The following is a 69392-nucleotide window of genomic DNA, read 5'->3' as shown; positions in this document are numbered from 1 at the left end:
GGCCTCGAATAATACCATGCATCCTTGGAAAACACGTGCTGTCACATTGTGCTGTTTCTGATTTACATGAAACCATTGTGTTAGAAATATTTTTTTCTTTTTTGGCTGCTGGTCAGCACCAGGATCCAAACCTGTGACCTTGGTGTTATCAGTACTCATTCTCTTTCTTACTTTCACTCATCAGTGAGTGTTTATTGCACACCTATTATGCGCCAGGCATTGTTCAAGGTGCTGGAAGAAGCCAGTCAGAATCCCTGCCTTCACAGAGCTCATATTCTAGCAGGGGGGAGACAGACAAGAAACAATAAACATAATTTAAAAGTAAAGCAGAGTCCCTATGAGTAAAGAGGTCAATAAACTTGGGCTGGGCAGCAGGCCCAGTGTGTGCCAGAGCCAGCTCATACCAGCTTGCAAAAACCTACTGGCAAATGTTCAGGAATTTTGACAGCCAGTTGCTAAATTCAGCCATTATGAAAAAATTAAATGACATACACTTAGAATTAAATAGTTTATTTTTTAAGTAATGTCAACAAATACTCAAAACTCATTCATTCTTAATTATTTTAACTAATATTTGTGCTTTGAGGTTATTTATGTCTACTGTATTATGTTTGTAATGGTGAGTTTATGCACATCTCTTCCCAACTCCGTGTCTAGTGACGTCACACTAGTAGCTTGACATCAGCCAAAGTGGGAGTATTTACACCACAGAAATTGCTGAACACTACAGAGAAGAGCCTTTTTTCTCAGAGAGCCATTGTTAAATATTTACTGGTATACTCCTGGACAGGTCTACCTGGGAATGGTATATTAGTGTCTGTCTTTCAAAGTTCTGTGCTTGGCTAATACAGAGTTCAGATAAAGTAGAATGCTGTGTGGGCCTCGTGTTCTGTGGGGGCAGCACAGTATTGGGGAGCCCTTAGGTAGCAGGTCCGGGACCTGCATGACTATAGCAGCACAAGAGATTGTTGGAAAATGGAAGCTGCACCTTCTTTTTTCTTGTTGATCCCCTCACCTGCCAGGCCCTGGTAACCACCATTCTACTTTCTGCTTCGAAGAGTTTGACTTTATTCCACATATAAGTGAGATCATGCAGTATTTGTCTTTCTGTGTCTGGCTTATTTCACTTAGTGTAATGTCCTCGAGATCCATCCATGTGGTTACAAATGACAGAATATCCTTCTTTTATGAGGCTGAAAAATATTTTATGCACACAGAAAATGGTACTTCCAACGCTCATGGGAAAATGGACTTAAAAAATAATACAAATCTTTTTGTGAACTTTTTTTCCCAGCTACAGACAACATGGTTGAATTTCACTAACGCTGAATACAAGAAGCCAGACCATCACCACCACCCCACACACAGAAGTACACACACAGTATAATTTCATTTCTATGAAGTTCAAACAGGGAAACCCAACCTGTTGTTGAAGTCAAGAGAGTGGTTAGCTGTGGGGAAGAGGAGGATTGGAGGGTGGGGCTGGAATATTGGGAAGGTCTACTTCTGGACTAAGCTGTGGGCTCCACACAGTGCACTGTGGGACAATTCACTGAGCTCTGTGCCCAATTTGTGTACTTTTATGAATGCTTGTTTTAATTCAGTATAATAATTTAGAAATTCAAAAAAAAAAATAGCAGCCACACACCCCAGGCTCAGGGTGCTCTCACCCACCACCCTCTTGCAGGGGCAGGGCCAGGAACAAACCTCAGTGAAAATGCATTTATTCTCCTGCCCAGGTCTGAGGGCCAAGAGTTTTCTCTGTTGTTGGCTCCTCAGATGGAAATTGAGCCAAGTGTCCTCTGGGCCCAGCCTCATCCCAGGCATTTTTTTCAAGAATGTTTTGAACACCCCTCATGTGTGTGTGTGTGTGTGTGTGTGTGTAATATAATAAGTAATAATATGTATATTACATTTGTTTTACCGAGTCATCCATCAACAGATACTTAGGTTGTTTCCATATGTTGAATATTATGAATAATGCTGCAATGAACACAGGAGTGCAGATATCTCTTTGAGATTGATTTCATTTCCTTTGGATACATACCCAGAAATGGGATTGCTGGATCACATGGTAGTTCTATTTTTAATTTTTTTACTGTTTTTCATAATAACTGTACTAATTTACATTCCCGTCACCAGTGTACAAGGTTCACATCTTCGCCAACACTAGTTATCTGTCTTTTTGATACTAGTCATTGTAACGGGCGTGAGGTGATATTTTATTGTGGCTTTAATTTGCATTTCCCTAATGATTAGTGATACTTATCACCTTTTTATACACTTGTTGGCCATTTATAGGTCTTCTTTTGAGAAATGGCTATTCAGCTCCATTTGCCCTTTTTTTTTTTTTTTTTTTTTGGTGGCTGGCTGGTATGAGGACTTTGACCATTTTTTAATCAGGTTTTTTTTCTTGCTATTGAGTTGTTTTGAGTTCATTATATATTTTGGATATTAACCTTTATCAAATGTATGGTTTGCAAATATTTCCTCCCATTCCTCAAATTGTCTCTTCACTCTATGGATTGTTTTCTTTTTTGCATAGAACTTTTTTTTTAGTTTGATGCAATCCTATTTGTCTATTTTTGCTTTTGTTGCCTGTGCTTTTGGGGTCCTATCCAAAAAATCATTGCCCAGACCAATGTCCCCTTTTTTCTTCTCTTAGTTTTATAGTTTCAGGTCTTATGTGTTTAAGTCTTTAATTCATTTTGAGTTGATTTTTGTATATGTTGTGAGATAGGGGTCCAATTTCATTCTTCTCCATACAATATCCATTTTTCCCAACAGCATTTTTTGAAGAGACTGTCCTTTTCCCATTGCGTATTCTTGGAATCTTTGCTGAAGATAAGTTGACCATAAATACATGAATTTATTTCTTGGCATAGAAGAGAGATTCTGTCCCACTGGTTTATATGTCTGTTTTTGTGCCAGCACAATACTGTTTTGATCACTATAGCTTTGTAGTATATTTTGAAATCAGCCAGTGTGATGCCTCCAGCTTTGTTCTTCTTGCTCAAGATTGCTTTGGCTATTCGAGGTCTTTTGTGGTTCCATTTAAATTTTAGGATTAGGGGCCGGCCCGTGGCTCACTCGGGAGAGTGTGGTGCTGACAACACCAAGTCAAGGGTTAAGATCCCCTTACCGGTCATCTTTTAAAAAATAAATAAATAAATAAATAAATAAATAAATAAATAAATAAATAAATAAATAAATAAATAAATAAATTTTAGGATTATTTTTTCTATTTCTGTGAAAAATGCCAATGTAATCTGATAGGGATTGCATTGAATCTATAGATCACTTTGGTTAGTATGGCCATTTTAATAATATTAATTCTTCCAGTTCATGAATGCAGAATATCATTCCATTTATTTGTGTCATCTTCAATTTCCTTTATAAATGTTTTATAGTTTTTAGTGTATAGGTCTTTTATCTCCTTGATTACATTTATTTCTAATTATTAGATTGTAATAAGTAAGTGGGATAATTTTCTTAATTTTTTTCTTCTAGTTTGTTGTTAGTGTATAGAAACACAACTGATTCTCGTATATTGGTTTTGTATCCTGCCACTTTACTGAATGTGTTTATTATTTCTAACAGTTTGTAAACTCATTAGGGTTTTCTATATATAAAATCACGTCATCTGTAAACAGAGACAATTTTACTTCTTCCTTTCCCATTTGGATACCTTATATTTCTTTTTCCTGCTTAATTGTTTTGGCTTAGACTTTCAGTCCTATGTTGAATAAAAGTGATGAGAGTGGGCATCCTTGTCTTCTATGTGATCTTAGAGAAAAAGCTTTCAACTTTTCCCCATCGAGTATGATGTTAGCCGTGGGCTTGTCATGTACGGCATTTATTATGTTGAGGTACGTTTCTTTTATACCTAATTTGTTGAGAGTCTTTATTATGAGAGAACGTTCTATTTTGTCAAACGATTTTTCTGCATCTATTGAGATTGTCATATTATTTTTATCCTTCATTCTGTTAATGCAGTGTGTCACAATTATTGATTTGTGTATGTTGAAACTTCTTTGCATCCCCAGGATAAATCCCACTTGGTCATTGCATATGGTCCTTTTAATATGCTGTTAAATTTGGTTTGCTAGCATTTTGTTGGGGATTTTTACATCTATGTTTATCAGAGATATTAGCCTGCAATTTTCTTTTCTTCGAGTATTGTTGTCTGAGTGTCCACACCTTCTGTGACAAGATGATATACACACACTGTGGCTCTCATATGTAGCGGCCATACAAGACCTTTAGGGGAAAGGAGACAAAAGAAGCTGTGTACTTGGGTAGCTTTGGGCCCCCAATGAGATGCTACAGACCATGCTGTAATTCTCAGCCTGCATCCTTCTATAAAGCTAAGCATAAGTAGTTTAGGTTAAAGATTACTTTAATTTGATTTCCAACTCATAGTCCCAGCTATGGTGGTTGAGTACCACATTTTATTGATTTTAAGATGTACATTATTTTCACATTTTCAACATCCCTGAAATTGAGAGGTATCTTACAACTAACAGCATCATTCTTCAGCATCATGTCATAATTTAATTGGCAGCTTTTCTTCCTTTCTCAGTAGTATACAAAATAATAGCACAAATACAATCAACGACATTTTATAGTCAATGAAATAGGGCATGAAGGAAAGTAAATGTAGGTGATAAGTTGCAGTATGAAATAGGTGTTCTGATTTCACCAAATGCTTTTTTAACAATCTACTTGCATTGCTGTTTGTTCATCTAGTTTATTGATTCTAACTACCACAGAGTCTTCTAGACATGTACAGTCCAATGTGGTAGCCATTAGTCACATGAAGTCATTTTTGTATTAAAATTAGCTAATGTTAGATACATTTTAAAATTCTATTCCTTAGTTATACTCACAGCATTCCAGGTGCTCAATACCATATGTGGCTAGTGGCTGCCATATTGGATGGTGCAAGGATAGAATACTTCCATCATTGCTGAAAGTTCTATTGGACAGTACTACTCTAATGTATATCTTTGCTTCTCATAGTGTGATCCAGGGAACAGCAGCATCGGAATCACCTGGTGTAGGGACCCAAATGCCCCAAGGGATCACACCCCGATCACATAAGCCCTTCTCGGCCACACCCCATCATGGCGCTGGTTGCCCTTCTCTTCCGTATTCTCCTTCCCGTGGGCGCGAATTACACAGCAATCAGCTCCCCCCAAACCCCACGCGGTGTGCTAAGTAGGGATTGTATTTTAAGCCAATCAGCTTTCCCCTTAAAGCCCTATATATGTGTGTGTGCTGCCTAATAAACGAGCTCTCTCTGGTGGATCGTCAACTGGTGTCCACTCGTCCTTTCACCTGGAGCTTATTAAAGTGCAGAGTCTTGGACCTCACCCCAGACCAACTGAATCAGAGTCTGCATTATAACCAGATCCCCAGGGGACTCAATGCACGTTAAAATTTGAGAAGCATCACTCCATAGTGTACATCCACCATGTTTATTGACCCAGTCCCCCAGTGACGGACATCTAGGTTTCCTCCACTACCCAAGTAACAGTATAATGACTATTTTTGGTTTTTTTGTGGTTTTGGTTTGGTTTGGTTTTTTAACTTCTCAATAGACATTGTAGTTGATTTTTGTGACCCTTTACCTGTTCCTCTTTCCCGCTCCCTCTTTCCCCTTTCCCCCACTACATCATATCTGTTCACTTGATAACGACTATTTTTGAACATGCCACTTATGTACCTAGAATATTTCTCTAGAATATTCACATGGGGGCAGAATCACTGGACCAGAAGTCTTACTGTTAAACAATTTCATCAAATACTGGCAGGGTTTTGTCTAGAAAAGAAGGGGTCCTATCTCTCTACATCCTCAACAATGTCTGTAGTTCATTCATTCAGCAAATATCCATTTAATTCTATTGTGTGTCAGGTATTGTCCTAGAAACAAATCAGTTAAGCGCGTCTGCCCTCAGGGAGCTTACATTCTAGAGGGGAGGCAGACAAGAAACAAATGAATAAGTAAAACATAAGGTTTGATTGTGCAGTCCAGCAGGCCTACGTTGTTCAAAGCCTGCACATTACAAAGAAAGGTTTGGCCCTTGCCAGGCTTCTGGGAGATAACCTCTAATCCCTTGGAATATCTTGCCTGATAAGAGTTTCTTTGTTTACCTGGGGACCTTGAGTCATGCCAGATAATCTATGCTAACAGTATGGCTTATAGTGGGGATCAGGGGCATGTTGTATCAGTTTAACCTCTGGAGGATCTGGAAACAAAGGTCAGCTACACATTTAGGCATCCATGTCTGTGTAACCAAGCCCCAACAAAAACAAAAAACCCCAAATACCAAGGCTTGGGTGAGCTTCCTTGGTTGGCGATACTCCATGCATGTTGTCACACATTGTTTCTGGGAAAATTAAGCACTATCCCTAAGACTCCACCTGGTAAGGACAACTGGAATCTCACACCTGGTCCCTCCTAGACTCTGCCCTATGCACCTTTTCCTTTTGCTGATTTTAGTCTGTATCCTTTCACTGTAATAAACCAAAACCATGAGTATAACAGCTTTTTTGAGTTCTGGGAGTCCTTCTAGTGAATCACTGAACCTGTCTCGGGGACCTCTGACTACAGTGGCCAAGGAAGTCTTCAGGGAGAGTATGACAAGAATGGGAGGAGCCATGCAGACATCTTGGGGAAGAGGTTTTCAGGTAGTGAACACAGCAGGTACAAAAGCCATGAAATGGGAGCATGCCTGGCATGAGAGGGGCAGGAGAAGAGAAAAGGGTAGAAGGTGGCATCAGAGGAGGATCAGGGGCCAGATGTTCTAGTGCCTTATTTGTCACCATAAGGAAATAGTACTTGCACTCTTAGTGAGGTGGGAGCCACTGCAGGATTTTGAGAAGACGAATGCCCTGCTCTGACTTACATTTTAATAGGTCACTCTGGTTGCTGTGTTGAAAATGGAGTGCAAGGGTACTTCAAAATGTCCATGGAATTATGCATATTACCTTCTGATTTTATTTTTCCATGAACTTTTTGAAGTACCCTCATATAGGCAGACAGGGACAGAAGCAAAGAGACCAGATAGGAAACTTGCAATAATCTAGGTGAGAGATGATGGTGGCTGGGAGAAACCACGGTGGCAAGAATGGAAGATGGTGAGAAGTTATGGGTCTATAGGAAGGTAGAGCTGACAGGGTTTGGTAACAAAATGGGTGTGTGGTGTGAGAAAAGGAATTCAAGGGGGAGACTGAGGTTTTGGCTGAGTGATGAAAGGATGGAGTGGTCATCTACTGAAAACACCAAGACCACAAGAGGAGCATGTTTGGAATGTGAGAGGGGTGGAGAAAAGGACTTTGGTTTTGAACATGGAGACGTTGAGTAGGCAGTTGGATGTTAAGTGGAGAGTTCAAGAGCAAGGTCTGGCTGAAGACATAAACTTGGAAGTCGTCAACACGTAGATGGTATTTAAAGCCATGAGACCAGATGAGATCACTGAGGGAGTGAGTGTAGACAGAGGAGAGAAGAGGGCCAAGGTCCAAGCCCTGGGTTGCTCCACCATGTACAGCTTGGGAAAGTGAGGAGAACCCAGTGCCAGACACGGATGAAGAGCAGCCAGTGAGTTATGAGGAAAACCAGGAGAGCGTAGTGTCCAAGAAGCCAAGGGAAGAAACTCTTTGAAGGAACAGGGAGTGATCCACTTGTTAAACCCTGCTGCTAACTCAAGTAAGATGAACCCTGAAGAGCTGGCCATTGGATTCAGCAACATGAAGGTCACCAGTGCCCTTAACAGGTGTATGGTTGGCGGAGCAGTGGGAGAGAAAGGCTTCATAGAGTGGGCTCGAGGGAGAATGGGAGGAGAGGAACTGCAGACAGTGAGTGTAGCCAGCTTTTTAGAGAAGGATTGCAATCACGGGGAGCAGAAGACGGGCCAGGAGCTGAAGGAGAACAGGAGAGCTGACAGTAGGTTTTTGCTTGTTTGTTTTATTCTTTTAATGAAAGATGGGAGAAATTATGTTAATGGAACTGCTCATGGGGGAAGAAAAAAATCAATGCTACAGGCAGGAGAGCAGAGAACTGCTGGCTGGACAATGACGTTGAGGAGGCAAGAAGGGACAGGATACTGAGCACGAGAGCAGGGGTCTATCTTAGTTGCAGGCACAGACCATTCATCTATAGAAATGAGAGAGGAGGCAGAGGACGTGGGCATGCAGGTAGGTGGCAAGACTGACCTTCCTTATTTTTTCTATTCTGATGGGTGGAAAGTGTCATGTTGTTGCTGCATGAGTGATGACTGGAGTCAACATCCTGAATAACACAGATCCAGCTCTTCGTGTGTCTTTCTCTCCAAGTGTCTAGTTTCTCTGGGAGTCTCTTTCTTTCTACCTCTGTGTCTCTGTGCCTTTGTCTCTCTCTGCATTTCCTCTGTCCTCTCCCACCCATCCTGTCTATCTGTGTGTCTCTATCCTTTTGAGTCTTTCTCTGTCTCCCCCTCCCTTCATGTTTGCATCGGGGCTCCTCCTCCAGGCCTGGGTGTGGGATCAACTTTCTCACCCAAGCCAGCACTTCCAACCAGAACTTCCAGTTCCTGCTTGACAAAGAATCCCATTTTGAAGCCAAACGAGGGTGGGGCCTCCAAGAACCTCAGGCTCACTCCATCTCCAGCTTTGCTTATTTAACAAGCACATTTGTGGCCCTTGGTCCATGCCAGGTTCTCCTCTAAGAACCTTCAATGATTAATTAATTTAACCCTTCTCTATGAGGTAGATGTTATTGATAGCACAATTTTACAAATGGGGACGCTGAGACACAGAGTGCCATGTCACCTGAACTTAGGCAGTCTAGCTGCAGAGTCTGAGCTCTGAACCACTAGGAACACTGTTTTCTATCTTCTTCTTTCTCCAGCCCTGCTCTCTGTTGGGGGAAAGATCTTGATCTGTGAGAGTACTCCTGGATTTGGTCCAGTTTATATGACTTTCAGCGGCCCACTGTGCGTGACTTTCAGCTGTGGGCTCCTTGTTCCTTGTTAATCAAGTGAGGAGGTGGAAGGTACCTAACACTCAGTGGGTCCATGACCTCACTTCAACAAGAGTCAGCCAACCTGAGCCCTGGCCAATTATAACCCCTAATGTCAACATTGACCTGGCACTCACCCCTTGTCTAATGCCAAAGCCAGCCACCCCCACTCCAAACTCCAGCCCTTCCCAAGTAAGCAGGACCCAGGCCACAAGAGGGCACAGGTACCCCAACTTCCCACACAAGCCAGTAACCTCTCTTAACCTGGCATTCTCCCTCCTGCCACTCCACATGAACTTAACTCCACTCAAAAAGAGAGAACTCAGCATCCACTCCAGGCCCTGTCCTGTGAGGTGGGGAAAGTCCAGGGTGGGGAAGGACAGTGGCCTTTCTGTCACCTTGAGAGGACCTCATATCTATGACCCAGCCCACTTCCACCAAAACCTAACCCAACGTAGACCTCATGTCTAGTCTTCATCATCAATGTCAACCCGCAACCTCAACTCAACTATATCTCAATACTTCCCCATCCAAAACCTCAATATTGGCCCCAAATCCAGCTCCAACCCAGCAGAACCCCATCAACAACCTTATCCCCAGATCCCTCCCATCTACAACCCATCCTACCCTAAAAATCAATTCCAGTACCACCTCCAACCCTATACCTAACCTCATCCAATTTCCTTTCTCTTCCCCAAATTTATTGCATTCTCAGTGCTGTCATCAGACCCATCCTAAACCTAACCACAAACTGCTCAATTCCCGTACTAAACCATACTTTTATTCCTAGTGAAAGACTTTGAAATGGACCCAACAGTCGTCCTCAATAGAAACCACATGGTTTATCTGATTTTACGGGGGTCTCTGCATCTTCTCCTGTCTTGAGCTACTTTGCTACTCTGTAAATTGAAGATAACTGATAGCAATGCTAATAATTCTTGTCCACGGCTGTGCACATGAATTTTGTCAAGGGGAAGTACAATTAATTTCTCTCTTTCTCCTCCCCTCACCCCATGTGGAAGAGCCTGTTTTGCATCTATTTGTAAATTCATTTCAGCATTCCTGATTTCCTATACAAGTATGGTTCTTTGTGACATCTTACTGGCCCTGTCATTTGTTAATAAGTCAAAATAAAATCTTTGACATATGTTCACTTTATATGTCAGAGAGTCATGGTTAGACTGTTTTTAAAAAGTTATCTTTTAGCACTAAATTTAATGCCTACATTCAAACCTTAACTCTCCCAACGTGGAGCACAGCAGTTTTGATGTGAACCTGTGAACTCACCCTGTTCATCTCTGTTCTTTATTCTTATAGTGACACCACCACTCTCTCACTCTTTCCAAACTTCATCTGGTCCCCATCCCTGGCTTTCTTCCAAATTCTGACCCCACCTCTTTCCTTCTTAATCTCTAATCCTGCCCTCTCCACCCGCTGGGATTAACTCATGGCCCCACCCAGTCAGTTCCAGGAGACACCTACTCATTCCCAATACACCACCGCTTCCTCCTTCCTCTCCCCCTCAACATCCCACCCCCAGAGCTTTCCAATTCCTGCTTCTCCCTCTCCATCTGTGTCCCCATGGACTCCCTCACTCCATCTGGCCCTGCTCCTAAAAGGCCATTTATCTAAAACATTGCTTTCCCAGGCCCAATCCCTGCTCCCATCCAAGTCCAAGGGCCACTGATTTTATCTACCTAGGTGATAATTCCCTTCCTGTGCCTGATGGGGGTTTGGGGGGGGGGATGGGGGCAGGATGCTGGGATAAATTTGGGCATTCCTGTATCTTTCAGAAGAAAAAGGGCTGGATATGAGGCTAAGAATTGGAATCTGGGTGCATTGGGTTTGATAGTGAGAGTTAAGGTTGGGATAAGGCTGGAGATGGGATTAGGGTTGAGAAATAGGCTTGGGATAAGGAGTATAGTTAAGGGGGATGGGAACAGGTTGGAGAATAGCCCATCCAGGACCTGATAAAGAATATACAAAGGGTTGGAGAGAAGTCTGGAAAATGGAATGGAATATGGGTTGAAGTTAGGGATGGGCATGGGGGTTGGGGGATAGGAAGAAATAGGCTTTCTCCTTCTCCTTTGTTGGGTCCTGCTGCCTAAAAGTTCACAGTGGGTTCATCTCCAGCTTAGGCGGGGCCAGATCTGGGTCCCAGCATGTCCTGAAAGCTCCACCCCAAGTGGAGAGCCAAGCCCAGGCTGGGGGGTGCCTGGCACAGCCTACTGAGCCATTGGGGGTGGAGTGGGGGAGGCCAGCTACAAGGAAATGCTGAGTGTGCTGGGGGAGGGAGTTCAGGGGTTAAAAGCCATGGGTTGAGGCTGAAGTTCTAGGCAGCAGGCATCTGAAGCTCTGCAAGAGGGGGCCCCTCACTCAGGTATTGTCTGCTTGGGGTGGGGCGGGGAGCGTTGGAGGGGAGGAGAGGGGTGAGGAGGGAAGGGAAAAGAGGGAGAACAGCTGAGTCAGGGAGACGAGAGGGAAGCTAGAGCCTCAGATATAGAGATACAAACCTGCAGAGCTGGAGAAGAGAAGTGAGGCATGCAGCAACTTCAGAAACTCAGGCTGAGAGACCTAATGTCAGGGACAGACCCAGAGAGGGGAGAATGGGGCAGAGAGGGGGGAAATGTTAGGCACGCTCAGGAGGAGAGGGGAGAGAGAGTGCACCTGCACAGAGGACCCAGCTTGCTGGAGGGCTGAGGAGGAGGGTACAGCCTCCTGCAGTGAGGAAAGCACCGCAAACCAGAGCCCATGGGGAATGCACGATGCCCTTCCCACCTTGCTACTGGGCACCCACAAAGGATGGAAGAGCGGGGCGGATACGGACTTCAGGGTCAGGGCTCTCTGAGTGAATGGGAGGGGAGATCCACAACTGGAAAACGCAGGAGCAGGGAGATTACAGACACGGGGGTCGGGCCAGCCCTCAACACCCCCTTCAACTTCTCCTCAGGCCCCACCCACCCTGCCCCCCATCTCAGAGCTGCCATGTGGCCCCTGCCCGCTGTGCTCACTTCCCTGACCGTGGCCTTGTCAGGAGGTAAGAATGTGCGGGGGTGGAGGTGGTTCAGGTGCCGTGATGGCCACTGGTGACAATGGGGGGAGGAGTCAGGTGGGAGGTGGGGCGTGGGAGCCTCGAGCTCCGCCCTCCCCCGCCCACTCGGGGCCGGGTCCTGCGAGGACGAGCCAGAGAGCTTCCTGCTTGTCCCTGTGTAACCTGGTTTCCCAGGTGGGGTCTGCCCACTGACCCCAGTTCAGATGCACCCACCACTCAGCTCCTGAAATACCTCCACAGCAGCCTCTTCCACATTCAAGGCCTCCTGGATTTTCTGAGAGTCAGAGGAATCAGAAGGACACAGATTCAGGGCCGGCCTGTGGCTCACTTGGTAGAGTGCGGTGCTGATAACACCGAGGCCACGGGTTCGGATCCCTATACAGGGATGGCCGGTTGGCTCACTTGGGAGCGCGTGGTGCTGACACCACCAAGTCAGGGGTTAAGATCCCCTTACCAGTCATCTTAAAAAAAAAAAAAAAAAAGACATAGCTTCAAAACCTGAGGCTGCTACTTTGAGCAAGTAACTTTGCTTCTTTGTGCTTAAGTTGTTTTCATCTGTAAAATGCGAGCATATAAGTACCTACCGCAAAGGGTTGTTGTGAATATTAGAATGAGGTAATGGTGTCAAACTTTCAATGTGTTGTGGATAGAAGGGGCTCGAAAGTTAGTCGTTGTTATTCTATTAGTATTCCCTTTTTATTCTCAGCCTCTTCCTTTAATCCTTGGGGTAACCCCAAATCTGTGACCCCACCCAAAGTTGGTACCCAAAGATTCTTCTTCTCACATTTAAGTTCCCTTTCCCTGCCTTTGCAGGCAAATTCTCTAGAAACTTCCCCTTAGTGCATTATTCATTCATCAACAAACAGCTGTTGAATCCCAGGCTGGATGCTGTACAAGCAGAGACACAGATGCTTCTTTCAGCACTCAGATCCCAGCGGGGACAGGCACAGATATTATTCAAACAGTTACCCAAATAATTAGTTAGTAATTAATTACAACCATGATGTGAGGTGAAGGCTTCAAGAAGCCCAGCCAGGAGCCCAGAGACGTAATGGCGGCCCCCAGCCTGGAAGGCTTCCCAAAGGACTTGACCCTTCAGCCAAGACTTGAAGGAGGAGTGGTCCATGGGCACCTGGCACCCAGCACCATCCTTGGCCTGAAGGTGGGGTGGATTCTCTCCTTTGGTGACACTCCCGGGATTCATGCCTATGCCCCTCCTGCGTGCCCCACCCTGGGCTAGGAGCTCCACGGGCTGCATCTTGTGGAATCCTCAACAATCTTATGAGGTAGGTGCACTATAATTACTCCAGTTTCACTGCTGAAAAATCCAAGACTCAGAGACAGCAGGGTCCTGCCCCAAAGACACCAGTGATGCCTGAGTCAGAATCCTAATCCAGGTTGTTCACCCTGTTTGCCATATCCTGGTCTTGAGGCCCTGCAAACCATCCTTATAATTTTTGACCCGATGGTCTTCTTAAAGTCAGCTTTTTTTTTTTTTTTTACTGAAACAGAAGCATACTAAAAAGCAATGTCTATATATCACTGTCCTGAATTTTTTTTTAAAAAAAGCATATTTTGACATAAATAAAAAGTAAGGAAAAATATCCTGCACAAAATAATAGCAAAATAATGTTTATTGTGTTGGACCACCTGAAATTTCTGGTACTTGACCCTTTTTGACCTCCTTAAAACAGCATCACAGATGGTTCAACTTAATATTTTAGGTTGCCGGCTGAAGGTTTCTGCTTCTTCCTGGTTTTAAAATGTGAGTTCAGGGCTGGCCTGTGGCTCACTTGGGAGAGTGCGGTGCTGACAACACCAAGGCCACAGGTTCGGATCCTATATAGGGATGGCCGATTAGCTCACTTGGGAGAGCGTGGTGCTGACAACACCAAGTCAAGGGTTAAGATCCCCTTACTGATCATCTTTAAAAAAAAAAAAAAAAGGTGAGTTCAGTGAGTATTAGAGAGGTGTTAAAAGCATATTAGCTGCATCATGAGACTTTATCCTCACAAAATCAGACTTAAAAGAGACCTGGATGCTGATTCAGTTTCTGAGCATGCAATTTAATGTTACTTGTGCCTCATCTCTGTACCATCTAAAACGGTCTTGGACCCACTGATGACTCCTGTCCCTAACTGAACCACAGGGCTATTCATACCACTTGTCATATAGTTGGGGAAGCTGGCCCAGGGAGGAAAATAGATCTCCTATTGTAGCTAATAATTAGTAATAACAGTCCCCACTTACTGAGCGCTTCCTCTGTGTCAGATACTGTGCTGTATGTTTGAAATGCAAGATCTTATTGAATCCTACAACTTCCCAATAAGAGATAAACTATTACTTTTCCTACTTGACAACAGGGGAAACTGAGGCTGGCAACTTGCATGAGTCCAGTCAGAAAGTGGCACATTCAGAATTGCATTCTCTCCATTCCACTGTCCACTGCTGTGCCTCCAATGCCAGCATTCATTTATTGAGCACCTGCTATGTGCCAGCCACCGTGCTTGGTCTTGGGGTTGTGGCACTGAATAAAATAGTTAAGGGGCCTGTTGTCAATGGCACTTACAGAATGGAGAGACTTTTAAAAAAACAGAAATAAAAATAAATATAAGGAGAAATGAGTAGTGATCATTGTTCTGATGAAAATCAATTGGGGGATGTAACAGGGAACGACTGGGGGCCAAGAGAGGCAACATTAGATCAGGTGGCCAGGGAGAGCCTCTCTGAAGAGGTAACATTTGAGCTAAGCTCTCAGAATCAAGAAGGATCCAGACATGTGACCTCTAGATTCTGAGTGCCATCCAGTAGAATATTCCCTTTATATGCATGAAATCTTCTATATCTGCACTGTCCAATATGGTGGCCACTGAGCATTTGAAATGTGGTCGATGGGACTGAATAATTGAATTTTTAATTTACTTTTTAATTAATTTAAATTTAAATAGCCATATGAGGCTAGTGGCTACCATATTGAACAACACAGGTCTAGAGAAAGAACTGTCCAGATAGAGGAAATAGCATGTACAAAGGATTGGATGTGTTTAAAGAGCAGACCTATGAGGCTGGACCAGAGTGAGTCAAGAGGAGAGAGATAGGAAATGAGGCCAAAGAGGCCAGAAAGGCCCCAAATATGAAGAATTTCTATGAACCTTGGAAAGGCTTTTGGATTTTATTTTAAGACAAGCCAAGCCTGGGAATCACATGGTCTGACTATCCTTGTTCAAAGACTCCTCAGGCTGCTTTGAGAAAACTGGATTGCAGGGATGCAAGAGTGGAAGCTTCTACAATGTTGTTACAGTCATTCAGGAAAGAGACGATGGGACTTGGACCAAGATGGTGGCAGGGGAGCTGGAGAGAACTGGATATTTATGAGACAAAACCAACAGGAGTTGTTGGTTGTGAGTGACAAAGGAAAGAGGGGAAGCAATGATGACTGCTAGGCTTTGGGCTGAGCACAGAGGTGAGACAGACTGGAAGGAACAGTTCGGGTTGATAAAAATCAAGTTGGGGATACAGAGTTTAAGATGCATGTAAGGCATTCAAGTTGACAGCACTTGAATTTCAAGCTTAAAGGAAGATTTCGGGGCTAGAGATGTGAATTAGCGAGTGGTTAGCCTATGGATGGTATTTAAAGCCAGAGGCATCCGGTATATATGTGTGGAAAGGATGAATAGATGGATGGATGGATGGATGGATGGATGGATGGATGGATGCTGCCTTGGTGGATATGTAGGTCAGTCTCACTTCCACCTCCTGAAATCCATCCCCACGGCAGAATGACAGAGAAAATGCAGGTGGAGAGAAAGTCAGCTTTTCGCTTGCCTATCCAAAATATCTTCATTCCATGAACTCCTCACTTAACCCCCAATGGAGAGTTTGGCACTTCTGTGGAAAAGAGAGTCACCTCTTTGCCCTAACTCACCTCCACTGGATAGAAAATGGCAAATCCCAGAAGCCAATCAATGAACATCAGTTCCTGGTTACCCAGAGCAATATTCTGACCCTTTTACCAAGCCCAGGAGCCACAACTCCAGGCCTTTCCCTCACCAATTCTCTAATAATTTCTCTTCTTCACCAGGCATCTCTCAGGAGTATCCCAAGATCCTCAATGGCACCAATGGGACCAGTGGGTTTCTCCCAGGTGGCTACACCTGCCTCCCTCACTCTCAGCCCTGGCAGGCAGCCCTACTAGTGCAAGGGCGGCTACTGTGTGGGGGCGTCCTGGTCCACCCCAGATGGGTCCTCACTGCAGCACACTGTCTGAAGGAGTATGTATGGGCCAGGGGAGCACGGGGGAGGGATGAGAACGGGACTGCTGTACGGGTTGAGGTGAAGTAGGACTTGAGGACGGGATTGGAGTTAGGGGTGGGGATGGGCATGTGGGTAAGAATGAGGTTTGAAGTGGAGATATGGGGGACAGGTGTGGGAATAGAGTTAAAGTAGGAAGTTTGAATGGACTTGGGGTTGAGGATGGGGAAGGAAATATGTTTGAAGATGAGGAAGGTGGGCTAGAGAAGAGGCTGGAGCTGGGATGGAGATGCAGATGGAATCGTCCTCCCCAACTAACCTTTTCCTGTATGCTCAGCGGGTACAGAGTCTACCTGGGCAAGCATGCCCTGGGGCGTGTGGAGACCGGCGAAGAGGTGAGGGAGGTGGTCCGCTCTATCCCCCACCCTGAATACCAGATCAGTCCCACCCACCTGAACCATGACCACGACATCATGCTTCTGGAGCTGCAGTCCCCGGTCCAGCCCACACGCTTCATCCGTGCCCTGCCCCTTTCCCATGAGGACTGCCTACTCCCTGGCACCTGCTGTCGGGTGTCTGGCTGGGGCACAACCACCAGCCCCCAGGGTATGCAACCACACAGGTGGCCTGAGGGCTCACAGGAGTGACTGGGGAAACTGAGGCAAAGCTGGGAGGGAAGTTTGGAGGAGGTTGAAGATTTATAAATATAGAACATATATATTTATATTTATGAAAAAATAAATATATATGAAGTTATGTATATCCTTTATAGAAATACAAGCATACTTCAAAAGGTTGATGGAGAAATGGAATTAAAAGATAATACAAATCTTTCCACGAACTCTTTGAAGACCTCTCATATATATGAATTTATGAATATATAAATATGTTATCTAATATGCTATATATTATATGTTATATAATACAATATACATTATATATTACATAGTACCATATTTATATAAATATATAAAATTGTTATATAAAATATTATATAATATAAAAATCATACCACACAAATTAAATGCATTTTATAAACATAAAATATATAAATATATTTATCTAAAGACATTTATATAATGTATGCATTATAAATATATAATTATGCAATATATAGCACATAATATATAAATTACATATTATAAATGTATTTTATAATTTATAACATAAATTATAAGTATATAATTTATTTTATATTTTATAATTTATAAGATATATTTAATATACTAATAAGTATATATTTATTAAATGTGAAATATAAGTAAATATATTCGTTACATATAAACTACACAAGGGTACTTGGGTAAAAAGTTTGAAAAAATAGAAATAAAAGATAATACAAATCTTTCAATGAACTTCTTGAAAACTCTTCATGCATATGAATATAATATATATATATATATATATAAACAAGAGCCTTTTGCATCTCCTTAGCAAACCCTTGTTCTCTCCCAGTCCCATTTCCGCCTTTCTCCCCAATATGCCCCTTCTCTCTTTCCACCGCTCTTTCCGACTCCCCCACGTCTCTTCTCGTCACTTCCGTTTTCCCCATCCCGAATTCTCTCTCTCTCACCATCTCTGCCTTCTGTTTCTTCTAACTCTCTTCGTCTTTCTTTCCTCATCACTAGCTCTACCTCCTTCCCCATCCTTCCCTCTGCTTTTCTCCTCATCTTCCCCCCCCACCTCTCTCCCATGTCTCTCCATATTTCTGTCCCCTCCGTCACTTTTCCCAGATACATGTCTTATCTCTTCCCTCCTCTTTGTCTTCCCACCTCTATTTTCTATCCACTCTTTGCCCATCTGACTCTCCTATTTAACCTCTACCCCAGGGCCGGCCCATGACTCACTTGGGAGAGTGTGGCGCTGATGACACCAAGGCCACGGGTTCAGATCCCTATATAGGGATGGCCGGTTGGTTCACTTGGGAGAGTGTGGTGCTGACAACACCGAGTCAAGGGTTAAGATCCCCTTACTGGTCATCTTTAAAACAAAACAAAACAAAAACCCCTCTATCCCGTAGCCTGTCCAGGGAAGATGTCCTTAGACCTTCTCTCTCTCTCCTGCCCAGTGAGTTACCCCAAAACCCTACAATGTGCCAACATCCAGCTACGCTCAGATGAAGAGTGCCGTCAAGTCTACCCAGGGAAGATCACTCCCAACATGCTGTGTGCTGGCTCAAAGGAGGGTGGCAAGGACTCCTGTGAGGTGAGGCCAAGGGGTCGGGGGGCTGTCTCAGCCAGGATGGGAAGCCATGATGGAGGTGGGGGCAGATGCTCCTTCTCACTGAGATGCTTCCCATGCCGTGGTAAGACGGCCCCGCAGCTTTGAGCTGACATCCTGCCCTCTACGGAACCCTACTGGAAAGAGAAAACATCTCTTTTCAATAGTTTACACAAATGTCTTGAGCATGATTCCCACTAGGCTGACCTAAGTTTTGTGTCCTGAACCATCACTTTGGTCAGAGCTGTGGGATTCTTTGATGAACCAAGTCTAACAAGTCACACATGACGAAGTGTGGGAGCTGGGGAGGGGTGAGGACAAACTGCGTGGATTGAGAGTGGGGATTTGGTTCAGTGAGAAAGTGCTTGATAATGAATTAATGATGTGTGCCTTGATCAATTAGTAAAGTCTGCCTTGGGCCCATGGAGAGAAGTGAAAAGTATTCCCATTGCATACCCTGCCAGATGTGGATGGATTAATTCCATAGTAAGGCGTGGCACAAAAGAACCATAAAGCAGAAGCAGGGTCAGCTGGTGTTGGGTGGGGGGTGCAAGGTGGGATTTGGTGCCAGGGAACCAAGAACAGGTGAGTGAGGTAAGATGTCAGCACTTTAATGAGACTAAGGAACAGAGAGAAACAGAAGACACAGAAGTCTCCCTCTTTCTCTCTCCCTCTCTCTCCCTCTCTCTCTCTCTCTCTTCCATCTTTCTGTTCCTCTTTTCCTGTCTCTCACTCTCTGTCCCCTGTGGCTTGTCTTTTTATCTGTTTTTCACTCTCTCTGTCTCTGTGTGTCTCCCATCTTTCACTCTCTCCCCACATCTCCCCATCCCTGCCTTCGTGTGGCCTTAGCAAGGACTCTGTCTCTCCCCTCCAATCAGGGTGACTCCGGGGGCCCCCTGGTCTGTAATGGAACTCTCCATGGCATCATCTCCTGGGGAGACTTCCCATGCGGGCAGCCCAACCGGCCTGGTGTCTACACCCGAGTCTCACAATACGTCCCTTGGATCCATGAAACAATCCGAAAACACAAAACGCTGGAGCAGAAATGGACAAAGGACCCGTGATAAAAGTGAATTTGGCTGCTTCCTTCCTCCCATCCCACCACAGCCTCCGCACTGCTCAGCCCTTCTCCGACCCTTCTTCTTGAAGTGTTCCGTTTGAACCAGTGATCTGTGCTCTCAAAGACGTCCAATCTCAGCTGGCATTCCATGTTTCAGCAGCATTCAGTCAGTGCCAGCCTTGAAGTCCCCCAGATGTTGCATCCCTGAAACATCCCAATAACCTGAATGCCCCAACTCAGGCAATGTCCCGGGTCTCCAAACAACATCGACATGGCACTGCAAATCCAGATCACTGCCTGAACGGTCTAAGTGTGGCCACATTCCTGCATACCTCCATCACCCACCTCAACAAATCCTATGTCCTATGAATAGACCTTCCTTGGCAACATCCTACAACCCTTTAAATATTTATTCATTGCCAATATTCTAGGTTCTTCTACATTTTGAACTCAAAAAGATTCTAGACTCCCATGACACTTCATCCTGAAAATATTCTCTTGGGCCCAGAATGTTCTGCCCCAACAACATTCTATGCACTTCTTAATGATTCATCACAGGTAACACTGGATCCTCAGAATCGTTCACACTCACACTGTTTTGGGTCTTCCAGATGTCCTGACCCAACCTACATCCCACATTCTGCCAACACTTCACCTCTGCCAACATTCCCTTACTCTGAATTCCCAGCCCCACTAATGATCGACAGCATTCTAATGTCTATAGTAAGGGAGTTCAGTAAGGGGGCCTGCAGTCCGGCCTCACTGCCGGACCATATTGTCCACCAAATATTTTGTCTTGTATCTCCTCCACGAACATTCTTGTTCAATGTCCCTTGCTGTTACATCTTTGCCAGTGACCTCAAAATCTAGCAGTTAGGTGCTCAGACACTGGAGTCCCTGCTTTATGCAAGTCCCTGCTTTGGACAAGTCATAAAACTCATGGACTCTCTGATTTCTCATCTGTAAAATGGGCTTATAATTTTTCCTCATAGCATTGTTACAAGGATAAATGTCAAGCACTTACCACTGTTGTTATATGCACGGTTCCCTATAAAATATTACCTTAGAATGTCAATAACAACCCTTCAAATTTGCAGAGTGTCCAAAAAAGTGCTGCATTCCTTTACTCTCCTCAGCAGACATTATTCAGTGCTGACCATATGCAGGCAATCTCCTGAGTGTTGATAAATACAATTTTGTTTACTAATTCAACAAATATTGTTACCTGTCTGCACTGTTGCAGACACAGATGATAAGCAGTGAATTAAACAGACAAAAACATCTGCTCCTGTAGAAGTTAATTTCTTTCTGAAGAGAATTTGTCTTTGTTTTGTCAGTAAAAAAAGAAAAGATGAATAAAGAAGTAGTTTGTCACGTGGTATATATGCCATAACAAAAAATGAAACAGGGATGAAGGATAGGGAATGTTGGGTTGTGAAGGCGAGTGTGGTAGAGTTGCTATTTAAGCAGGATGGGCAGGGAAGAGGACTTGAGATGATAACATTTAAAGAAAGACTGATAGGACGGATGGAGGGAAGGAGCCAGGTGTGTATCCGAGGAGTAGCATCCCTAGCAGAGAGCACAGCAAATGCAAAGGCCCTGAGGCAGGAGCCTGATTCATGTGTCTGAAGATCAGTAAAGAGGCTGGTGTGGCTGGAGGCCAGTGAGCAAGGAGGAGAGGGTGGGAGGTGAAGGCAGAGAGGGAATGGAGCAGACTGCACCAGGTCTTGTGGCACACACTGAGGACTTTGTTTTGACACTGAGTAAGCTGGGAGACACAGGAGGGCTCTGAGCAGAGGAGGGTCTTGAGCTGCCTTGGGTGTAAACAGGATCCCTCTGGCTACTGTTTGGGAACAGATAGGGAACCAAGAGAGGAAGCCAGGAGCCCAGTGAGGAAGTGACTGCAATAGCCCAGGCAGGGGGCAGTGGTTCCTGGACCAGGATTTGACAGGAAGTCAGATTTTGGGTCTGTTTGACGGGATTGTTGAACAGTATCTGTTGACATCAGATAGGGGAGGGTTGGTAAGAGGAGAGTCGACGATGACCCCAGTGATTTGGCCTGAGCATCAGGAAGGATGGAGCTGCCATTTACTAAAATGAGAGAAACTTTGGGAGGAACAGGTTTGAGGGAAAAGATCAGGAGTTTTTGTTTTGAAGTGTTTATTAGAAAGCAGGTGACTATAAACTCTGCCCTCAGGGGATATACAGAAAATAGAGAAATACACAAACTAAATAACAGCAGATCATGACGATTTCCATGTGATAATGATTATCATGCATGTGATCATTTCCATGAAGCATATAACCAGAGTTTTGTGTTAGAGAATTAGGGAGGAATCTATTTTGAATAGGTTGGTAGGGGCAGAGCTTATTGTGAGAGGTGGCATGTGGCCAAAGACCTGAGGATTATAGGGAGCCAGTTTTGCAAAGAATGGGGGAAATATCTCTGAAAGAGGGAGGCACTGGGGCAAAATCTTTGGGTTTATCCTATTCCAGGATCCCAGGGAAGGCCAGTGTGACACTTAATGATGAAGGAATGATTAGGTAGGGAATGAGATTGGAGGATTCCACTGGAACAAAATATGCAGAATCTTTTTTAGGCTGTGGTAAGGGGGTTGGTCTTTTTTCCAGTGTGATGGGGAGGCCCTGAGTAGTGATGATCAGAGGAGGAATCACGTCTGAGACCGTATCATCACTCTGGCTGCTGGGTGCATGGAGAAGACAACGGGGTGGGGACAGTGGCAGGAGGGACAGGAACCTGGAGCCTGCAGCAGTGACGGGGTGGTCAAGGCAGTGGCTTGGGCCAGCAGAGATGGAGACTTGTGGATGGATTAGAAAGAGAGTTTTGCAGTAACATCAGTGAAACTTAGCAGTACAGTCAATTCCATTATTCATAGTAGTTAGGTTCTATAAAGTCACCTTAAACACTGAATTAGCAAATACTGAACCATTGCTTCTAGGGGGAAATACAGGGTTGGGTTCCTGCAAGACTCTGGTCACAATGTTTTCATCAACCAGTCAATACATAATATTGTTTTATGTGTGTTTCCATTTAAAAACACCTTATTTAACATCTATTGTCATTCATTAACATTGGCGCACTTGGGAGAGTGCGGAGCTGGGAGCACCGCGACGCTCTCGCCGCGGGTTCGGATCCCATATAGGAATGGCCGGTGCACTCACTGGCTGAGTGCCGGTCACGATAAAGACAAAAAAAAAAAAAAAAAAAAAAAAACATTGAACTAACGGCCAACAGAATTTTAACTTGTGCCTGAATGAAGCTTATCTAACACATGTATTTTGTTCTTAAGGCACACCACAGCCTTCTTACACTTAGGAACATTGGATGATACTTCAGCCCTGTGCTCAGGGGACATTTTAAACAGTGAAATCACCAATACAAAGCACAAAAATGCAGAAAACGTGACACTAAAGAAACCATGGAAAGGACGCTTGTTTACAGCGTGAGGGATGAAAGAAGAAAGCAGAACATCACCCTGTTCAACCTCAGCCAGAAGCGGGTGCATCGGGTAGTTCAAATTTTTCAACACTCTGTGCATATCTGCAATTGGCTGCAAAAGCCCCCAGAGTATTGGTTTGGGGGCTACCTGTAGATTTTATCAAGTTGGCAAATTTACAAATATGGAATCCATGAATAATGACAGTATATGTGGGGGAGAAACTGAGGGACAAGTCAAGGATGATCACAGGTTCCTACAGGGGGAGACTGTAGTTTAGTGTTTAAGAGCACAGAGGGTGGAATCCAAAAGTCTGGTTTGCCACTTTATCTTTTGGGAGCCTCAGTTTCCCTCACCTGGTAATAATAGGACCTACTACTCAAGGCTGTGGGGAGGACTGAGTGAAAGATTGGCATTTGAAGGCTCTGCACACAGTGACTTCTGAGTCAGGGATCCCCATCAATGAAGCAGCAGCGTGACATAGTAGCTCAGGAACACAGTTTCTGAGGCCATGCTGCCTGGTTTGAAACCCAGCTCCATCACCTATTATTGAACTGAGTGACCTTAGAGTTAGTGACCTTCTTTTCTTCTTTCCTTTTTTGCCTCAGTTTTCCCATCACTCAAGTAGATATAACAATGGTACTCAACACCAAATGGCTTTAAAACCTAAAAGCAAAAAGTCAAAAATAATGGCAGAGAACATTTTTGTGATTCAGCGATGAGGAAGGGCTTTCTGAAACTTCAGAAGGACTAATCTAAACTCAGAAAGTTGTAGGGGCCGGCCCGTGGCTCAATCAGAGGAGTGTGGTGCTGGTAACATCGAGGACACGGGTTCGGATCCTATATAGGGATGGCTGGTTCACTCACTGGCTGAGTGTGGTGCTGACAACACCAAGCCAAGGGTTAAGATCCCCTTACTGGTCATCTTTTAAAATAAAAATAAAAATTAAATTAAATTAAAAACTTGTTTAATGTAATTATATGAAAATTAAGGATTTCTGTCCAAAAAAGACACCATGAACAAAGTAAATCAATGGGTGACATCCTGGAAAGAGATATTTGCAATATGTAATATTGACCTAGAATCAGTATTTCACATATGCAAGGAAATCCTGCAAATAAATGAAAAAACTGAGCAAGGGATATGAACAGGAGATTTATAGAGAAGGAAACTCAAGAAACTCATACAAAAAGATGCTCAGACTGAAGTTATCTAAAATATTCAAGTACAACTAACATATATATAAGAAAATTCAATTTACAAAAGAAATATATCTCAATAAAGCTGTAAAAATAAAGAGGATAGGAAGGTGTGTTGGTGGGAGTGTTAACTAGTACAACCATTATGGAAAACAGTATGGAGGCTTCTCAAAAAATTAAAAATAGAACTACCATGGGATCCAGCAATCCCGCTACTGTCATATAGCCAAAGGAAATGAAGTCAGTATGACAAAGACATAGCTGCACTACCATGTTTATTGCAGCACAATTTACAGTACCCAATATATCAAACAAAGAGTGAGCAGACCTAAAAAAAAAAAAAAGTGGCATATGTATACAATGGAATATTATTCAGCCATAAAAAAGAATGAAATCCTGTCATTTACAGCAACAGGAATGGACTTGGAGGTCATTATGATAAGCAAAGTAAGCCAGGCACAGAAAGACAAATACCACATGATCTCACTCATATGCAGAATCAAAAAAAAAAATTGATATTATAGAGACAGAGCGTAGAACGGTGGTTATGAAAGCCTGGGGAGGGGCAGGAGGATGGGAAAACAGGAAGAGTTTGAGCAACAGGTACAAAATTACAATTGGAGAAGAGGAATAAGTTCTGGTGTTTTATTACACAGTAGGGTGACTGGTTAACAGTTAAGTTCTGTATATTACATAATAGCTAGAGGAAAGGTTTTTGAATGTTTTCACCACAAAGAAATAATAAATGCATGAGGTAGTAGATACGTTAACTATATTAACCCAATCGTTATACAGCATATATACGTATTAAAACATCAGATTATACCCCATACGCATGTACAATTACAATGTGTCAATTAAAATAAATAAATAAATTTTAAAAATTAATTGAGAAACATGAAAGAAAAAAGTTCATGGAAAGATTTTTATTATCTTTTAATTCTATTTTTCCACGAAATTTTTGAAGTGCCTTGCATTTATTGGGTGGATTTTTTTTAAAAACTTTGAAAGTTAAATAACCCCAAGTATTAGCAGAGGTATAGATTGGTGTAGTCATTTTGGAAAGTAATTTGGCACTCTTTGGTTAAATCAAGTACGCATACACCCTAGGACCCAGTAGTTGCACTCCTGGATGTCTACCCAAGAACAATGATTGTGTGAGTCACAAAGAGGCCAGTACAAGGTGTCTGTCACAGAGTTGCACACAGAGTTGTGTGTCACAGAGTTGCTATGGTAGAAATCAGAGGAAACCTGGGAGCTCAGTAATGGGGGAGTGGATGGTAGGATGTGGTAGGTACCCACCATGGAGGACTATGCAGCAATTAAAAGCAACAAACTAGATGTACACATAGCAATATGAATCAAATCTTAAAGGTATAATGCAACCAACCAACTACAATGGTAGAAGTTAAAAAGACTGACAATACTAAGTGTTGTCAAAGATATGGGGCAACTGAAATGCTTATACACTGCTGGAGACAATACAAAATGGCACAACCGCTTTGAAAACATTTAGCAATTTCTTTTTTGGTGGCTGTACAGCATGGGTATCCAAACCCTTGACCTTGGTGTTATCAACACCATGGTCTCCCAAGTGAGCCACTGGGCAGCTGATTTCTTATAAAGTTAAACATACACTTATCATTCGATCCAGCAATTCCACCCTTAGGTGTCTACCCAAGAGAAATGAAAACATAGGTCCACATGATAAGTTATACATGAATGTTCATTGTAGCATTATTTGTAATATCCAGAAACTGGCAGCAACCCACATACCCAACAACTGGTGAATGCATAAACAAGTTGTGGAATATCCATACTCTGGAATACCATTCAGCAATAGAAAGGAATGGACTATTGATAGATACATGCAAAAACGTGATTGAATCTGAAATGCATCATGCTAGTGAAAGAAGCCACACATTTATATAAAGTTCTAAAATTTAAAAAAAAGCACAACTATAGAGGGAGAATGTCCACCAGTGGATTCCTGGGGCCAGGGTGGGGAGGGGAGCTTTCGCAAAAGGGACACGAGGCAGCTTAAGGACGGAGCAGGGAGAGAAGGAGGGACAGTCCTGTGTTTTGATTATGGAGGTGGTTACATGATTGCACCCAGTTTCCAACATTCATGAAACTGAACAGTTAAAATAGACAAATTTTATTTATGTAAAGAACACCTTATGAAAAATGAAAAATGAAAAAAGCATACCTCTGAGTGAAAAAAATAAGAATAAGCTACATACCATAACACCATTGATATAAATTAAAAATACATGCACACAAAACAATACAGAATTTGTGAGAACATGCACTAATAGAAAAATCTGCAACATTGTGAATGTGTTAAATGCCACTGATTGTACACTTTAGATGGCTCATTTTACGATACGTGAATTTCACCTTAATTTTTAAAAAAGCTATGCAGTAATAAATCACTAATAATAATGTGCCACCGTCTAATTCAGCTCTCTCCAACTGAAGATCAAGAACCATCTAAATATGTTAATTAACTATTTAAAATTTTCAAAACACAGCACCGACTTCAGAGGGCTTTTGGGCTAATTAACTGAGTTCAATTAATTGAACTGAGAAAAATGCCTCACACAGAATGACTGCTTAATTAGTGGTGGCTGTCATTATTATTGTAGTTGCTCTTATTATTGATATAATTGTTATGATACTATGTCTCCAAGGCCCCAGCGCCAGAGCCAGCTGCCTTGAGTGACAGGTGGGGATGTGAGAGAGTAGGAGGCAGCCGCCCAAATCCTTCCTGTGGAACAGAAAATAATAACATAGCTGAGCTGGAGGCTCCGACTACCAACAACACCTTAATTCAGGAAGGCCCGCCAGGTGTTGAAGCTTCTCAGAGCTTCCTCTCTCCTCCCTCCACCGGGATTTCACAGCCACCTGCCCTCCTCTTCCTGTTTTTGCCCAGGGGGATTTTAATAACAATGGAAGCCTGTACTGGAAGGAATTTGGAAAGCTGGAGGACCAGGGAAGAGAGAAAAGCAAGACTGAGTGAGTCGAGTGGAGAGGGGCTTGGTCAAAAGGATAACCCTACTTTTTGGCATTTGTCCAGCTCAGTACAGCAGACAAAGCCCTTTTATTTCATCCTCCCAAGGCCCCAGTTGGGTGAAATGTCATTCTCCCCATCTTCCAGAAGAATAGACCCAGACTAAGGAAAACTTAACCCCATCCAGGCTGATGCAGACCCATTCTGGACATCCCCAGGGCTTCACCTCTTCAGCCTGGAGAGTCCTGGTCAGGCTTAGCCACTGCCCCACTGTAAGGCCTTGGATAAGACACTTGGATATACTTTCCAGGCTAGCGGGGACAACGGAGCTAGACACCCAAGCTTCCATTCTAAGCGGTTAAATGCTAAGATGAGAGAAGCTGACAGGCTGTAGGAGCACTGAGAAGGCAAGAAACCCAGGGGACACTGGAGCTGGATCTTGAAGGAAGATGTTGTAGCCGTCCTGCAGAAACAGGGTAGACTCCCCCATCCGAAATTTAGTTCAGATGTCAAGAACTAATGATGCCACACACTCATCAAAGAGTCCACCCGTCTCTGTGGAGTGACCATACAATTGGTGCTATGAGCAGGTGTCTCAGCCGTGACCACCACCTGGGTCTCCCTCCCCTTGCTTTGTCTTACTTGCTGGCCCTGCTGCCTGCTAGCGGGCACGCTCTTTGAGCTATCGTGCTTGATGCTGCATTTGCTGAGCCCTACCAATCTCTGTTATAGACTTAACTAACCTAAGTAAGAAGTTTCCATAGTTGGTATTTAGGAACAGGAATACAGGATCAGGACCCTCTTTTAAGGGGTTTGGGGTTGTGTGTTTCAGCCCAGGCCTCTCTGTGTGTCTCAGATTGAATCATGTGTCTTGATGCCACCACAAGCTATGGTTGATTCTAGACTCAGAAGAATAATCTTTCTCTAACTATCGGTTGGTCTCAACCAGGCATAGTCCCCTTTTCGATGGAGCACTCAGGGGAAAGAGTGATGTTCTGTGTAATATATGGGCGCAGTAGGTTTTGATAACAATGGTCACTCCTGTAGAAGAACAGCTACAATATCGCAAGCTAAGGTTACAATCCTTTTTTTTTTTTTTTTTTTTTTTTTAAAGATGACCGGTAAGGGGATCTCAACCCTTGGCTTGGTGTTGTCAGCACCACGCTCAGCCAGTGAGCAAACCGGCCATCCCTATATAGGATCCGAACCCGTGGCCTTGGTGCTATCAGCACTGCACTCTCCAGAGTGAGCCACGGGCCGGCCCGCTAAGGTTACAATCCTAAAAGCAGATGGCTCACTAGAACCCTACAAAATGCCTTTGCTGCTGCCTCTGTACCAACAAAGATCCTAAATCTTAGAGTTATAGGGAAAACCACACATGGCACGCCATGGCACAGCCAAGGGGTTAATTTAAACCTGACTTTAGCCGAGGATCCTTAAACTCATTAAAGCCACCATTGGCATGTGTAGGCCCCTAACCCTGGTGATACTGATTGTGAGGCTTTCTGTAGGAAGAAAAAAAGTATAAATATGAATAAGGTAGAGAGAACTCAACCCCCACCCCAAAGTATATTCAGTAACCATAAAAAAAAAATTTATATACAGAATTTTAGTCAGGAGGAATAAGTTTAAGAAATCTACTGTACAATATGGTGACTATACTTAATAACAATGTATTGTATACTTGAAAATTGCTAAGACAGTAGATTTTAAGTGTTCTCAACACAAAAATGATAAGTATGTGAGGTAATGCTTATGTTAGTTGCTCGATTTGGCCATTCCAGAATGTAGATGTATTTCAAAACGTCATGTTACTCATTATGGCCCCCATACCAAATATAATTGAAATTATATCTTACCATACAATCAGCAACTGGAAAATATGTTACAGTCGTAGACTTGGCTAATACATTCTGTTCCATGCCTATTTCAACAGCCTCTCAGCTGTAGTTTGCCTTCACCTGCAAAAGGTCACAATATGCTTGACCCAGGTGCCCCTGGGGTACCTGACAGCCTGGCCGTCACACACCATCCTTGCAGGGGAGAAATGTGTAATATCTTTTCCTTACATGGAAAGATAAGGTCCATGACTGACACCCCTATAACAAAAGACAGGTTAGCAAAGAGAAAAGCACAACAAGTTTATTTAACAATGTTTCACACAACATGGGAGCCTTGAGAAAGGAAGACCCAAAGACCCACAGGAAACTGTATTTTTATGCTTTGGTTCAATGAAGAATGGAAAGCCATGTGAAAATGTGATTGGGCAAAAAGGATATTGATCTAATGGTAATCAACTGAGGGGGACCCAGCTAGGCCTGTTTGTTCAGATTCTTCTCAGTCTGTGTGGCATTCCTTCCTCTGGGTATAGGGCAGGACACCTGTCACATGAGGGTCTTCAGGGGAGAAGGGAGAAGGTCAGAGAGTAACATTTCTAGGTTTGATGGCTTGCTTTGGGGAAGAGGAATCCTAATTTCTATGACCTGCTTCAGGGGAGAGATGGGGGAAGGAGAACGGAGGAGAGGAAAAGGTCGGAGAGAACTTCCTGCTTCTAAGGCCCTTCCAGTCTCCTTCAGGTCAAAGTACTCAGCATGCCAAAGCTGCATTCTTTAGGGTCCCATGTCCTGAGCCCCGACTCAGGCAAGATTCTAACTGCATTCAACTTCCTCCCGAAATACAGGTCTGACATCATCCTGAGGAAAAGAAACTGAAAGTTGTCACCACACTCAGAAACACTTTTCATCTGTTCTTCTGAAGGTCAGAAATTACCTGGGAGACTTTATCCATATAATAAGACAACCTTTGTTCACAGTGAATTTCCACCCCTTACCTTCCATAACTTGCCCCATTTAGTTTCCAAAGAGAATTAATTATTTACAAACCATTGTCTGGTCTTCTGGGCTTATTCATTCTTCCTGAAAATTATTTACTATTACTCTAAAATTGTCTGCGGCACCTCCCCCCCCTCCCCCACCTTCCTCTCCCATATGAAGAGAGTATTTAAGCCTTAACCATCTGGCCCTTCTTTGAGTCTCATGTTTGTGGGACCTGTATCCATGTACACATTAATAAATTTGTATGCCTTTTTCTCCTTTCAATTTATCTATTGTCAGTCATTTCAGCAAACCTACAGAAACATCCTGCCTGAGACAACAGGTGACAGCATCAAGGTATATGTAGTCACTTAGGGAGAACTTGTGGAGTGAGGAAGATACAGCTTAGGACAAGGCCCTGGCGATCCCTTGTTTTTAAAGACATTGGTTGGGGGAGGGGCAGAGAGGGGAGCACAAGACCATTCATGACAGAGGCCTGGCGTGAGAGCCTAAAAAGTAGGAAGAAAATCAGAATTGTCCGGTGCCCCAGAAGCTGGGAGAAGAGCAAGTTTCAAGAAGGAGGGAGTGTCTGACCATGTCAAATGCTGCCAAGAGGTTGAGTAAGAGGAGATCAGAGGAATGACCACTGGACTGAGAAGCATGCAAGTCTCTGGACACCCAAACAAGAATGAATAAATAAGTGAATGTATGAATGAATGAATGAGACAGACAGAGAAATAGAATGAGAGAAGGAAAGATGGAAGGAAAGAGAGAGAGAGGCATAAAGATGGAGGCAGAACAAAGAAAAGTAATCAGCAGATATTTCTTCACGTCTGAGAAAAAAGATTGTGTCACCTAAGTCAGCTTTGTAAATTGCTTCTTGATACAGAAATAAATTGGTAAGGGCCATTTCAATGGTGTGTGCACTTAACTACCCTATATCTCCATGCATCTTCAGTTGCCTTGTTTGATGTTCCCTGAGGAAGCAATGTGCAGACATTTAGCCTCCTCCTGGCTCCGTTATTCAGATGGGCAAACTGAGGTCAGGAAAAGAGAGTAGCCTGATGGTTCCAGTGAATCACGGGATGAGCTAAGGTTTCAACCCAGGTCTGCATGACTCCAAAAGCTATCTTCTTTTTTTAAAAAAACCTGTAGAAACATTCATCCATTCACCTATTCATGAAAGCACTTCCTAGTCTTTTATTTGTTCATCTATTTGGATAATGATTAAGAATACAGGCTCTGGATCCAGGCTGTGTGGCTCAACCTCTTGTTCTTCCACTTATCAGCTGGGCGACTTTGGGGGAGTGACTTCACCTAGCTGTGCCTCAGTTTCAATATCTATGAGGATTTCCATATTCAGGGGCCTCACCCTATGTGTCACAGTGGCTGAGTTCTCTCTAGAGAATGGACTTCTGATGAGGCTCAAGAATAAGGATGTGAGGCACAGGGACGAGAAAGCTCTGGGGACTCCCTGGGGGAAGAGGCAAGAGGTGCTCAGAACTTTCTCTGAAAGCAGGAGTTATGTGGCTACAAGCCAGTCCAGGCTTCTTTGGGCTTCACCACAGCTGCAAACAGAAGTGGGTGGTATTATCCAGAAGCCACAAACTGGCAATCGGTGGGTCAAAAGAGAGCTACTAAGCAGCCACTATTCTGCCCTCCCTGCAGCCCTAGACAGCCATGAATCTGCTTTCTGTCTCTACGGATTTCCATATTCTGCACAGTACATATAAATGAATCATCATATGTTATTCGTGTCTGGCTTCCTTCCCTCCACATGATGTTTTCATGGTTCACCCAGTATCATAATTTCATAGCTTTTTATGGCTCAATAATATTCCCTTGTATGGATAGACTACATTTTATTTATTGTCAGTTGATGGACTTAATGGGCACAAGGTTCCTTTTGAGAGTGATAAAAGTGTTCTGGAATTAGTGGTGATGGTTGCACAACATTGTGAAAATGTGAATCTAGTGGAAGTCACTGAATTGTAGAGTTTAAATTGATGAAAATGCTGAATTTTAAGTTATATGAATTTTACCCACCCCACCCCCCGCCGCCCCCAAGAAAGATAAAGGCAGAGAGAGGCAGAGAGAGACAGAGAGAGAGAGACAGACAGACAGACAGAAAGAGAGAGACAGAGACAGAGACAGAAAAAGAGGGATTCTGTTAAGCCCACAGTTTTGGGGGTTTCCCTCCTAATATTCTAAGATCAGGAAGTGTCCCAGTATAAATCTAAATTTTCAGCTTCCCTCAAAAAGTCATAGTATTTGGCAATGCTGGGCCTCCATTCCAGCAAGGCAGCTCCTGACTAAAGTTGAAGAGTGAATTTTATTGGATCTAAATTATACCTCAGTAAACCTGATTCCCCAAAAATTCAAAATAAGGGAGGGGTTGAATTAGGTAGTTTCTAAAGACAAACCAAAAACTGAAGTTTTGCGATTGTGCACACAGACAGGGACAGAGACCCAAGACGCAAAGAGAAAGTAAAGGACTAAAAGACAGGAGTGAAGTGGGAACCCTCTCCTCTGTTTCTTTCTGCTCTTCACACTTTCCCGGTCTCCGGCTGCCTTTCTCTTGGTTTGTGTGTATCTCACTCTGAGTCTCATTCCCTTTGGTTCTCTCTCTTTCCCCTCTCCTTTTCTCTCTCTCCCTTCCTCCCAGATGAAGCCAAATCACAGATAAACCAGCACAGACTTCTCTTGTCCCTGATTCTCTGTCTCTCTTTGCCATTTCTGCTTCCCCATGTCTCTTTCTCTCTGTGGGTTTTATTTAATGCAAAGAAAAACGTTCATGGAATTAGATAAATCAACTTCATCTATGAGGGGTCTCCAAATAGTTTATGAAAAGATTCGCATTATCTTTCCATTCTGTTTTTTTCATGAACTTTCTGAAGTGCTCTCACGTGCACACGTGTGTGTGCGTGTGTGTGTGTGCGTGTGTGTGTGCGTGCGTGCCTGCATGCGTGTGTGTGTGTGCGTGTGTGTGTGCGTGTGTGTGTGTGCGTGCATGCCTGCATGCGTGTGTGTGCGTGTGTGTGTGCGCGTGCCTGCATGCGTGTGTGTGCGTGTGTGTGTGCGCGTGCCTGCATGCGTGTGTGTGTGTGTGTGCGTGTGTGTGTGCGTGCGTGCCTGCATGCGTGCGTGCGTGTGTGTGTGTGTGTGTGTGTGTGTGTGTGTGTGTGTGTGTGAGATCTGTGCTTCTTGAAGCAGTCGAGGTGAGGAGGGTACTCTAAAGTAATAAGAGTTGACTGACTGTGCATTTAAAAAATTCAATTAGAGGGCCGGCCCGTGGCTCACTCGGGAGAGCGTGGTGCTGATAGCACTAAGGCTGCGGGTTCAGATCCTATATAGGGATGGCCGGTTAGCTCACTTTGAAGAGTGTGGTGCTGACAACACCAAGTCAAGGGTTAAGATCCCCTGACCAGCCATCTTAAAAAAAAAATTCAATTAGAATCAGACTTCCATGGAAACCAATTTGGAAACCCTCTTCTGTTTCTTGAATCACATGTTTTGAAGTCTCTTCCTTCTCCTCTTCTCTTTCTGGGGCTCTGTCTGCTCTTGGTCTTCCTGCTCCTCACTTCCACCCTCCTGCTTTCTCAGCCTGCCTGTCCTCCTGTTCCTCCCTTCCCTGTGGGGACTGGCCCCAGATGTCTGAGGTGTCCCCACCCTCCCTGAGACTTCTTCATTGGAGTCGGGATTAGAACTCAACTCCCAAATCACTTTGAGTCATCAGTCCAGGGGCTGCTGGCAGGTTTGGGGAGAAGGAAGAGGAAGTGGGGTTGGGTCATCTCACCCTGCGTCCCTTCCTCCCGCCCCCTTCCATTTATCTGTGAAGCTCCATTAAGTGTCATTAGCTGAGAAGAGTTTCTATGGGATTAGAGAATGCCCTGCCTGTGTCTTCCTCACCCCTTCCCTCAACACGGAAATTGGATGGGCTGGGACAAAGAGAGGTAAAAGCTTTGTCAGCGGCCAGTCCAGCGCAGACAGAGAGGAGGGGACAGGTGGGGCAGAATGACAGGGGACTGAAGAGCCAGGTGGACAGTGGGAAAGCTGACTGGCAGGGTGGCCGGCAGATGAAAGGACAGGCAGGTAGGTAACAGGTAGGTGTACAGAAAGATAGCAGAGAAACAGACAGGCTGAACTGGTGATAGTCACATAGAGAATCCAGCAGACACACAGACAAGGTGAGAAGGGGACAGACAGTCACCAGTGATAGGGTGACATGAGGGGAACAGGTAGAGAGAACAGGTAAGTCATCTCCTCTGTGACCTTGAAAGAGAAGAAAAGAAGGCAAAGGTAGCGGGACAGGGAAAGGGCAACCTCTGAGATTCCGCACCTTTTCCCCCAGACCTTGGAGGTGCCCCACCATGGGGCTCAGCATTCTTTTGCTCCTGTGTGTTCTTGGTGAGTTCTCCCAGGGCAGGGAGAGGGCAGGACTGGGGTGGGTCCCTCCTCCCCCACGAGAAGGCCCCTGTCTCCCCATTTCCGCTCTGGCCCTCAGCCTGGTATTGAGGAGGGGAAGAGGGAGGCCAAGGGGTCCTATCTGTGTCTTTTTGGCATTTCACTGTGTCATTTTCTATAAACCACTGGGTCTCTCTCTGCCTTTCTACTGCCTGTTTCTCTCTCCTTCTATGCGTCCGCCTCTCTATCTATCTCTGTTTCTCTCTTCCTTTCTCTGACCCACAATCTTTATGTCTCTGGCCTTATTTCTCTGGCCCATGCCTCATCCCTAGGGCTCAGCCAGGCAGACACACAGAAGATTGTTGGTGGCACTGAGTGTGTGCGGAACTCACAGCCTTGGCAGGTGGGGCTGTTTGAGGGCACCAACCTGCGTTGTGGGGGGGTTCTCATTGACCGCAGGTGGGTCCTCACAGCTGCTCACTGTAGTGGCAGGTAAGTCTCACATCTGTTCTCTTCCTGGGGTGGGTGAAAGGGGTGGGAATTGGAGGAGGCGAGTGCTGGGGTAGGGTGACAGAGAAGGGAGTGTGCCAACGGGTAAAAAGCTGGTCTTACAAGAGAGTAGGAGATTAGACAAGTAGTAGAACTTCCTCAACAGTGGGCCTGGGGTGGGGTGCAGTGAGTGGAGGGCCTGGAACCTGTCCACCCACCCCCTCCCACTCCCTCATGTCCCCTTCTTTCCTTCATGACATCTGTTACCAGCCCCAGCCATTCCCTGACTGGCCCAGTCTTGGCCCTGGGCCCATGTCTGACTCAAACTCTTCGTGCAACCTCAGAGAATACATCTGGCACCTCTCTAGCCCCAAGTGGTGCCATTTGTAAAATGAGAGATTGGGCTTGCTAGATCTGATGCTCGAGAATTTTTTGTAAAAGGGGAGCTCAGATGCAAAAAGACAGAGAGTCTCAGGGAGAGAGAGAGACAGACACCAGCAGGACAGAGAGAGGTCATTCATAATTGACTTGGTCATTCAGTCAACAGTGTTGACACATGCTCCATGCCAGGTCGTGGGAATAGGCAGTGAGGAAGGCAGACAGATGTCTCTGCCCTCACGGGCCTCGCTATCTAAGAGAATTGGAAAGAGACACAGATGCAGTGCCCCGGGAGGAGAAATGGGATAAACACCCGAAATGGAAAGATGATGTCAGAAATAAGACCGAGGGACAGAAAGGGAGAGACTTAGAGAATAAGAGCAAGAAAGGGAGAGGACAGACCCTGAGATGCACAGCAGCAGAGGGGGGCAGGAGGCCTTGGGAGTGTGGCCCATGGCGGGGGTACCCAGGGGACTCCCTGCCTGCCATCCGCTGAGGTGCTGTGACCCCCAACAGGTACTGGGTGCGCCTGGGGGAACACAGCCTCAGCCGGCTAGACTGGACAGAGCAGATCCGGCGCAGCAGCTTCTCTGTGACCCACCCCAGCTACCAGGGAGCCCAGCAGAGCCATGACCATGATCTCCGGCTTCTGCGGCTTAACACGCCTGTCCGCTTGACCCGCAGTGTCCAGCCCCTGGCCCTGCCCAGCACTTGTGCAACCATTGGCACTGAGTGCCATGTCTCAGGCTGGGGCACCACCAACCAGCCATGGAGTAAGGGAACCCCAGGGCCAGGGGTCAGGGTGGGTAAAAGTCTAGGATGATTAGAGGTCAAAAGTCATGACACCTCAGAAGAAGTATGGGTAAAAAGTCCTGATGTATGGTCAAACATCAGGATCGTGGTTTGGGGGTCATAGATCATAGTGGATTGAGGTCTTGGGAGTCAAAGAGATTAATGGATTGGGTGTGAAGTCAGAAGTCAAGGTCAGGGATGTGGCTGGAAGTCAGAGTAATGTCAGTGGTCATCAGACTGGAGCAAAAGGCATAGATAAACAGGATCTGGGTGTCAGGTCAGGGGCTCTGGGGTTAGAGGTCATTGTAGAGTTGATGTCATGGGATCTAAATGTTGCACAATTTGGTCAGAATCTAGGGATGTAAATTGGGATTCTATCAGGGATTACATGTCTGAGATTGGAAGTCATAGGGTTTAAGGTATGGGGACAGAGGATAGGGATCGTGGAGTCTGGGATTAAATAAACTAAAATCAGAAGACGCTTTGGAGTTGAAACCAATAAAGTGAAGGTTTAGAGGATGCAGAGCTGATGTTGGAGCTTAAGGTGAAGACAAGGACATGGGGTCAGGAGACAGAGAAAAGACATTATTAGGTCAAGCTGGGATTATCAGGTTATAAGATTGAAAGTCAAAGGCCACAGGTCAAGGGGACTGGGCCAATGATCTAGGGTCAAGAGTCACTATGAAATTGAGTTATAAATCTGAAATTTCAGGTTTTAGGATTGTAATAGAGGTTGGTGGGGGCTGGAGTGTAGACTTGGATTGGACTTTCTTGGGAGGAGGTATGGAGCCTCAAAGTGGGGAGCTTCAGGGGCTCTGCAGTATCCATCTTCCATCTCCAGGTCCATTTCCAGACCTGCTCCAGTGCCTCAACATTTCCATTGTCTCTGATGCCACCTGCCGTGCTGTGTTCCCTGGGAGAATCACAGAAAATATGCTGTGTGCGGGCGGCATCGCCGGGAAGGATGCCTGTCAGGTGAGCAAACACAGGCAATGCATGGTCACCTAGGCAGGAAGTGGGAGACTGAGAAGGAACCGGGAGAGACCGAGAACAGGAGGGAAATTGATGGCGGTCAGTAAAAGGGGATGAGGGAGAAAGATGGGGTCGGGGTCAGAAAGTAGAGGAGGCACAGAATAACAGCTGGAGAGAGACAGAGAATTGGAGAGAGGACCAGGGAACGGAGGACAGAGAGAGGGAGGGCTAGACAGACAGAATGGAGGCGGGGAGGGAACAGAGAAGAAAAAATGGGGCAGGGGGCACAAAGAGAGAGAGGGGAAGAGACTAGGGGAGAGGATGGGGAAAGGCAAAGAGCTAGCCAGGACTTAGAGCTCCGGGACTGAGCTGTCTCCGTGGCTCTAAGTCTTTCCCATATCGTCCTCCACTGGTGCTGTCCCAGGTTAGGAGCGATATATTTGAGGATGGAGATAGGAAAGGGGGTCAGTGGACCCCCTTACCCTCTGATTCAGCATACCTACCTCTTGGGGTACCCCAGACCCAAGGCCAGGGCCCCAGGCCTTGTCCTTGAGAGAATCTTCTACCCTTATGAAGTCCTGCTGTCCTTCCCTGGGATTGGTCATTGAAGACAGTGTTCTTTTCGCTCGTTGGGAAGAGCTCCAGCCATTGTCCTTTAGAGAATTCTCTACCTTTTATAGAGGGTCTCGACCTCCTTCCCTGGGATTGGTCCCAGGGAATGACACCCTCTTCCCTGGGATTGGTCCCAGGGAATGACACCCTCTTCCCTATTGGTGAGCCATTGCCTTTGTCCTCAGAAACCTGGCTCTGCTCTTTTCTCCAATGTCCCGGCTCGGAGCCACTGTCCTCAAGGCCCAGGAATAGGTTGGGGGGTGGGGGGAAAAAACAGGAATAGGACTTTACCCTTGTTCAGGCAGTACTCCTTCTCCCTCTTCCTTCCAGGGTGACTCTGGGGGCCCCCTGGTATGTGGGGGAGTCCTTCAGGGTCTGGTGTCCTGGGGATCCGTGGAGCCTTGTGGGCAAGAAGGCATCCCAGGAGTCTACACCAATGTTTGCAAATATGTGGACTGGATCCAGATGGTTATGAGGAGCAACTGACATGCCTCCTCCTCTGCCCCTCAACTTGGGGGCCACCCTGGCCCTCAGAGCATTAGATCTCCTTCATCATCACCCCTCGCTCTCACTATTGTTGTTGTGGGAATGTCTTGGAATCCCAACTCCAGCAAGCCCTTCCAGGACTCATGATTGGAGTGGGAGGAATGTGTGATTGTCTGGAATAAACACAACTGAAGGAGGGGCTGTGTCTGTCTATCCGATGTCCCCATGCTTGTTGAGACTGGGGGGATGGCTCACCGGTTCCTCTACCTACAGGTGTAGAAATAGAGATTAGAAAGGGTGAGAATTTTTTCTCAGGTGTCATACAAAAATGGAGTAGAAAAATTATTTATAACAATAAAAGTAAGGACCATTTTTCCCCATCTGGCATGATAGGAACAGTGCCCAGAGCTTATAAGCTTTTCAAGGGCCCATGAAGGACCTGAGGGGGAAAAAGAAAATTGTTGGCTCTGAAATACCAAATGAAAAGTACAAAATAAAAATTCATGACCATTTAATTAAATGTCTGTAAAACATAACATTCTTTCCTCTAGCCAATTGCAGCTTGATTTTTATGCAGTCAAGCATGCGTTATATTTAATGTGGGATGTGGGTTTGTTTTAATATGTCTGCAGTGACTGAGGGTTGGCCACAGCCTTGGAAAGCAAGAAGACCCAGCCTATGTCTTAAAATGATCCTGCCAGGGCCGAGCCCGTGGCGCACTCGGTAGAGTGCTGCGCTGGCAGCGCGGCGACGCTCCCGCCGCGGGTTCGGATCCTATATAGGACTGACCGGTGCACTCACTGGCTGAGTGCCGGTCACAAAAAAAACGACAAAAAAAAAAAAAATGATCCTGCCCACGCCGGTCTGTTTCCACCAACCCTTTCTGGAAGGAAGATAACATCTTCTCCCAAATGCATTTAAGGGGAATTGCAGGCGGGAGGGAGGGAGGGGTGATCATAACAGCAGTAGGAACATTCACTGTGCCGCGCTGTGCTCGGCTCCTTCCACGCTCTACTGAAGGCCTTACCCCAACCTACTCCCCCCAGGCAGGGCTGTCACCCCATCTCTCAGATGAAGAAACTGAGCCTTACAGGGGTGGAGTTCCTCATCCCACGTCACAGTGGTAGTCCTAGTGTCAAGAAGAGGCAGAACCAGGGTTTAAGGCCAGGGCTGACTGCTATCAGAACCTAGGCCTACCCTGCCTTGTTCCACATCTGGTTAAGGGAGAAAGGAGAGGAAAACTGAGGGAGGAAAGAGACTTCACTAGAAACAAACAAGCCGGGAGAAGTAGGAATTTGCACTCGGGCTTTGCAGATGAGGAAATCGAGATGGCTGAGAGACTGGAAGTCATCGGGCAGAGGTCACATAGCAGCGAGTAAGTGCCACGACTGGGTTCAGAGGGCAGGGAGGTGGGGAGAGGGGAGAGGAGGAAAGGGCCAGAAGAGAAGTGAGGCCCCAGACGAGCCCTGAGGCTTGAGGCCTCCACAGAGGATTCGTTTCTTTTTCCTGGGCCTCGGCTCCCACAGGCTCCGACCTGCCTCCCCCACCCTCCTGTCCTGCCCCTTAGCCTGGCAGCAGCCCCACCTCTGAGACATCTCAGTCCCCACCCCCTTGGAAAGGAGAAGGGAGGGGCCCAGAGGAGGCCGAGGGCCCACCTGGGCTCGGGCTGTGGGGAAGGAGGGGCCAGCTCAGGAGGACAGACAGAGACTGGGAGATCAGATGGAAGGAAAGGGATTTAGAGACAGAGGTGGAGGGGGAGCGAGAAAGAGAAAGACTGCAAGACCGAGATGAAGTGAGAGACACCGAGAGCCATAGAGAGATACAAAGCTAGAAAGAATTAGAGACGGGGACATGCAGAAAGGGACTGAGATTCTCAGCGGAGATAAAGGAACAAAGATAGACAAAGACACATAGGGACAGAAACATAGAGACGAAAAGAAAAGTTACAGACAGAAAACGACAGAGATAAAGAGAAAAAGATTCAGAGAGAAGGCAGGAAAGGGAAGAATGGAGACCAACAGACAGACGAACACAGACATGCAGGGAAACGGAGGGAAGAAAGAAGAGGGGCTTGGAGAGCAGACAGAGGCAGGAGGGCAGTGCACTGCTCAGGGGCCCGGGGCCAGCCAGCCGGGGAGGTCCCCACACACACCCCGCCCCCAGGGCAATAAGGCAGGGCTTGGAGGCCAGTCTTCCTGGGCCCGCCCGCCCAGGGCCACCCCCTCCTGCCCGCCTGCCTGCTGCCTCTCTCTTCAGCCCAGCCTGCTTCAGCTGCAACTGCCGGGCCCCAGAGCCCCAGCCAGAGCCTGTGAGTCCAGGAGGGAGGGGAAGGGCCCCATCCACGCGCCTGTCCTCCGCAGGACACTAGTCCTCTTCTGCCTGGCAAGGCACCCATTTCTCCCTCTGCTCCGTCCTTTTCTGCTTGGGTCAGGGTTCTCTGCCTCTCTCTGGCTCTCTCAACTCTAAACAGCTGCCCCTAGTCTTGATGAACTCTGACTCTAGCTTTGGTAGCCAAGTCCAGCCCTCCGCCCTCCACACCTCCTGGCCAGGGCAGCTGAGGGCACTGGCCCTCCCCTTGACCAGCCCCACCCAGCCCTGTCCAGCTGTCCTTCACAGGGTCAGGGGTTTAGCAAGGAGAGGCACCAGGACATTGACTCAGGCTGAGTCCCCTACTTCATCCAGGGCAGACCTCAAGACTCCATATCACCCTGCTGTTGAGACAACAAAAATGGGATGATTACCAGTGGAGGCCCAGCTCCCCTTGTCCTCCCACCCCAAGCTTCTGGGACCTGGTCAGGTCTCAGGTAAACAGGAAGAAAAACATTCTCCAAAATGTGCCTAGGAGGTCCTGTGGCTAACTTAAAAAGCAACTTCCACATTCTTCTTGGCATACCAGAAGCTTCTAGCTGCAATCAGCCCCCTCCAAGGCCACCCTCCATACCTAAGATTTATTTTAAATGTTTGGAGGTCAGGGTGCAGTGAGAACAAGGGGATTCTTCAAACCTTGTTTCTCTCTGGAGGAATCAGCCAGGGGTGGGGAGAAGTGGGGAGCCAGAGTGGGTGTGGGAGAGGAGAGAGCATGAGCCAGCCCCTAGTCTTCCCGTAAAGTGATCTGGCCCCTGTGTCCTTCCTTGTTCACAGAGGAACCTGGGGCCGGCCCTTCCCCGCTCCAGGCCATGACGATTCTGCGATTCATCACACTTGCTCTGGTGACAGGTACGGTGGGGGATGGGGAAGGGCAGGGACCTCCCTCTAAGATCTCTAGAATCCCCCAACTCTCTGTGCCTGGCCATTGACAAGGCTGATACTCAAAATATAGAACAACCCATATGGCATCTGAACAGAGACCAGCCATAATGAGGTGCTGGATGTCTCTTGCTATACCAGGCATAATCCCTTTAGACACTAGAAGGAGGAGAGGTCAAGGAGGTCCCAGGGGAGGGGCTAGGGAAGCTGGCGTGGTGGGGTATCACTCAAATAGCTCAGAACAGCAGCTCCTGACCAACCCATTGGAATCACAGAAGTGTTTCAGTCCTCTAATGCCTGACCATCCATACGAGTACAGCACACCCTAGTGGGTCACAGACCAGGGCCCAGACCACCCGTCCTCTCTCTCCTCCCCACCCGTGTTTCTGGGAGTCCTCCTGGCCTACCTCCTCTCCTGCCTGAGCCCCCTCTTTTGCCCCCACCCCTCCAGGGCATGTAGGGGGAGAGACCAGGATCATCAAGGGGTACGAGTGCCCTCCTCATTCCCAGCCCTGGCAGGTGGCCCTGTTCCAGAAGACACGGCTGCTCTGTGGGGCAACCCTCATCGACCCCAAATGGCTCCTGACAGCAGCCCACTGCCGCAAGCCGTGGGTGCGGGGGCCGGGAGGGGGCTGGAGAGGGAGAGATGGATGGAGAGGGGGTTGGGGATAGGGAGAATGTGTACAGGGGTTGGGGTGCAGGGATGGGGAAAGGGTAGTGTTAGATGATGGGGATGAGTTGGGATTAAAGATGGAGGACGGATGACATGGGAACTGGGATCGTCTTGGGAATGGGTTTGAGTGTTGGGTTGGGGATATGGCTTGGAAGAGGGCTTCAGTGGGAGATGGAGATGAGATTGGAAGTGGAGTTATGTTTCTTCATTCTCGAATATGTTTTTCATCTCTCTCCCTGGCCCCCACCTCATGTCTCTCCCTACCTTTCCATCTCTGACCACCATCTCTCCCACTTCAGCAGCTACATAGTTCACCTGGGGGATCACAACCTCCAGCAGCGGGATGTCTGTGAGCAGACCCGCATGGCCACTGAGTCCTTCCCACACCCGGGCTTCAACAACAGCCTCCCAAACAAAGACCACCGCAATGACATCATGCTGGTGAAAATGGCAGCACCAGCCTTCATCACCCGGGCCGTGAGACCCCTCACTCTGTCGTCACACTGTGTCACCGCTGGCACCCGCTGCCTCATTTCTGGCTGGGGCACCACATCCAGCCCCCAGTGTAGGGGCTCCAGAAGGGAACATGGCTAGGGGGGTGGGGGATGAGGGTAGGGAGGAGGGATGGTCATGATTGTGGAAGGACACAGGGGACCCAAGGAACCTTCAAAGATGAGATTCATAGTGATGCAAGAGAAGGATACTGGAGCGTTTCAAGGTGTGATAAATTGAAAGGAAGAACGGAAAATGTCAGGGCTGGGGAGGGCGGACTTCAAAGTCAGACAGACATGATGTGCAATCCCAGAGCCGCAACTTTCCAGGTGTAGGAACTTAGTCAAGTGACTTCACCTCTCTGAACCTTGGTTTTTTTCCTCTACAAAATGAGAATAATCACACCTGCCTACCCATCTTGGATCAGAGATAATGTATACAGGGCAATTGGCATAAAGAATTTACTCAACAGCATTACTATTGCCATTGTTATAAGCAGAGAGATGAGTTGGCTGCAAGCAAGCAGGACAGGGATTCTCCCAGGTGCTGGGTTATAGCACCGCAGTGGGGGAAGGGGGGCGAGAGGCTAATTCCTCAAACCCCTCATGCTGTTTCCACAGTGCACCTGCCCCATACCTTGCGATGTGCCAACATCTCCATCATGGAGCACAAGGAGTGTGAGAACGCCTATCCTGGTAACGTCACAGATACCATGGTGTGCGCCAGTGTTCAGGAAGGGAACAAGGACTCCTGCCAGGTCAGAAGGCAGGGCCTGGATCTCCAACCACATCCTCATGCCCATCTTCAACCTCAATTTACATCTTCATTGACATCCACAATTTCATCCCCAACCCCAGCCCCACCGCCCCCTGCAACCCCAAGTCCATCTTCATCCCCAGTTCCCGTTTCTAACCTGAACAGGATCCCCAGCTCCATCCCCAGTCCCACCCGCATTTCCAACCCCAACCATCCCCAAACCCATTTTCTTTTTTTCTGTTTTTGTGTTTTGTGTGTGTCTGTTTCTTGTTTTTTGTTTTTCGGTATTTTTGGTGGCTGGCCAGTATGGGGATCCAAAGCCCCGACACTGGTGTGATCAGCACAGCGCTCTCCCAAGACCAAACCCATTTTCAGCCTTAACCCCATCCTTATTCCCACCCATAATCCCAACCTCATCCCCAAGCCTATTGCCAATCCAATTGCCAATCCCATCCTCAATCTCTGTCCTGCTTCCAACACCATCTATCTCCACCTTCTTCCTAACATCATGACCAACCGTTTTCTCTGACTGGTTCTCTCTCTTCATGCCCAGGGCGATTCTGGGGGCCCTCTGGTCTGTAATGGGTCTCTTCAAGGCATTATCTCCTGGGGCCAGGATCCATGTGCTGTCACCAGAAAGCCCGGTGTCTACACAAAAGTCTGCAAATATGTGGATTGGATCCAGGAGACTATGAAGAACAATTAGACAGGACCCACTCACCACGGGCTAACACCACCAAACTATTTGGCGATTTGATTCTTGTTCATTCTGCTAATAAGAAACCCTAAGCAGGACCCCTTTATGAACTTTCTTTGGGCCTCCTTTACTACAGGAGATGCTATAGCTTAATAATCAACTTGGGGTTTGGAATCAGTGAGACCTGGATTCAAATCCTGACTCAGACTAACTTGTGACTCTGGGAATGATAAGAGCTATTTTCTTCACTGTAATATCCCCAGCCCCAAAGAGAGTTACTGGCATACACCAAAATTTCAATAAATATTTACTATTTGAATAAATGAATCTATTGACTGCTTACTATGAGCCAAACCCTGGTCCAATGTCTTTTAAATGTATCAATTAATCCTCACAAAACCCTATGAGGTTGGTACTATTATTATACCCATTTACAGATGAGGAAACTGAGGCACAGAGCAATGAAGTCACTTGCTCATGGCTACACAGCCAGTAAGTAGAAGAGGAAGGATTCTGAAGCAAGGGGAACTCAACTACCAAGCGAAACTGCCTTGATTAAGGCTCAGTTAGTTTCCTTACCTGTAAAATTGTGCATGTAAAAGTATAACAGCACAGTAAGTAAGTCAGCCTGCACATAGTAAGACATAGCAAGAGGAAACTATCACTGTTTTTTTCCATCTTCCATGAGAGGTAGTTAATTGAGACCTGTACTAGCCAATACGGTAGCCACTAGCCACATTTAATAGATATATATTGGAATTACATAAAATCAGACCTGTAATTCCTCTGTCACACTTGCCACATTCCAAATGCTCAACAGCCACATGTGGCTGGTGGCGGCCGTATTAGATAGCACAGACAGAACATTTCCATAATTGCAGAAAGTTCTATTGGACAGCACTGAGCTGGACAACCTCTGAAGTTAATTCAGTTCTCGCTGGAGATGTCCCACAAATAATCCAAAACTGAGGGTCTTTTTCAACCTTCTGCTCACCTTTCATGGGAGGTAACTGGCATGAGGAATAAAAGCCGAGAGCTGGAACTAGGGCCTCCCGGTTGTTTGGTGCCCTTGCTGTGTGACCTCCTGTGACTCACTGCCCTCTCTGAGCCCCCCATTCCTCACTTGAAATGAGGGAGTTGGCTGAGGTGATGGTGATGCCCCTTGCAGCCTCGGCCTCCTGTGGTTCATAGGCCTGTGTGTTAGTTACATGGAGTACACGCAGATGGCAGTGAGGGTATGAAATGGCCACACACAGGTATGATGAAGAGCCATACCCCCCAACATGCAGACAACTGGGACACACAGAACCCACTGCTCCAGCTGTAAGGGTGGGCTCAAGCCACAGAGCATCCCTCTCTCTGCCTCTTGTTCTTTCTCTTCTCCCTTTCTGTCTTCAAGTTTCCCTCTTTTCCTGTTTCTCTCTCTCTCCTCTCCTCTTCTGTCTCTCTCTCCTCTCCTCTCCTGTCCTCTCTCTCTCTCCCCTCTTCCCCCTCCCCCTCCCTCCCTCTCTATCTACCTTTTAGCCTCGGTTTATTACAGTCTCCCTTTCGGATTCAGTCTCAGTCTCTCCTACTCTTTCCTTCAATCTACTTTATCTACCTCTTTCCCATTACGCATTCCGGCTTGTCACTCTAGGTATGCGTTTCGCTGTTTATTTCCTCTCTCTCAATCATTATCGCAATCACCGCTCTTCCCCCCACCCCTAGGCTCCCTGTGTTAATGGTACGCTCTCCCCCCATCCCCACCTGGGAAGACTTCTTCGAACTGGGGACCCGGAAAACCCCCATGGAATCCAGCTTCAATAAGAGTATTTCAGATACCGGGGAAGCCTGTATTCCAGGGCCCCTCCCAGAGCAGGAATCTGGGACCCAGGTTGGGTGCCAACCCCGCCCACGGTATAATTAGGGAGGGGGAAAGGGAGTGAGTAAACCCTTGAGCGGGGAGGGTGGGGAAGCTTCCGGGCTCTTCGGGGTTAAAAGGGAAGGTCTGGACAGGGGTCCCTGGGCAGAGGATTCATCGGCCCACAAGGCAGGGCAGAGGCACTTCTGGGTTTCCTCCCTCCTTCCTACCGACGACTCCCAGGTGAAGCGGGATGCACCCCACCCTGGTTGGGGCGGATGGCGAAAGGATGGGTGGGGACCCTCGGGCCACGGGCAGGAGTCGTTTGAGCCTCGGTTTTCCTCTCTGAGGGACGCAGAAGACCCCAGCTGCTGAGAAAGATGCTCCCGCTGGCTTTGAGCCTCGGACCCCAACCCTACTTGCAAAGGAGGGTGAAACTCCGCACTTGGCGCGGCTGGCAGCCGGGATAGCCTGGCCTGGACGGCGCTCCACCGGGCGTGGGGAGGACGGGAGGGCGCGACGAGGGGCGTCATTAGTGTAATTGCGCCCATTACCGATGTTCCGGCCCGAACCGCCCGTCCGCCCGCCCCTGCGGTTGTCCGCCTAAGGCTAAACGAGTCCCGGCAGGCTAGGATGGCCCAGGCTTGGGCGGATGGGCACGGCGAGGTGGCGGTCTCAGACAGGGCATCGGTTTTAACCCTCCTCCCGCACCCCAGCCCCGGTCCTGGCCATGAGACCCCCGCACCTCCACCTCTCCGCCGCCTCCGGCACCCGGGCCCTGGTGGAGCTGCTGCTGCCTCTGCTGATGGCGCAACTCTGGGGTGAGTCGACTGACAGGAGGAGAGTGTGCTCTTATCACCAACCCCTGCCCGCCTCTCCTCCGGACCTCAGCACGCACCCAGCGACCCGGAGCCGGGCTCACCCGAAATCAGCTCCCCCCTCCCCGCCGGTGTCTCGCTGGTGTCCCGCCCACTTCAGGCCCCGTTCCCTTTACGCCGCTTGGATCGCTACTACCCTTTGCTCGCCCCGTTTATTCCTTCTCCTCCCCTTACCCCGCCTCTTCTTACTCCGTCCTATTTTATCCAGTCTTGCCTTACACCGTTTTGCCCACGCCGCTTTTTAATCCCGTTTCGGCATTCCCCACCCCTTCTCCCACAGCTCCGTTCTAACCCCGCTCCCTTATCAACGCGCACATCCTAGCCAGGCCGCCTTATGACCCCTCCGCGTTCTATCTCCGCCCCTCACCGCCCCGCCGGGCTCTGGCCCCGCCCTTCCCGTCCCTCCGCGTTCTATCTCCGCCCCTCACCGCCCCGCCGGGCTCTAGCCCCGCCCCTTACCGACCCTCCGCGTTCTATCTCCGCCCCTTATCGCCCCGCTGGGCTCTAGCCCCGCCCCTTCCCGACCCCTCCGCGTTCTATCTCCGCCCCTCACCGCCCCGCCGGGCTCTAGCCCCGCCCCTTACCGACCCTCCGCGTTCTATCTCCGCCCCTCACCGCCCCGCCGGGCTCTGGCCCCGCCCTTCCCGACCCTCCGCGTCCTATCTCCGCCCCCTGCCACCCTGCCGCTGTCTAGCCCAGCTCCCTCCTAGGCGCGCTTCGTTCAGTCCCTGCAGACCCACACCGGTCTGTCTCCTTACTCCACTCCACCCTGTCCCCGCCTCCTTCCACTTTCACGCCTTTTTTCCCCGCCAGCTTCCATTCAGTTCACGTGGGACCCCCAATTCTCTCCTCCTTGCTGATCCGGCTGTGGCCCCCCGCAGCCTGGTTCCGTGGCCCCACTCCGACCCAAACCCAGCCCTTGCCCTGCCTGCTCTGATCCCTACCTCCCTTTCTTTCTCTAGCCGCGGAGGCGCTGCTCCCTATAAACGGCACTGGCTCGGACCTTGCGGCTTCCGGCGCCGCGTGCGCGCGCGGCTCGCAGCCCTGGCACGTCTCCCTCTTCAATGGCCTCTCTTTCCACTGCGCGGGCGTCCTGGTGGACCAAAGTTGGGTGCTCACGGCCGCGCACTGCGTGAACAACAAGTATGGGGAGCTCCTCGAGGACGCCACGGAGGGGCTATGAGGGTTGGGGCCCTTGGAACTCAGCTCAAGGTGGGGTCAGTCGTGGAGGGCTTCCTGTAGGAGGAGAGGCGGGGGCTTGTGCAGTGCCACCAGGGGGCGGTGTGGTCCTTCTCAGTGTTTCTGGTCCCATCACTCCTGTCCAGCTCATCTTCCTTGGGTTCCATTTAGGAGTAGTTGGCTGTATGCAAGATAGAAGTCAGGGTCTAGTGTGGCCAGGAATTTAGAACTAAGAAAAGGTTCACCTCATGAGTCCCCACTGAGGGAGGAAGAGCTGAATGTCATTATAGAGAAAGGAAGGGGTAGGCTTACCCAGGAGTCCAGGCCCCCAGCCCTCAACTTCAGCATAACCCAAGAGCTCAAAGACCTGATTCCTGCTCCCTGTGTCCAGGAATCCAGATTCGCAACTGCCTTCTCCCCTCAGCCCATTCTTCCTGCAGACTCAAGAGTCTCCGCCTCCAAACCCCTCTTCCCTTGACCCCTCCAATTTCAGGACCCAGGTGTCTGCCCCCACCCCACTGCCTGCACCTTCTTTCTCAAGGACTCAGAGTCCAGACCCAGTCCCAATGAAGGTTTTGCCTCCATATGGCTCTTCCCTCCCCCAGGCCACTGTGGGCTCGAATCGGAGATGACCACCTGCTGCTTCTCCAGGGCGAGCAGCTCCGCAGAACCACTCAACATGTTGTCCACCCCAAGTATCGCCAGGGCTCAGGCCCCATCCTGCCAAGGCGCACAGATGAGCACGATCTCATGCTGCTGAAGCTGGCCAGGCCTGCTGTGCTGGGACCTCGCATCCAGACCCTGCGGCTGCCCTATCGCTGTGCCCAGCCTGGAGACCAGTGCCACGTTGCTGGGTGGGGTACCACGGCCACCAGAAGAGGCAAGAGCAGGGGGCGTTGAGGCTTGTATCTCAGGGAGAAAGAGGCTGGGAGCCTGAACTCCTAAGTCTGAGGGAGGAGGGGCTGGGGGCCTGGGATCTGGGATCAGAACAGGCTTGTGTCTGGACTCCTAGGTCCCAGGGGATTGGGGATTGGGACTGGACCCGGGGTTTACCTAGCGTATTTTCCCATCAGTGAAGTACAACAAGGGCCTGAGCTGCTCTGGGGTTGCTATCCTGAGCCCTAAAGAGTGTGAGGTCTTCTACCCTGGTGTGGTCACCAACAACATGATGTGTGCTGGACTGGACCAGGGCCAGGACCCTTGCCAGGTACGGACTGGCCCGGGAAGGTCTCTGACTCATGGGAGGGAGAAGACCCACCCCTGCCCCCAACTCCATTCCCAAACCCCAACCCATCCCTAGTCCTAACCCCCTCCTCATTCCTATCCTTAACCCCATTCCCATCCTCAAACCATTCCTAAATCTCTACACCATCCCTGTCTCCAGATCCATCTCCATCCTGTCACTCACCATGAACTACAATCCCAACTATAATCCCAACACATCTCCATTTTCATCTCCCAGTCCAAATTTCGTGACCCCAAGTCCACTTCCATCCCCACCTCCAACCCACCCTCCAACCTGATAACCTAATTCCAACCCCACCCCAACCTCATCTGTATCCCAGTCCAACCCACCCCTGCCCCAGCCCCTGCCTGTCCCATCACTATCCCAGACCCCAAAGTGGTAGCTCTCACACTGGCATATTCATTTGATCTCTCCTTCCTCCCACTCCCAGAGTGACTCAGGTGGACCCCTGGTCTGCGATGAGACCCTGCAGGGCATTCTTTCATGGGGCGTTTATCCCTGTGGCTCTGCCCAGCATCCAGCTGTCTACACCCAGATCTGCAAATACATCCCCTGGATCGAGAAAACCATACGCTCCAACTGATCCATACACCCAGAGACCCCTTCATCATCTGTCCTTTTCCTCAGACTCCTGAGCTTCCTCCCCAGTTGGCTGGGCTCTCCACCTGCACTGCTCAAATCTTTGCTGCCCATCCGTACCTGTTGACACCTCACCTCTTCCCTCATTCCCCCTGCCCACTCCCATTCTCTACCCACACTGACGCTGAAGAGCAGAAAGTGGTGGCGAAGATTTGTTCAAGAGAAGCAAGGAAGCCGGTGGCCACCCAGCCTCTGAGAGAAATTGTAGTCACCCAACCCAGCTTCCTGTACCACTCTCTGCTGTGTAATCTTGGCCAAGCCAAGTATCCTCTCTGAACCTTGGTTCCCTCACCTGCAAAATGGGGACAATGAGGTGCCTACCTCTTAGATGTGTTGTGAGGAGACTATGATATAACGTGTGTATGTAAATCTTTATAGTAATTGTCATGTAAGCCTTAACACAGTGGGTGGTGAGCTCTGACTAAATGTTACCTGTTGTCATGATCCTGGTGAGAGCGTGTGTGACCGTTTCCTGGGGAGAAGTGCACAGGCGTAGCCTTCGATCCCAAACCCCATTCCCATCTCCTAGGGCTGATCATATTCCCACCCATCTTCCAAGTCACAGGAAGTACCTTTTAACCACTTCCTTCTTCCCTCCCACTGTTTCCTATTTCTGAGTCCACCCAAGGAGCTAGGCTGGCTCTGAGTCATCTGGTACCTTCTCTGCCTTTGTGGAGCCACTGGAACTCAAGGGATCTCACCTTGCATCCAGCCCAGCCTCCAAGACCAGAGGGCTGAGCAGGTGGTGAAGACAGGGAAACTCTTCCCACCTCAATTGTTAAGATGGTGCCCAGAAGCCAAAAATCTTTGGCTTATTTGTTATTAATTAGCTTTTAGATATTTGTCCAGAAAACTTGGGAGAAGGGATTGTTCTCACCCAGAAATTGCCTCCATGTAAATATTTTTATCCTGGGCAGGGGAAGGGGAGGTACACAGAATCCAGGCAAAGCTAACAGATGTTTGAGCCTCTAAAATTAGCCTGGACTTTGAAGCCATAACATAAGCTGAACATAGACACAACAAAAATTTTCCATAAAGCACGGGTTGTTTGTTTTTGTTTTTTTCCCTCCTTTCAAACACCAATTTGTTGAGCATCTATTAAATGCCATGCTCTGGGTACTGGAGACATAGTGGTGACCACAATAAGGTCCCTGCCCCCGCAGAGTCCACAGAAGATGTATACAAGGTCTGACTGCATACAGAGTCTGGTATACAGCTCTCTTTCATTGGCTCCTCCCCACTCTGCCCCCATTAGCACACCCAGGAAATGTCAGTCAGGCACATCAGCTGAGTTTGTCATCCAAGGATCAGAAGCAAAGTAGGTAGGAATGCAAAAACTCGATTCATTTTTAAAGACAATTCACCCAATCCTTTAGTCACTCCTCAATGTTTATTAAGCCATGTCGTACGCCAGGCTGTGTAGATGAATCAGATGAGGCCCTACCCTCAAGGAGCTGCTAGTCAGGTCAGGGTGACAGGCAAGCCTTACATTCTTGTCATTCAGGTCCCCGCTGAAAGGTCATCTTCTCAAGGAGGCCTTCCTGGATTGCCCAGGCTAAAGGGGTCCCCTTTTGGTCACCAATTCCATTCCTCTGTTGAATTCTTTCACAGTACTTGTTATAGCAGAAATCTCATTTACCTGTTTACTTGCTAATGGTCTATGTCCACAACCCCCTGCCCCCACCATGAGGGCAGGGACTCAGATATTTGTCCACTGTGGTTTTCTAAGCACCTGCTATAGTGCCTGGCCCACAGAAGTTATTCAACACATTGCTGAATGAACAATTGACACAAATTGATCAGTTCTTGGACCCACAGAGGGTCAGGAAAGGCTTCTCAAGTGAGAGTATATTTACATGGGGTTTTAAAGGATAAGTAGGAGTTCACCACATAAAGAAAAAAGTGCATCTTTATCACCTACTGTGTGACCTTGAGCAAATTACTTAAACATTCTTTCTACTTCAATTTTCTTCTCTGTCAAATGGAGATACCTGCTTGATTAGACTCATGAGAATTAAATGATATAATATATATTAAATGCTTACCTAACACAAGTCATGGAGAAAATAAAGGAAAGCTATTAGAAATGTTCTTAAAAATAATTAGGGTGAGGAAAATATCTCAATACAATTAAAGCCATATATGACAAACCCACTGCCAATATCATCCTGAATGGAGAAAAATTGAAAGCTTTTCCCTTAAGAACAGGAACAATACAAGGATGCCCACTCTCACCACTCCTATTCAACACAGTACTAGCCAGAGCAATAAGGGAAGATAAGGAAATAAAGAGCATCCAGATTGGAAAAGATGAAGTCAAACTGTCCCTGTTTGCAGATGACATAATACTATGTATAGAACAGCCTAAAGACTCTATAAAAAAAACTGTTAGAGTTAATAAATGATTTCAGAAAAGTTGCAGGATACAAAATCAACATGCAAATATCAGTAGCATTTCTATATTCTAACAATGAACTGGTGGAAAAAGAAATTAAGAAAGCTAGCCCATTAAAAATAGCCACCACCACCCCAAAAAAATACCTAGGAATAAATTTAACCAAGGATGTGAAAAATCTCTATGATGAGAACTACAAACCACTGTTGAGAGAAATTAAAGAGGACACAAGAAGATGGAAAGATATCCCATGCTGTTGGATTGGAAGAATTAACACTGTGAAAATGTCCATACTACCCAAAGTGATCTACAGATTCAACGTGATCTTCATCAAAATTGCAATAACATTTTTTTCAGAACAGGAAAAGACAATCCTAACATTCATATGGAATAACAAAAGACCATGCATAGCCAAAGCAATCCCAAGCAAAAGAAATAAAGCTGGAGGCATAACACTACCTGACTCTAAACTACACTACAAAGCTATAGTAACCAAAACAGCATGGTACTGGCATAAAAACAGACACACGAACAAATGGAACAGAATAAAGAATCAGAAATGAACCCATACACCTACAGCCATCTGATCTTTGACAAAAGCACCAAGACTACACACTGGGGAAGAGACTGCCTCTTCAGTAAAAGGTCCTGGGGAAATTGGATATTCATATGCAGGAGAATAAAACTAGACCCATACCTCTCACCATATACCAAAATCAACTCAAAATGGATTAAAGAATTAAATATATGTCCTGAAACAAAACTCCTTAAAGAAAATAGGGAAAACACTCCAGGAAGTAGGATTGGGTACAGACTTCATGAATATGACCCCAAAAGCACAAGCAACCAAAGGAAAAATAAACAAATGGGATTATATCAAACTAAAAAGCTTCTGCACAGCAAAAGAAACAATTAATAGAGTGAAAAGACAACCAACAGAATGGGAGAAAATATTTGCAAAACATACATCTGACAAAGGATTAATTACCAGAATATACAAGGAACTCAAATTAACAGCAAAAAAAAATGAGTAACCCAATTAAAAAATGGGCAAAGGAGAAGAATAGGCATTTCTCAAAGGAAGATATACGAATGGCCAACAGAAACGTGAAAAAATGCTCAACATCACTCAGCATTCAGGAAAGGCAAATCAAAACCGCTTTGAGATACCATCTCACCCCAGTGAGGATGGCTAAAATCCAAAAGACTGATAATGACAAATGCTGGTCAGGATGCAGAGAAAAAGGAATCCTCCTACACTGTTGGTGGGACTGAAAAATGGTGCAGCCTTTATGGAAAATGATATGGAGTTTCCTCAAACAATTACAGATAGATCTACCATACGACCCAGCTATCCCACTGCTGGGAATATACCCAGAAGAGTGGAAATCACCATGTTGAAGGGATACCTGTACTCCCATGTTTACTGCAGCACTCTTTACAATAGCCAAGAGTTGGAACCAGCCTAAATGCCCATCATCAGATGAGTGGATAAGGAAAGTGTGGTATATCTACACAATGGAATACTACTCTTCTATAAAAAAAAAAAAAAAATGAAATACTACCATTCACAGTGACGTGGATGGACTTAGAGAAAATTTTATTAAGTGAAATAAGCCAGGCACAGAAAGAGAAATACCACATGTTCTCACTTATTTGTGGGAGCTAATAAAAATAAATAAGTAAATATACAAACGAACCAGGGGAGGGTGGGGAGTGGGAAGGAGACACAGTAATCACAATAATTCCTTGAACTTGTTAAGACAAGTGAACAGATATGATGTTGAGGGGGGGAGAGGGAGAGAGAGGGAGGGAGGAAAAGGAGGAATGGGTAAAGGGACATGAAAATCAACTATATTCTATATTGATAAAATAATAAGAAAAAAAATTAAGATGGCACTTAGGACATAGCAGGTGTCCAGTTCCTGGTCTCAAAGCCTTCCTTGTCTGGACAGGAAATAAGAAAATTTCAGCCATGGGTAATGCAGGGCTTTGTAGGAGATGAACTGACATTATGTTTATTGAGCACTCACCATGTGTCAGGCACTGTTGTAAGTGCTTCATATGTGTTAATTCACTTAATTCCCCCATAACCTTGCTTATTATTTCTACTTAACAGAACAACTGAGAGAGATCCGGTGACTTGCCCAAGGTCACACACCTCATCATTGTCAGCACTGAGATTTGGACACAGATGGTCTAGTTCCAGAGTCCATGCTCCGAACAACGACACCATAATGAGGGAGCATTCACGGGGAGCTCAGACCAAGCTTGATAACCAGGCCCGTGGACAGCAGAAAGTGGAAGGGATTGTGAATGTGCAGGGGGAGGCAAAGATTGACTCTGCCTGGAGAAATCAGAGAAGGCTTCCTGGATGAGGGAGCATTTTAGGTTGGGTCTTGAAAGATGAGTAGAAGTTCACCAGGAAAAGAAGGATATGGAGAAAGACGTTCACTCATTCAACTAACATCTCCTGAGGACTTCCGTGAGCCCAGCCTGGAACTGGGTGATGCTGGGGACACAGAGATGTGTCAGACCTGGGCTTGGCCCTCCAGGGACTGCCCACCTGATGAGAAGAAGAGATGGGGAGAGTGTCAGGGAGGATGAGATGATGGGAAGGGCAACTGAGGTCGGGGGAGATGGGTGGGAAAAAATACAGCAAATGTTCACAGGATTTGGCAAAGATCAGGCGGTATTAAAAGAGAGGGTGGGGCACTTTGTTCCAGGCAGGTTGGGCACCTGGGTCCCTATGGTGGTGGGGTTGTGGGGAAGGGAGCAAGTTATGACAAGAGTGGGTTAATCCAGATGGTACCAGATTTCTCAACATTCTAGGAGAGGCCTTTGTCCTTGTGGGAAAGGGCCCAAATCCTCAGGGCAGGGAGCGTTCTATGAGGTGTGTAGACCTGTGCAGCTCTTTTTGTGGTCGGTCTCTGCCTTTCTTCATCTGGATTTCTTTTTCTCCTTCTCTCTCTTCTCCTTCTCCCCTACCCATCCTGGGTCCTTCTGTGTCTCTATCTCCCTCTCTTTGGTTTCTTTCTCTCCCTCCCCCTGTCTCACGCCTTATTGTGACTGCCTTCTTTCCTCTGAAGGAAGATTCCTTCTCCCACCCCCAGCCTGCTTTCTGGGCAGTTCCTTTGCATATCCCTCCAGCCTGCCCTGTGAGGTTGGTCCCAGGACACCACTGCTTCATCCAAAATAAACTTACTTCCACTCCAGGACCCTGCCTTAGAGATCTTCCTCCTTCTCCAGGCCACAAAAGATTCTGTTTGCAGATCCTGCAGCCTAAGGTCATGGGGAATGGGAGCTCTCCACTCTGAAGACCCCAGAGGAAGCGTCCACAGCCTCTCCATGCCCCAGCTCCCCCCGTCCATTTAGCCAAGCTCTGAGTCAGTGAGCCACAACTCATCTCAACAGGGGGGTCCCCCTGCACCACCTCCCCTCCCAAGGCCCCTGTCACAGCCCAAGGGCTTCCCCCTCCCCCGGGGACATTTCTCAACCCCGATTAATCACAGGGGCGGCCCTAGGGAGGAGGAAGGAGATGGCATGGCTTACCATAAAGAAGCACCAGGTGCCCGGCCTGCGCTGGAGGACCCAGGCACCCAGAGGTCATGAAGCTGGGATTCATCTGTGCTCTACTGTCTCTTCTGCCTGGTGAGGCTCCTGCCGTCCATCCATCCCAGCTGCCCCTCCATGGCCACGCTGGCCCTCCCATCTTGTCCTTTGCTGCCCCCTGCCCTCTAGGCTTTGCAGTATCCTCTCCCTGGTCCTCCAAGCCTGCTCCTTACTGACCCCTTTGCCCTGTTTCCCCACCCCAGGGCATGGCAGGGCGGACACCCGTGCCATCGGGGCCAAGGAATGTCACCCCAACTCGCAGCCTTGGCAGGCTGGTCTCTTCTACCTCACCCGGCTCTTCTGTGGGGCATCCCTCATCAGTGACCGCTGGCTGCTCACAGCTGCCCATTGCCACAAGCCGTGAGTGACCTGGACCAGCCATGCTGGGGAAGGGGTTGGAGGGTCAGGAGAGGGTGAGGGGAGCTGTCAGCAGGAAGTATGAAGCCTCCATTTCTGTTACCAAAAGTTCAACTCTTGAATTACAAAGAGTAGACTTCCCAAATTCTAAAATTCTAGAGTCCTAAAATATCTGCTTCTAAGAGTCTAAGATTTGAAACTTAGACTCCTAGAATCCTAGACTGACTCAGAGAAATCCAGAATCACAGAATCCTAAAATCTTGGATCCATAAAATTCTACAGAAGCCTGAGCAAATTCTAGAATCGCAGATTCAGAGGCTATTAGAATTTTAGCAGGCTAGATCAGTGCTGCCCAATGAAAATATGTTCACCACATGTGTGAGTTTAAGTTTTCTAGTAGACACACTAAAAACGTAAAAAGAAATGAGTAAAAATAATTAAATGATATATATCACTTGACATACTCAAAATATTATTATTTCAACATGTAATCAATTTTTAAATAATTATGAATGACATAGTTTAGTCTTTTTTGTACTAAGCCTTTACAAGCTAGCACGTATTTTACACTTATGGTGCGTCTCAATTCAGACTAGCCACATTTCAAGTGCTTAATAGCTGTATTGGCTAGTGTGATCCTTGACTCAGTTTCAGTATAATCCAGGTTCATTGATATAGAAACTCACAGTCCTAATACCTTTGACTCACAGTATCCTAGAATACTGTGATTTATAGAATCTTGAAGTAAGAGAATTATAGACACTTATGAGTAAACCTATATTCATAAGCATCTTGAATCTGATGGATTTAATATCCCAGGAATGCCATCATTTCAGATTCTCGAAGTCCAGAAAGATTGAATTCAGAGAATTCTAGTGTCTTAAATTATTTGAATCTCAGACTCTTAAATTTCTAAAACCATAGATTTATAGAATTCTAGAATAATAAATTTCTAGTCTTATTGTCCCAGAATATTAGAATTCTATGCTCTTTAAGTCTTAGATTTAATTTAGGTAATTTTTAAATCCTGGACTTTTTGATTCAGAGAAATCTAGAATGTTAGAATCTTGGATTCATTGAAGTCTAGAACTTGAGCCTCACAGAATTCTAGAATCATGAATAACAGGATGTCAGAATCTGAGAATTCTAGAATCTTAGATTCTAGGTATTCTAATAGTATCCTAAAATCTACTTGATGCAGGAATCCTCTATTCATTACCTCTGAAAGTGACCATCCATATTGTTTCAATATTCTCCCCTCCGGGAATAAAGCACAAATGTTGGTGCGGGATGCTGGGTGGGAATTTCCCATCACGCATTGCTCCATCATGGGATCTTTTTAAACTCAAGCCTGTTTAGATTTTAGCTCCAGTGACAGAGCAGAAGAGATAGAGCGATATGAAGGTGGAAGACATTTGGAGTCAGGAATGCAGGGGAGGGGGTGCTAGCTTCCCAGGCCCAGAGCCAAGACAACAAGGTGATAGAGAGGGACAGAGATAGAAATAACACCTCTTACTCCCCAAATCCTGAATACTCAGTCATTAGCCTGCTGCCTAATATCAAAGGTCAGAGGTTTGGGGACAAACACGTAGACCCCCAGGAGGTCTCCAGCTGTCCAGGGCATGGACCAGGAGCAGGACATGTGGGCCAGGACTGCAGTGAAAGGACTTAAGGTTTGACCTTGGGAAGAAATGCATCAAAGGGTGAGGGATATGACAAACAGAAAAAGCCTGAAATTGCAGATGACCCCCAATTTGGGGATTTTCCATATCCCATCCCCCTTCATACACACACACGCACCAAACAGACACACAGAACCACTCCCACAGAAGCCAGCAGACCTGTGGGGGTGGGGGGTGGGGCTGTTTTATGTCATAGGTGGGGCCCTTACAGGCCCACAGGGTTCCAGGAGACCCAAGTCACCACCAACGCTCCAGTAGGGCTGGGATGAAGGTGCTCACTCAACATGGGGCTAAGAGAGGATGTGAGTTTTGGGGGGAGGGCTACAAAGGTAGAGGCAGACAAAAAGTCAGTGTGGGGAGCAGGGAACCGGAGATGGTGTCTGCCTTGCTTAAAATCACACAGTACCTTGGGTCAGACATAAATGATGGGGGCCCAGAGAGGGTTTGTGACTTTTGGAGGGTCACACAGCACCCTGATGGACAAAAAAAGAAGATGGGGCTGAGAAGACTCTTACCTTTCCCAGTTTAACCTCTGAGGTCTGTTACAGCAGGTATCTATGGGTCCGCCTTGGAGAGCACCACCTCTGGAAATGGGAGGGTCCAGAGCAGCTGTTCCGGGCCACTGACTTCTTCCCCCATCCCGGGTTCAACAAGGACCTCAGTGCCAATGACCATAACGATGACATCATGCTGATCCGTCTGCCCAGGCAAGCACATCTCAGTCCTGCTGTGCAGCCTCTCAACCTCAGCCAGACCTGCGTCTCCCCAGGCACTCAGTGCCTCATCTCAGGCTGGGGAGCTGTGTCCAGCCCCAAGGGTATGTCCTTATCCACCCACACTCCCTTATGTCTCGTGCCCCGGGTCTCGATCCCTTCACCCCACTATCTCTGTCTTTCTATCTCTATCTATCTATCTCATCAAATCTCAGAAGCTGGAAACTTTAAGATGCATCATGAACTGCTAAGAATAAAAAAAAAAAGTCCCATTGATAGTATGACACCATTTACTGGAAGACACATCCTGATTTTAGACACATTTAAATGTGAAAATACACATATCTTAGAATTGAAATAAGTCCTATATCTTTCAGAGTCACAAATCGGCAACCCATTAGCCAAATTTGGCTTCCCACATCAGTATCAATTTTCAAAGTGTCTTGAAAAAACAGTCTGAATTTGCTGCTGCCAATATCTAAAACCTGGGAGATTTTACATAAAAGCCAAATTTCTGGATTCACTTGAAAAATTCAAAGAACTGGAAACAGTGAGCCCAGGTTCCCAAAACAGCAACCACTGGTCAGTCATTAGAGGCTGCCACCTTCGGACAAGGTACAGGTTCTCTGGTCCACTCCAGTTCACCCCACTGACTGCTGTCTCCCTGCACAGTCTCCTTCCCCCACTTGTAGTTACCTATCAAGTCCCTTGATGCATTTGAGTTTACACCTACATATTATATAGATGCATATATGAATATCTATATTCACATCTATCTCTATTGGATATGCTGTGTCTACCTCTATCTGTATCTAGTATGTCTATGTCTCTATCAGCACCTATCTTCCAATAAATGTGTCTTTTCTCTTATCTCACTGCCTTTCTCTCCTTGATGCCTCTGGATGTTTCTCCCTATTTCTTCATTGCCTGCTCTGAGAATCTCTTTCTCTTTAAAAAAAAAGGTCTCTATCTCCCTCCATAGTCTCTATTTTTCTCTGTGTGAGTTATGTCCTTGTCTCTTGGTCTCTCTCTCTCTCTCTCCCTCTCCCTCTCCTCCTATCCATCTGTTTCTCTTCCATGCTATGATTCTTTTTGTCACTGTCTCTTGACTCTGTCCTTGAGAGGCTTATGATATGGCTCCACCGTGTTCCTTTGGGAATGCTGCAGGGAGGACTCAGGGAGGTGGAGGCTGAGTGTGATGGGGACAGCTGCCCATCCTTTACAGATCTCCTTTTCCAACAGTGCTGTATCCAGTCACACTGCAGTGTGCCAACATCAGCATCCTAGAGACCAAACTCTGTCATTGGGCGTATCCAGGTCACATCTCAGACAGCATGCTCTGTGCAGGCCTGTGGGAGGGGGGCCGAGGCTCCTGTCAGGTGAGACCCTACTCTGGGGAAGAGGAGGCAGTCTTGCTGAGTTTCCTGGGTCTTGGGGGAGGAGAGGGATGGGGCACAGACTTTCTAGGTCAAAGTGAGGAGGGGACTGGAACACCTGGTTCCTGGAAGGGAATGGAGCCTGGGCGCAGATTCCTGGATCTAGAGGAGAGGGCTAGGGGTCCAGACTCTGAGTCCTGGGGGGAGGAAGGGGCTAGGAGCCCAGAATGCTAGGTCCTGGGAGGAGGTGGGCTCTCAGACCTTCTACACCTGGGTGCTGGGGAAGAGTAAACTGGGGGCCTCCCTGGGAAGGAGGAAGTGACCCGTGTAATTTTCACGAATAGATCAGCCTAACAATTTCTCTGCTCTTCTCCCGCGCGTAGGGTGACTCTGGGGGCCCCCTCGTTTGCGAAGGGACCCTGGCGGGTGTGGTGTCTGGGGGCGCAGAGCCCTGCTCCAGACCCCGGCGCCCCGCGGTCTATACCAGCGTATGCCACTACGTGGACTGGATCCGAAAAACCATGGAAGACAACTGAGCCCTCGCGCCTTGGACTACCAAGAGAGGAGCAGGGGCATGGGACAGGGGTTACTGCAGGGCTCCAGCCTCAAGGGTCTCCGCCCTTGACCTCCAGCTGCCCTGGAGACTCCGCTCTGGACACTCAGATTCCGCCCCCTCAGGTCCCGCCCCGCTCAAGGTCAACCGCGATATAGTCGCACCCCACGAGCGGCTCAGAGACACGCCCCTCGTGGTCCGTTTCTATTACGTCACCTAGAGCTGGCACCACCCGCCTGCAACTGCAGAACCTTGTGGCTCCGCCCCAAGGAAAAACTTCCACTAAATAGCTCCGCCCCTCGGAACGTTGCCCAGTGGGACTTCCCCTTTGGACTCCACCCCTCTTGCCCCCGCCCCCTTTGTCAGAAGTCCCGGCCCCCGTGATGTCAGGGGGACGGTAGCTCCACCCACGCGCCCCTCGGGCAGCGTCGGGCTCCGCCCCTCATGGCTCCGCCTGGGCGGGTCCTGGGTTTGAATCCCGACGGCACCCGACTTCGAGAAGTTGGGGAAGGGTCTCGATCCCTTCGGAGCCAATGGATGGTTTTACAATAAATGCGGGGAACCGCGGCCTTCTTCCGCCTGCGCTGTGGGACGAGGGGAGGGCAACGGGTGGGCGGTGAAGGGCCGATGAGGAAAGCGCCACCGCGTTGCCATTCCCCCTTGAGCCCCTCGTGCGTCCTGCTGGTCTCGCTCCATTCAGTCCTATTGCTGCAAGACTTCTGGGTTCTGCTTGGGCTGGTCCCGCCGCCCGCAGGGGAAGGGGAAACCAGGTCACGGTCCCTCCCAAACCTGCCTTCCCAGATCCCAGACTTTTCAGGGGGCATCGGGTGGGGCCCGATCCGCCCTCAGGTGTCGGAACAAAGAAGACTCGCCTTTCTTCCGGGTTACTGGCAGCAGCCCCCTCCTCCCACAAGAATCAGGCTCCAAGCCCCTGCTTCCCAATGGACTTAAGAATTCAGCCTCTGGTCTCTTCCCTCAGACCCAGGAGTCAAGGGCCCCAGCCCCCTCCTCCCTCAATCCCAGCTCCCAGCCCCTGGACCCCCACCCTCTCAGACCCTGCAGTCCCAGCTCGCAGCCCCTGGACCCCCAGCCTCTCAGACCCTGCAGTCCCAGCTCGCAGCCCCTGGACCCCCACCCTCTCAGACCCTGCAGTCCCAGCTCCCAGCCCCTGGACCCCCAGCCTCTCAGACCCTGCAGTCCCAGCTCCCAGCCCCTGGACCCCCACCCTCTCAGACCCTGCAGTCCCACTCCCAGCCCCTCCCCTCCCCTCCCTGGCCTTGTCAGAGACTCCAGCCCCTCCTCCCTCAAGATGTCGCGTTCGGCCCCTCCTCACACACCCAGGGTTCCAGTTCCCAGAGGCTCCCCCGGCTCTGGTGGGGAGGAGGCGGAGTAGAAGGCGGAGATTCGCAGTTAAAAGGCTCCAGAATGTGTAGCAGGCAGACAGAACGGAAGTACTGGGGCCGAATCAGTAGGTGACCCCCCGCCCTGGATTCTGGAAGGTGAGGTGCAGAGGTTCTCAGACACAGGCATCAGGCCCAGGGACCCCGCTTTGGCCACGGCTCGGTACCCCAGCCTCAGATCCCCTTCTCTAACAAGACCCAGCAATCCGGACCCAAGCTCCCTGTTCCCCAAGGTTTAAGAGTCCCAGCTCCCAGCTCCCTGGCCCCTCAGACCCAGAAGTCCAGGACTTTAACTCCCTCCTCTCTTGGAATGTAAGAATCCAGGCCCCCAGGGTGCCCTCAGATTCAAGAATCTGGAGCATCTGTCCCCTTCTTCCTCAGACCTAAGAATCCAGCTCCTCAGCTTCTTCCTCCTGCAGAACCCAGGACAGCTTTGGATATTCTCTGCTCCCTCCCCAATTCCAAAAGCGAGTACTAGGATTTCAGCCTCCTCCTTCGTTGTCTCTCAGCCCCACCCCCTCTCTCTCCCAGACCCCACCATGGGATACCCCCCACCTAACGCAGTCTTAACCTGGATGTTCCTGCTCTTGCTATTGGAAGCCTGGGCAGGTGAGAGGGGCAGGGAGGCTTCCAAAGGGGTGGTATCTGAAGGCAGCAGTGGTGCTGGGAACCTGTGGTAATGCTGTGGGCCGTGGTGGTTATATGGGTGAATGTGGTGGCATGGGGGGATGTGGGCTTTCCCGAGGGTGGGCAGAGGCATGGGACACAGGGCAGCAGGTAAGAGTAGGTTAGGTTACACTGCAAATTGTATGAGTACACAAAGCCGGTGGGGAGGGGGAGGCTGCTTGCTGTGGGCTGCAGATACATGTGGCAGTATATGAGCATGTGAATGCATGTGGAAGCAGGGGGACACATGTGGAAGCATGCTCGGGTGTGTGGCTCACGTATGACACATGTGTATCATGTGGCAGCATGTGGATGCTGGAGTTTTATGCACCAAGTAGCTTGCAGGACCCTGTGTCCATTTGAACCCACAGTGGTCTTCCTGGCCCTGGCACTGCCCCAGATGGTGGCACTCCAACTCTCTCCCTCCTGCTGCAGGACGCTCCAGGGCACAGGAGTCCAAGGTGCTGGGGGGTCAGCAGTGCGAAGCCCACTCTCAGCCTTGGCAGACGGCCTTGTTCCAGGGCGAGCAACTGCTCTGTGGGGGTGTTCTTGTAGATGCCAGCTGGGTCCTCACAGCTGCCCACTGTAAAAAACCGTGAGTGGATGACTGGTGCAGAGGTGGGCTGGGGACCTGACTCCTAGGTCTGAGGGAGGAGGGGACTGGGGGCCCAGACTCCTGTCCGGGTCCCTAACTATCCCCCTCCTTTACAGGAAGTATACAGTACGCCTAGGAGATCACAGCCTGCAGAATAAGGATGAGTCAGAGCAAGAAATACCTGTGGCTCAGTCCATTCCACACCCCTGCTACAACAGCAGCAACGACAATGACCACAATCACGATCTGATGCTCCTTCGACTACGTGGCCAGGCATCCCTGGGGTCCAAAGTGAAGCCCATCAACCTGGCAGATCACTGCCCCCAAGTTGACCAGAAATGCACCATCTCAGGCTGGGGCACTGTCGTCAGCCCCCAAGGTAGTGGGCTTGGCCACTACTGGGAGGGAGAGGAAGAGTTGGTTAGCCAAGTGGACCCCAAGCCATTGGCAAAGCTTGCCCCCCAGGGGGAGACAAAGAAGAAACAGTGATTGTGATGTTGATATTTCACAGGGACCCATGCTGGAAACCTTGAAGGTCAAATTATTAAAAGGAGTGGTGAGGGAAAGAGAGCAAACTAACAGATTATTAAGCAGGGCTCAAAGAAATCCCTCCTTTATGGTAGAGAGCATCATTCTATGGCAACTTTTGTTCTGTAGGATTCTAGGTAATCTTCTTAAAAGACTTGGAGTATACATACTCCTCAAGGGCCCGGGAAAACAGGCTCCTAAGCACCCTCTCCCTCTTGAATCCAGGAAGCCTGGCCCCTAGTCCTCTCTTCTCTCAGACCCAGGAGTCCAGGCCCTTCCTTCCCCAGGACCCAGTGGTCTAGGTCCCAGCTCCCTCTTCAATCTGGATCGAAAAGTCTGGACCTCCATTGAAGGGCCTTCAGAGTCCAGACAGCACCTCACCCTCCTTCAAAGTGAGAAAATTAGGGCTCAGCTCAAAGAGTCAGTGGGACTCTCCAGGAAGTGGAAAAGCCAGGATTCAGGTCTTCAAATGAGACAGTGTGATGCTGTAGAAACACACCTGCTCACAGTCAGGTAGATCAGTTCAAACCACAGCTCTTCCCCTCTTCCCTTCCCATCTCTTGGCCCCATTCTCAGCATCTACTTAACGGGAATCATCATCCAATGGATTTCTGGGCTCCGTGAGGGTTCAGGTTACATCTATTATTTTTATTATATGTTCCTAATGCTCAAGATGGTGCCTGGTACACAGTAGGTTCTCAGTAAGTGTTTATTGAATGGATGCATGGATGAATGAATGCATCTCTCCTTCAAAGAGCTGTACGAGGTTGTAAGCATATAGATTCCGGCACATAGAGGTGCCGGATGGAAGTTTTTCTGTCTCAAGTTTATTCATTGAAGGATGTTAATAAAGATTAATTCCACTTTCAATCATTAATATACTGAGCACTTAGTATGTCCCAGGTGCTGTCATAGGCACTAGGGATACAGTCATGAACAAACTGTGTAAAGTCCCTGATCTTATGGAGTTGCATGTTAGGTGGGGAAACTAGACAATAAATAAAAGTAAGATAAAATATTAGATACAGTTAAGTGCTATAATAAATTATTGTGTAGGGTAAAAGGATAGAAAGTGATAGAGGAGTAGTGTTTTAATTAGAGTGATCAGAGAAGGCTTCTAGGAGGAGGTGACATTTGGAAGAAGTGAGATTGAGGACCTGATAGTCTAAGGACAGGAAGACTAGAGAAAGAGGGTCAGAGGTGTCACAAGGGGGCACCTCAAAGTCCCCAGCCACCTGCCCCTTGACTTGAAAATGACTCAGAGCAAGAAACAAAAGGTAGGATCCGAGGGCCCCTCCCTAGATGAAGAATCCAGGAAGCCTGGCCCCTAGTCCTCTCTTCTCTCAGACCCAGGTGTCCAGGCCCTTCCTTCCCCAGGACCCAGTGGTCTGGGTCCCAGCTCTCTCCTCAATCTGGATCCGTGCAGGAAGCACAGCTTCATTTACTGTGGTGAGAAGTGATGCACCCTGCAAGATGTGTCAGAAAACTCCCCAGTGAAGCTGCAGATGGACAGAAGGGAGGTTAGATCCAGACAGGGACGGAGACACAGTGTAGTTCTCTCAGGGAACTTAAAACCTCTCCCCACTCAGAGAATTTTCCTGACACTCTCAACTGCGCAGAAGTAAAAATCTTTCCCCAGAAGAAGTGTGAGGATGCCTACCCAGGGAAGGTCACAGATGGCATGGTTTGTGCAGGCGAGAGCAATGGGGCTGATTCATGCCAGGTAAGTGACTTCTGAAACCCCCTTCCTCTCTCATTCCCCATGCCACTGTAGAGGCTTGAGTCTTGGTATGGTGGGGTTGGGGGCGACCCCAAAGAATTAGTACCCAGAGAGGTCACCCCTATCTCTACAGAGTGGGAAACACAGTTCAGAGAAGGCAAAACTCTCCCTGAAGATCACACAGCATAGAGATCAGGAGTGTTGAATTGTCACTGTCATTTTCTTGGGAATCTTTGCTGGCGGGATGGGATGCAGAGAGGGAGTATATAGGGGGTGAGGAGAAACGTCCGTGACAGAGAAAGTCTGAAGCTGGAGGTTAGGCAAGCTCCCCGCTCTTTCCCAGCATTAGTTCCTGGAATATGTGCTGACTCTATTACTGGCCAGGTAGTCAGCCATTTCGCTTTGAAACCTGACTGGGTTGCCAAGGATAACTCCCTTCTCCTATGATTGCTTCCTTGGGGGATGATGCTGTCTTCCCAATTGGCTGGGGAGTGGCACCACTGACTTCAATGCCTCCTCAATTAGCTCCCCATCCCTTTCTCTTGGAATTTGTCATGGATATAACAACACTCTCTTTCCTATTGGCTGCAACTCCAGCCTGTTGTCTTCATGGCTTACCCAGGCTTTGTCCCCTTTCATGGTAGCCCCACCGCCCCTGCTAATGATCGGTTCCTGTAGACAATGCTTCCTTCCCCAGTGGCCAAGATTGGAGTCATTTCCATCTATAATACTGCCATGAAAGCCAGTTTTTCTGAATTGTTCCATAAAGACAATGGTCTCTTTCACAGATTCCCACTTTTGTCCCTTGGGAATCTATCTGCTCTCTGTGTGTGTCTCCACAAGAACCCTGATCCTTCTTTTGTATTTGGTAACTGGAATCAATAATATCCTCATCAATGGCCAGGAATGAAGGAAATATCAGCTCAGTCCCCTCCATGTAATCACCACTCTCTGCTCTCTGGATTGGACCCTTGAGGCCTCATTCTCTTCCTTCATTGGTCAGGATTTGGGCCATTGCCCTTAGACATCCTTTCTGTGTCCCTGTATATGGAAGCTTCATGCCCCCATCCCCAATTGGTCTCAGGGGACAATACTCTTATCCCCATTAACTAGAGGGGACCAATCATGCTAAAGAACTGGCATTAAATGCTGGGTATAGCAGGAAAATGAACTTTTGGGGCCTCTTAGGTAAAACCCTTTTCTCACTGTTCCCTTCCAGGGTGATTCTGGGGGCCCACTGGTATGTGGTGGTGTCCTGCAGGGCATCACATCTTGGGGTTCAGACCCTTGTGGGCGGCCTGAGAGACCTGGCGTCTACATCAATATCTGCCGATACCTGGACTGGATCAAGAAGACCATGGGCAGAAGCAGCTGATCCTAGGACGAGCCCTGGATCCCCCTCAATAAAACTGCAATCCCAGCTGGCTTTTTGCCTGTGTTTGTTTTGGCCCTGTGGGGAGAGGTGAATGAAGGCTAGGTGCCGAACCCTGATGGCAGGCTTTGTGGGAGACCTGGACAGACCAGAACTGCCATGTCCACTCTCACAATCACCACTGCTTAGAGTGACCACCTTTTTTTTTCTGGAAAGACTTGGGTAAGTAGGAGGTTTATTCAGGGGAGAAAAGACATACAAGGGTTTTCAGATACTCAGTGGGCTTGTCTGTGAAAGACAGTCTTGAAAGGGTTTTTGTTTAGTTTATCTGAGAAGCAAAAGTGTTGATAAGCTTGTGGGGGAAGTTCCCCCCTTTTTAAAAAAATTATGAGATATGCATAGAGTAAAGTGCAAGAAATATATGAAGAGCTTAAATATTCACAAATGAACACCCATGAAACCACCACCTAAGTTAAAAAATTACTTGACAGCTCCAAAAAGTCTAGCAATCTTTCTCACAGCTTAGAGCTATCTAGGGGTGTTTGCCCTGGTAGAAGGAGATGAGAGCTGTGTCCAAACTGAAGTGTGGAGCAAAGGGTATTTTAGGGAGTTTTCATTAGAGCAGGGACTCAACATAAGTTGTTTTAGGGAAAGATATGTGTGGAGGAGAGAGGAGTAGTTATTGTATGGATATAAATAAATTGTCACTTCCCTAGAATTTCTCAGATTGTATTCTCATGAAAGAGAATCTGAATCTTTTCTCCTTCAGCCACATCACAGAACACTGATTGGCCAATCATTTGACTGTGTTCTGGTCAGGTGACCAATCCCATCCAATCAGTGGCTATTTGGAGTCATGTGATACAAAACATGACTGCCCAAGGCTGTGGGAAGGCAATTCTCCACAAGGGATGTGAATGCTTGAGATGCCTTGTACACATCAACTTCCCTAATCTTCCATGACAGTTCCCCAAGACGAGAAATTCTGAGAAAGTCTTCCATGCCTGATATTAACTGGTGCCAGGGATGTATCTCTGGAGTGGCTACTCAGGGGACATCTTAACCCAAAGAATTGTTTTATAATTTTTATTAATGGAAAAATTTTAACATGTACAAAATAGAGAGAATAACATAATGAATCCTCCTATACCACCATCCAACTTCAACAATTAACAATGCAAAACCAAATGCATGTCACCTATATTCCCACACAGTTTCCTAACACTGGAATATTTTAACGCAAACATCACATCACATCAACTCATTCTTAAATATTTCTTTACGTATTTCTAAAATGGGATGACAAACTACAGATGGTGGGCCAAATACCATAAGTATTTATAATAATAGTTTTTATTATTTGATTTGATGATACAGAGCAAACGCTGCTGTGGTTTGAATGTCCCCCCAAGCTCATGTTGGAACTTAACACCCAATATGGTGGTGGAAGGTAGGGCTTTTAGGAGGTGATTAGAGATCGAGGACTGTGCCCTCATGAATGGATTGATCCATCCATGAAGTAATGGATTGATGGTTTAATGGGTTGTCATTGGTGTGGTTCTGATGGCTTTATAAGGAGAGTGAGTGAGAAGGTTAGCTCTCTCTTTCTCATGCCACTCCTTGCCATATGATACCCTGAGTTGCCACAGGACCCTGTAGAGAGTTCCCACCCAGAAGAAGGCCCTCACCTGACATGCTCCCTGAACAGTGGACTTTCCAGCCTCCAAAACTGTAAGAAATGAATTTTGTTTCTTTATACATTACCCAGTTTGAGGTATTCTATTATAACCAATAGAAACAGACTAATACAAACCCTAATTAACAAGATGTTAACACCCAGAAAGAATTCCACTCTTCTCATTAATAGACTTGCATGGCAAAAATTGGAACTTAATTATTATTACTATATTTTTAATTTCATGAATTAAAAATGTGTGGAAATTTATTTTCTCTCTTATTATTACAGACCTACATAATATCTTCCATTTTTGTCTCTTAGTTCACAAAGCCTAAAATGTTTACCATCTGGCCCTTTATAGAAAAAGTTTGCCACCCCTGCTCTAAAAGATAGACTCTTTTTAAACAGAACCACCTTACATTATCACACCTTACACACTTAATGGTAATTCCTTAATATTATCCAATATCCAGGATAAATTTAAATGTCTTCAGTGGAAAATACACCAGAGAGAACTTGATGATTGATTTATGGTATTAAGAGATCAGGGGCATGTTGGCTGAGGTCTGACAGGGAAAGGAACTTATCCAAGGTCAACAAGCAATTCAGGAGTAGAACTGTGAACTGTGGAGTCTGGAGAAATATCAGAGCATTGTGAACAGATAAAGTCCAAGAAAACCCACTTCATCAGGGAGTTCTTGATACAAGTGGCAGAGTCCCAATTCAAACTGGCTCATACAAAAAAGGGAACTTGTTGGCTTACATGGCAAGAAGGGATATGGGGGTGACTCATGATGTCAAAGGAAGAGACACGGGTGCCAGAGCCTCAATTACTTGAAATGATGACTTAAGACAATCAACTCTCTCTGTCTTTTGAGATGCTTTCTCTCTGTCATTC

General features: G+C 47.2%; 5 protein-coding genes across 5 annotated transcripts; all 5 read left to right on the top strand.

Moving 5' to 3' along the window:
* The first annotated feature begins 11986 nt into the window (after nt 1–11986).
* Nucleotides 11987–19588, top strand: LOC134371852 (kallikrein-13-like). Its single transcript, XM_063088753.1, has 5 exons — nt 11987–12038; nt 16135–16324; nt 16642–16910; nt 18373–18509; nt 19403–19588. Exons 1-5 carry the CDS (start codon nt 11987–11989, stop codon nt 19586–19588), a joined length of 834 nt encoding a protein of 277 aa, XP_062944823.1.
* Nucleotides 19589–34438: 14850 nt separating this feature from the next.
* Nucleotides 34439–44342, top strand: LOC134371851 (transmembrane protease serine 9-like). Its single transcript, XM_063088751.1, has 13 exons — nt 34439–34475; nt 34805–34964; nt 35856–36112; nt 36973–37106; nt 38046–38161; nt 38282–38344; nt 40458–40509; nt 40981–41005; nt 41343–41417; nt 41899–42055; nt 42420–42685; nt 43233–43369; nt 43922–44342. Exons 1-13 carry the CDS (start codon nt 34439–34441, stop codon nt 44072–44074), a joined length of 1632 nt encoding a protein of 543 aa, XP_062944821.1. The 3' UTR covers nt 44075–44342.
* Nucleotides 44343–46081: 1739 nt separating this feature from the next.
* On the top strand, nt 46082–50254 carry LOC134374070 (kallikrein-10-like). Its single transcript, XM_063092262.1, has 6 exons — nt 46082–46148; nt 46622–46726; nt 47746–47926; nt 48568–48842; nt 49036–49169; nt 49639–50254. Exons 2-6 carry the CDS (start codon nt 46636–46638, stop codon nt 49789–49791), a joined length of 834 nt encoding a protein of 277 aa, XP_062948332.1. The 5' UTR covers nt 46082–46148; nt 46622–46635; the 3' UTR covers nt 49792–50254.
* A 5596-nt stretch (nt 50255–55850) lies between these two features.
* On the top strand, nt 55851–60518 carry LOC134374058 (kallikrein-9). Its single transcript, XM_063092245.1, has 5 exons — nt 55851–55893; nt 56058–56214; nt 58445–58710; nt 59849–59985; nt 60366–60518. Exons 1-5 carry the CDS (start codon nt 55851–55853, stop codon nt 60516–60518), a joined length of 756 nt encoding a protein of 251 aa, XP_062948315.1.
* A 1956-nt stretch (nt 60519–62474) lies between these two features.
* On the top strand, nt 62475–66838 carry LOC134374055 (kallikrein-8-like). The gene is made up of 5 exons (XM_063092239.1): nt 62475–62544; nt 63037–63196; nt 63313–63575; nt 65314–65447; nt 66664–66838. The coding sequence occupies exons 1-5, from the start codon at nt 62475–62477 to the stop codon at nt 66817–66819; spliced, it is 783 nt and encodes a 260-aa protein (XP_062948309.1). The 3' UTR covers nt 66820–66838.
* The last annotated feature ends 2554 nt before the right edge of the window (nt 66839–69392 follow it).

This window comes from Cynocephalus volans, chromosome 3, assembly GCF_027409185.1.
Source record: "Cynocephalus volans isolate mCynVol1 chromosome 3, mCynVol1.pri, whole genome shotgun sequence".
In the NCBI taxonomy this organism is placed as follows: Eukaryota; Metazoa; Chordata; class Mammalia; order Dermoptera; family Cynocephalidae; genus Cynocephalus; species Cynocephalus volans.
The sequence above is the reverse complement of the archived record's forward strand: the minus strand, read 5'-3'. Positions and strand labels throughout refer to the sequence as shown.

Bases quoted from the DNA above. Each gene is read 5' to 3' on its own strand.
- LOC134371852 (XM_063088753.1), top strand. From the start codon at position 11,987: ATGTGGCCCCTGCCCGCTGTGCTCACTTCCCTGACCGTGGCCTTGTCA. The intron at 16,325-16,641 runs GTATGTATGGGC...CTGTATGCTCAG, and splicing joins GCAGCACACTGTCTGAAGGA to CGGGTACAGAGTCTACCTGG. The intron at 16,911-18,372 runs GTATGCAACCAC...TCTCCTGCCCAG, and splicing joins CACAACCACCAGCCCCCAGG to TGAGTTACCCCAAAACCCTA.
- LOC134371851 (XM_063088751.1), top strand. From the start codon at position 34,439: ATGGGGCTCAGCATTCTTTTGCTCCTGTGTGTTCTTG. The intron at 40,510-40,980 runs GTGAGTCCAGGA...TCCCACCCCAAG, and splicing joins CAGAGCCCCAGCCAGAGCCT to CTTCTGGGACCTGGTCAGGT. The intron at 42,056-42,419 runs GTGGGTGCGGGG...CTCCCACTTCAG, and splicing joins GCAGCCCACTGCCGCAAGCC to CAGCTACATAGTTCACCTGG.
- LOC134374070 (XM_063092262.1), top strand. From the start codon at position 46,636: ATGAGACCCCCGCACCTCCACCTCTCCGCCGCCTCCGGCACCCGGGCC. The intron at 46,727-47,745 runs GTGAGTCGACTG...TTCTTTCTCTAG, and splicing joins GCTGATGGCGCAACTCTGGG to CCGCGGAGGCGCTGCTCCCT. The intron at 48,843-49,035 runs GCAAGAGCAGGG...TTTTCCCATCAG, and splicing joins TACCACGGCCACCAGAAGAG to TGAAGTACAACAAGGGCCTG.
- LOC134374058 (XM_063092245.1), top strand. From the start codon at position 55,851: ATGAAGCTGGGATTCATCTGTGCTCTACTGTCTCTTCTGCCTG. The intron at 58,711-59,848 runs GTATGTCCTTAT...CTTTTCCAACAG, and splicing joins AGCTGTGTCCAGCCCCAAGG to TGCTGTATCCAGTCACACTG. The intron at 59,986-60,365 runs GTGAGACCCTAC...TCCCGCGCGTAG, and splicing joins GGGGCCGAGGCTCCTGTCAG to GGTGACTCTGGGGGCCCCCT.
- LOC134374055 (XM_063092239.1), top strand. From the start codon at position 62,475: ATGGGATACCCCCCACCTAACGCAGTCTTAACCTGGATGTTCCTGCTC. The intron at 63,197-63,312 runs GTGAGTGGATGA...CCTCCTTTACAG, and splicing joins GCTGCCCACTGTAAAAAACC to GAAGTATACAGTACGCCTAG. The intron at 65,448-66,663 runs GTAAGTGACTTC...GTTCCCTTCCAG, and splicing joins ATGGGGCTGATTCATGCCAG to GGTGATTCTGGGGGCCCACT.